The 71,694-nt window shown below is 32.7% G+C and overlaps 7 protein-coding genes, 1 non-coding gene and 1 pseudogene across 16 annotated transcripts; 6 read left to right on the forward strand and 3 right to left on the reverse strand.

The window, feature by feature from the left end:
• The first annotated feature begins 17,840 nt into the window (after positions 1 to 17,840).
• Positions 17,841 to 20,425, forward strand: LOC139896345 (chorismate mutase 1, chloroplastic-like). The gene is made up of 6 exons (XM_071878970.1): positions 17,841 to 18,080; positions 18,706 to 18,928; positions 19,000 to 19,086; positions 19,181 to 19,324; positions 19,730 to 19,822; positions 19,916 to 20,425. The coding sequence occupies exons 1-6, from the start codon at positions 17,899 to 17,901 to the stop codon at positions 20,144 to 20,146; spliced, it is 960 nt and encodes a 319-aa protein (XP_071735071.1). The 5' UTR covers positions 17,841 to 17,898; the 3' UTR covers positions 20,147 to 20,425.
• A 1,256-nt stretch (positions 20,426 to 21,681) lies between these two features.
• LOC139896346 (uncharacterized) lies at positions 21,682 to 23,946 on the reverse strand. The gene is made up of 9 exons (XM_071878972.1): positions 23,732 to 23,946; positions 23,541 to 23,627; positions 23,090 to 23,257; positions 22,854 to 22,989; positions 22,615 to 22,777; positions 22,393 to 22,521; positions 22,114 to 22,308; positions 21,912 to 22,034; positions 21,682 to 21,817 (listed from the first exon to the last, which is right to left on the reverse strand). Exons 1-9 carry the CDS (start codon positions 23,934 to 23,936, stop codon positions 21,713 to 21,715), a joined length of 1,311 nt encoding a protein of 436 aa, XP_071735073.1. The 5' UTR covers positions 23,937 to 23,946; the 3' UTR covers positions 21,682 to 21,712.
• A 1,933-nt stretch (positions 23,947 to 25,879) lies between these two features.
• On the reverse strand, positions 25,880 to 28,499 carry LOC139896347 (uncharacterized). 3 transcript variants are annotated; one of them, XM_071878975.1, is made up of 3 exons: positions 28,339 to 28,499; positions 26,774 to 27,056; positions 25,880 to 26,188 (listed from the first exon to the last, which is right to left on the reverse strand). In XM_071878975.1, the coding sequence occupies exons 2-3, from the start codon at positions 27,045 to 27,047 to the stop codon at positions 26,109 to 26,111; spliced, it is 354 nt and encodes a 117-aa protein (XP_071735076.1). In that variant the 5' UTR covers positions 27,048 to 27,056; positions 28,339 to 28,499; the 3' UTR covers positions 25,880 to 26,108. The 3 variants fall into 3 exon arrangements, with proteins under 3 accessions (XP_071735076.1, XP_071735074.1, XP_071735075.1); XM_071878973.1 differs by having other exon boundaries at positions 25,881 to 26,188; positions 26,774 to 27,091; XM_071878974.1 differs by having other exon boundaries at positions 25,881 to 26,188; positions 26,774 to 27,094.
• A 1,709-nt stretch (positions 28,500 to 30,208) lies between these two features.
• Positions 30,209 to 34,583, forward strand: LOC139896348 (SNF1-related protein kinase catalytic subunit alpha KIN10-like). Of its 7 annotated transcripts, none has more exons than XM_071878979.1 (12): positions 30,209 to 30,521; positions 30,638 to 30,721; positions 31,853 to 32,070; positions 32,180 to 32,364; positions 32,459 to 32,641; positions 32,735 to 32,866; positions 32,966 to 33,151; positions 33,260 to 33,349; positions 33,465 to 33,548; positions 33,647 to 33,778; positions 34,025 to 34,261; positions 34,353 to 34,583. In XM_071878979.1, exons 3-12 carry the CDS (start codon positions 31,884 to 31,886, stop codon positions 34,464 to 34,466), a joined length of 1,530 nt encoding a protein of 509 aa, XP_071735080.1. In that variant the 5' UTR covers positions 30,209 to 30,521; positions 30,638 to 30,721; positions 31,853 to 31,883; the 3' UTR covers positions 34,467 to 34,583. The 7 variants fall into 7 exon arrangements, with proteins under 7 accessions (XP_071735080.1, XP_071735078.1, XP_071735079.1 ...); XM_071878977.1 differs by having other exon boundaries at positions 30,638 to 30,717; XM_071878978.1 differs by having other exon boundaries at positions 30,662 to 30,721.
• Positions 34,584 to 37,847: 3,264 nt separating this feature from the next.
• On the forward strand, positions 37,848 to 40,936 carry LOC139896350 (SNF1-related protein kinase catalytic subunit alpha KIN10-like). The gene is made up of 10 exons (XM_071878983.1): positions 37,848 to 38,040; positions 38,131 to 38,315; positions 38,707 to 38,889; positions 38,998 to 39,129; positions 39,218 to 39,403; positions 39,503 to 39,592; positions 39,670 to 39,753; positions 39,842 to 39,973; positions 40,166 to 40,402; positions 40,493 to 40,936. Exons 1-10 carry the CDS (start codon positions 37,854 to 37,856, stop codon positions 40,604 to 40,606), a joined length of 1,530 nt encoding a protein of 509 aa, XP_071735084.1. The 5' UTR covers positions 37,848 to 37,853; the 3' UTR covers positions 40,607 to 40,936.
• A 1,787-nt stretch (positions 40,937 to 42,723) lies between these two features.
• LOC139896351 (ARF guanine-nucleotide exchange factor GNOM-like) lies at positions 42,724 to 49,108 on the forward strand. Its single transcript, XM_071878985.1, has 3 exons — positions 42,724 to 42,780; positions 44,134 to 44,907; positions 45,429 to 49,108. The coding sequence occupies exons 2-3, from the start codon at positions 44,221 to 44,223 to the stop codon at positions 48,942 to 48,944; spliced, it is 4,203 nt and encodes a 1,400-aa protein (XP_071735086.1). The 5' UTR covers positions 42,724 to 42,780; positions 44,134 to 44,220; the 3' UTR covers positions 48,945 to 49,108.
• A 575-nt stretch (positions 49,109 to 49,683) lies between these two features.
• On the forward strand, positions 49,684 to 49,756 carry TRNAA-UGC (transfer RNA alanine (anticodon UGC)). Its single transcript has one exon. It is a non-coding gene; the product is annotated as a tRNA-Ala (tRNA).
• Positions 49,757 to 51,030: 1,274 nt separating this feature from the next.
• Positions 51,031 to 52,073, reverse strand: LOC139896352 (transmembrane emp24 domain-containing protein p24delta9-like). Its single transcript, XM_071878986.1, has 4 exons — positions 51,846 to 52,073; positions 51,535 to 51,744; positions 51,285 to 51,361; positions 51,031 to 51,175 (listed from the first exon to the last, which is right to left on the reverse strand). Exons 1-4 carry the CDS (start codon positions 52,071 to 52,073, stop codon positions 51,031 to 51,033), a joined length of 660 nt encoding a protein of 219 aa, XP_071735087.1.
• Positions 52,074 to 53,553: 1,480 nt separating this feature from the next.
• Positions 53,554 to 57,308, forward strand: LOC139896353 (phosphate transporter PHO1 homolog 9-like; annotated as a pseudogene).
• Positions 57,309 to 71,694: the final 14,386 nt, after the last annotated feature.

Below are 71,694 nucleotides of genomic sequence, written 5' to 3' on the forward strand. Positions count from 1 at the left end.
TATATATTTAATAAAATAAAATATAAATATCGTTATCTTTATCATACTACTTAAGTAATGAGTTGTCAAAAGTGGTTCTAGATATTTATAAAAGTTATATACGTTTTAATAATAAAGTTCTTTTTAAACTGAAAACGTTTTTGTACGTTTGAAACTAAATAGATCAATCGAGTCTTTATGAGATTCAATCTTCCACTATCCTTTGTCTAGTTCTCAATGATTGACAATCTGTTCTTATTTATAAATCACTTTACCATTTTTCGAATATTGTTAAAATGGAAAGATTTCTCAAATCAACGTGGGCCTTTCAACAGAGACTTGTAATCATAATTCAATATATCTGATAATTCAATCATTTGATCTTATCTTCTAATTCCATTGATAAACATTTTGAAACAGATACAATCATATAAAGTATTTAATCTAATATTTTGTTTACGTTTCAAGTTATAATATATATACACATATACATATATAATCATATTCGTTTAATGGTTCGTGAATCGTTGGAACTTGGTCGAGGTTGAATGAATGTATGAACATAGTTTAAAATTCTCGAAATTTAACTTAACAAATATTGCTTATCGTGTCGGAAACATATAAAGATTAAAGTTTAAATTTGGTTGGAAATTTCCAGGTTGTCACAGTACCTACCCGTTAAAGAAATTTCGTCCCGAAATTTGAGTGGAAAGGTCGTGAATGATAATAAGTATGTTTTCATGATGCATACGGGCTGAAAATTAGAGTTTTATCATCAGCGAATAATTTGGATAAACAATCCATTTATATGAAGAGTACGAATGAAGCTAACATAGAAGAGTGAAATGAGTAAGTGTAGATTCATCTTATCATTTGACGTAGATATGATTGATTCCCAGATTTCAAGGGATTTAAAGAAAATCTTCTTAATAAGATTTGACTCTCCGGTAATCAAGGGAATTAAGATCCGCTTTAAATGCGATCGTCTATTTTAATTGTTCTGTCGGAGATTTTCTTATAAATTCACCTCCTTCGTTTCCTTACAACTCACACCTTCTGTTGATGCATTTTATGCAAGTCCCAAGACATCTACCCACGTCCATTGCAGGTACAACAATTTACAGGCTACCATGATTGCTCGTTATTATCCTATCCGTGTTTGTATGTGGTTACAGGAACTGAAGGAACGAGATTTAGATGTTTGACTATGTTAGACTTATTCAGACGTACGAGTGAAGCCTCACTAGTACGGCTGACAGGCTCATACGCACGGTTGATGCTGAGCTAAGTCATAATTACAACCTAAATGAGAAGACATGAGTGAGTGATCACCTGTACGGCTGATGAAGCCAACTCGTACGTGTGATGAATGAATCATATGGGTGAGTCAACAGCAGGGGTATATAAAGTCTTATGTTCTTCATTTTAAGTTAAGCCTCTCATTTGTTACACACACTCAGATCTAGTGAGCTCCTCCGATTCTCTCTCAGTCCAAATCACCCAGGTGGTGAATAATAGCTCTAGGTGTTGATCTAATCACACTTGATTTAGTTGTGGTTTGACTAAATTAATCAAAAAAAAAACTTAACCTATTCACTAGAGGGTTTGATTCACTTATTCCGCCATTGTGTGAGTTAAATCTGTTGATTTCTAAGTTCCTAGTCATGTTTCATCACCTTCTATTCTTTCCCCCTCAACTCATATTTTAAAGTATTCATCAATATGCTCCATCCAGTTCTGATTCTCGATATACTTCTAACTTTCATATCGGTCATTCTTCTTTTTCATCTACCGCCGGAAGAATCTATTTACTTCTACTATACTCTTGGGTTTATAGTGTTTCTAGTTCTCCCGTGTCTTTATATTGCTATATGCATCGATATATATGGTTTATAATTTCTGATTTGTCGTTGGGTTTTATATGTTCCCTTATATTTCAAAGTCTCTGCTTCTGTCTTCTATAATCATTATCATTCACAGTTAATGCTCTCTTTTATTTGCTGCAATTTATACCCCAATTTCTATTTCGGAGTTTTGTCCTTTTGTTTCTTCTTCTTGCGATTAAGCACCGCTTGTAATGGTCCAGAATTCACAGATATGAATTTCAGAATGAACATTGTTAATGTTCTAGGAAGAAAATTATGATGGCACGATCTTGACTTGTCAAATTACTAGAATACCTTGGAAAAGGCTGAATCATCAAGAAATATTTTCTTGATATTTTAGAGGTTAAATAGAATACAAGAGTCGTATAACATGGCACATGATGATGTTATGATCTGTGAATCATCACGTTCCATTTAGAAACTCAGCATGACTTACTATAATATAATCACATTGATCAAGTGTCATTATATTATACTAATTCATGCTTCAGTTCCCAACACTACTTCAAAATATTCCTATTTTAAACTTGAATGTTTCAGAATTTAGAAACTAAAATAGTTTCTTTTATGATGTAATACAGATAGCGCGAAGAGGTAAATGATTTCAAATAAGAAAAATTAAGAAAATATCTTCAGAAATATGGAGGATATTTATAATGAAAGATATGATGATATTTTAGAATTTCTAATATCAGAGGATGATGAAGAATATTGTCCGCAGGGGTTTAGAGTCAGGAGCAAGGTATTCGTTAATGACTTCAGCAGGTACTGAATCATTTGGATCCTTTGAAGTCAGGTTCAGTCTTTGTAATTTGTCCACAGCCTCCTTCTTACTTTGCTCAATCCGTTTTCCAGTTCCAAAACTTCTCTTTTTCTGCGCTTTGCCAGCACACTTCATCATTATCATCCAGCTTTTACCGTTTAAAGTCGTTTATAGTTTTTGCTGCTTCATCAGCATTTTTTTTCGGAGAACCAATTCGTAGTTCGGAGTGTTTTTCAGAAACTTCACATTCAAATTAAGTCCAGAAGATAGACGTTATATATACACATATAACTGTTGGCGTAGACATGCTGCGAGATTTCAAAATACTGATTGCTAATTCTCAATGATTCGTATGGCAATTCTCATTACAAGATGCGAATGAGTAAATGATGGGGTTTCAATGAATAATTATAATGACTTTTTGGAGAGGCTAAAGTCAAAGGGTAATGAAGTTGTTGGTACATCTGCTAATAATGTGGTGGAATGTAAAAGGTTCTCTGGTAACGATGGTGTATATCTCAAGGTTATAATAAGGTTAGTCTGACTGAAAAGTCGAAGTTGACATGCTGGAGCTGTGACAAAGCTGGCTACTTTGAATAGGAGTTGCAAAGTTATTTTTGCTAATAAATGCCAAAGAATCTGACGCGGATACGTTGTTTAAACTTTTACTTTGGTTTCAAGAGTTTTTCGGGTACATAACTGTGGGTAATATGTGGTTGGATCATCATCTCGATTGCTCATCATTCGAAGTGTCTTCAGAAATTTTCGAAGGGTTTGAACACAGATTGTAATCGTTAACATACATTTGATGTTCTAACACAGTTTTGAAGTCAAAATATAGCTTGTGAAAGATGTAAGGATCTGAGAGTGATGATTTTGGTCATATCTCAAGTTGAATTTTGAGATTTCAGAATCAGAATATGTAATTAAATTTTGAATGAGTATGGTTGTTTTGATTTCTATAAAAGAATGTATATTGTTGTGAAAGTAGGGAGTATAATGGATGATTTGCTGAATCAGATTCGAAGAATGTAACATATTAATTGTGAATTTATATATCTCTCGGGTATTACCTACCAGTTAAAAAAAAATTTCACAATTAATATTTTGTACAAAAGAATTTTATTACAGTCTTTATGAAAATATATATATGTATATTTTCTTCAGATGTAACATAGATTTAATGAGTTAATGTTAAATTAAACTCATTTGATTTACGGTTGAAACTAGAATTGAATAATCCCTAAAGGCTTTAAAAAGTACATAACTTTTACGCAGTATCTCTTTAATGACATTGAAATTATGAATCAATACTTCGTTATTTGTTGATGTATGATGTTCGGTTCGTGGAATTCTTGTGAATTTCGCTAAGTACGAATGATGTTATCTGAAAATTTTCGGGTACATCGATGATGAAAGTGTAAAATCAAATATATACTTGATTTATTATGAATTGGAATTTGTTGAATTGCGACAGAGATTGTAGTTAACGCTGGTTAAGTTGCGGCCGAAGGACGTACATTATTGCATATTTGTAATATGAATTAACCGAGTAGTTAAGATTCACACACAATAGCTTAGTACGGAAAGATTTATTTCAATATATATATATATATATATATATATATATATATATATATATATATATATATATATATATATATATAAAATATACATATAATTTCTTCAGAGGGAATGAGTTAATTCTTCATAACTCGTTGATACAATATACACGTTATTGATTCGTAATGATGTCCACAGTGATTCTTGAACTGACGGAGTTTGTGATGTTATCTGCGTTGTTGATTCGGATGTTGACTGTACTGACGATGCTGGTAACGCTGACGGTACTGTTGATGCTGTTGGTAAAGCAAGTTTAGCTTGTTAATCACACACCATTTTTGTCAGGGTTTCTACTCTTCCTTCTATCATTTTGGTTCGCTTAACTGATTTATGGTTAGGGCTAGATTAGATAATCTCTAAGACTTTAGAGATTACATAATCGCCGAGGAATGTTTCTCCAATGAAGTTATGAATTAATACTTCGTCAGTTATTGTTGTTGGTACTCCTTGGTATCTATGGTGCGTATGACGTTGATGCTCGTGGGACAGATTGTGAAGTTGAGGTTTACGACGTGGTTGTGGTTGGAGGTGGTAATGGTACTGTTGGCGTTGATGATGGTGGTACTGGTTATGATGCTGATGCTGCTGTTGGTGTTTGTAATCTCTGCTCCATATTCTCCAAAGCCACTACCCGAGCGCGAAGCTCGTTGACTTCTTCTATTACACCGGGGTGATTGTCGGTTCGGACGAGCGGATAAATAAAATCTAAAATTTGATGTAATATATAATCGTGACGAGATACTCTGGAAATGAGCGAGAAAATGGTGTTTCGGACAAGTTCGCCGATAAGTGCTTCAGGTTCTTCGTCAAGATGGCAATGTGGTGGATGGAAGGGATCACCTTCTTCTTGTCTCCAATGATTGAGGAGGCTATGAACCCATCCCCAATTCATCCAGAATAGGTGATGACTGATTGGTTGATCTATTCCGGTCACACTGCTTTCGGAGCTTGAATGGGATTCCATTTCGGAATCTGAGTGACTTGAACTGATGACGAATTCTATTTCGTACGATTGGATAAAGGATTTTTTTTTTTTTTCGATATGAAATGATTTTGGCTAACGGATGGTATTCTAATTACATAGAATATATATATAAATATATATATATATATATATATATATATATATATATATATATATATATATATATATATATATATATATATATATATATATATATATATATCAAAAGATTTCGTAGATTACGGAGGACTTTGCGGGATATGTCAGGCAAAGTTTAAAGTAACAGATACGATAAGATATGATTTAGCAGATATGCTAAGATATGAATTTTTGTCTATATACTATTCATGCAATCAATGCAGCAAGACGTGTCTTAGACTAAAAATGATAAGCAGGTAATTACCTGAGGATGATAAGTAGTTAATTTTCGACACAAAATGATAAGCAAAACTTTTGACATGCAGACACGGTCGAAGTCCAGACTCACTAATGCATCCTATCGACTTATCAGTTAGAAACACTAATGCAGACCTGGTTCGCTAAGACCACCGCTCTGATACCAACTGAAAGGACCCGTTCATATACAATATAAACGATTCACAATAGTTGATTACATTGCGAGGTATTTGACCTCTATATGATACATTTTACAAACATTGCATTCGTTTTTAAAAGACAAACTTTCTTTACATCGAAAATTGACAGACATGCATACCATTTCATAATATCTACTATCCAACTATAAATTGATTTAATAATAATCTTTGATGAACTCAATGACTCGAATGCAACATTCTTCGAAATATACTATGAAAGACTCCAAGTAATATCTTTAAAATGAGCAAATGCATAGCGGAAGATTTCTTTAACACCTGAGAATAAACATGCTTTAAAGTGTCAACCAAAAGGTTGGTGAGTTCATTAGTTTATCATAATCATTTATTTCTATCATTTTAATAGACCACAAGAATTTCATTTCCAGTTCTCATAAATATACATCCCATGCATAGAGACAAAAATAATCATTCATATGGTGAACACCTGGTAACCGACATTAACTAGATACATATAAGAATATCCCCTATCATTCCGGGATCTTCCTTCGGACATGATATAAATTTCGAAGTACTAAAGCATCCGGTACTTTGGATGGGGTTTGTTAGGCCCAATAGATCTATCTTTAGGATTCGCGTCAATTAGGGTGTCTGTTCCCTAATTCTTAGATTACCAGACTTTAATAAAAAGGGGCATATTCGATTTCGATAATTCAACCATAGAATGTAGTTTCAATTACTTGTGTCTATTTCGTCAAACATTTATAAAAGCACATGTATTCTCAGTCCCAAAAATATAAAGGGTAAAAAGGCAAATGAAACTCACCATACTGTATTTCGTAGTAAAAATACATATAACGTCATTGAACAAGTGCAAGGTTGGCCTTGGATTCGCGAACGTAAATTAATTATATATATTTATGTGTTGGTCAATATTTGTCTAACAAATTAGGTCAAGTCATAGTGTACCACAATCCTAATGCTCGAGACTAATATGCAAAAGTCAACAAAAGTAAATTTGACTCAAAATAATTTCCAAAAATCTATACATGATTAATATATAGTTTAAATATTGTCGTTATATATTTTTAAATATTTTTAAAAGATTTATTAGAGTAAATAATATAATTTATTTATTAATAAATAAAATTTTATATTAAATTTATATAATAAAATATACTTTTATATATATATTAAGTAATAAAATTTATAGGGTTCATTTAATATCATAAAGATAATATGATAGGTATTATTAAAGTAAGTTATTACACGTAGTAAAATATGTTTGTATCACATATTTATTTGATAAAATAATATCTATAATGATAGTAAGTAAAAGTTGTATTATTTTGTAATAATAATAATTATTATAAAAATATCAATATTTATAATTACTAAGATGACATTATGATAAAACGATAATTCTAATTATGATAACTTTAATATTTACGATAATTTTTAATATTATCTTTAAAATAATAATTTTATTTAAAATAATAATAATAATGATATTTTATAGTAACAATGACATTTCTATTAAAATGATAATTTTTGTTAAAATGATAGTTTTAATACTAATGATACTTTTAATAATAATAGTAATGATAAAAATAATAAGAACGATAATTTTATCTAAATCAATATCTTATAATATTTTAATTTCATCATGATACTCTTAATCATTATTTCCGAATCGTTTCGTTTAATAGCTTTTAATCGTCTTTTATATCGTGTTCATAATATTGATAATAATAGTAATCAAAATAATTAGGTGTTACAAATATTTGTTTTAATTACACTAATATTAATAATGATAGTTACTATAATATTATTAACGATAATACTAATAATTATCTTAATGATAATATAGTAATAATAATAATAACAATAACAATAACCATTTTTAAATAATGATATATATATTAATAATGATGATAATAATAATAATACTAATAATAATAATAATAATAATAATAATAATAATAATAATAATAATAATAATAATAATAATAATAATAATAATATTAATAATAATAATGGGATAATAATAATAATACTAATTATAACTTTAACGATAATAACGATAGTAATAATAATAAAAATAATAACAATTTTTAATGATAAATCCCTTTTATTGATAAAGATAATAATAATCATAATAATAAGATAAAACTAGAACGACGATAAAAACGACGATAATAATAATCATTTTTAATAAAAATATCGAAAATTCAATTGATTATAACTTCTAATCCGTTCATCGAAACCATTCGATATCTAAAGGAAAAGTTCTTAATTTTTCGCTAGCTTTCCAAGGACATGCATATCTTATACATTATCTCAACCGCAAGTGTAACTAATTCAAGATTCAACCTAACCTATCTAAGGGCAATATCAAAAGTACAAGCATGCATAATCCTAAATACTCGAGCACTAGTCAAGGATACACTATTAGTATGTAAAAGTTAAATTATGAGTACTCACGTATCGATATTGAGATTCAATATTGCAGAAAAGGTACGTAGACGCAACGGAAAAGATAAACACTATATTGACCTCACGAGCATACCCATGAACCATACTCAATCACCTCCATAGCTATAACCCATAATTTCCTTAATCCTATCCTACTCGAAAAACAATTTCGAAACCACTCGGACAGCACTCCGTCGTAATATTTTATGTATACTAATAATATCTTGAAATAATACGGAGTAAATATATATATGTAAATCGATTGAGAGAGTTTAGAGAAAAATATTTTCAAGTTTCTATGAAATAATAAAACCTATTGAATTCTATTTATAATGGATTTTTGAATTATTAAAGTGAATTATTAAAGTATGAATTATTAAAGTGAATTATTAAAGTATGAATTATTAAAGTAAATTATTAAAGTATGAATTATTAAAGTGAATTATTAAAGTATGAATTATTAAAGTGAATTATTAAAGTTAAAATAAAGTAAAAATAAAGTAAAGGTAAAGTTTAAGTATAGTAAAAGTATAAAACTATGTACGTATAATACGCGTATAAATATATATAATATTAATTTAAATCGTTATATATATTTAATAAAATAAAATATAAATATCGTTATCTTTATCATACTACTTAAGTAATGAGTTGTCAAAAGTGGTTCTAGATATTTATAAAAGTTATATACATTTTAATAATAAAGTTCTTTTTAAACTGAAAACGTTTTTGTACGTTTGAAACTAAATAGATCAATCGAGTCTTTATGAGATTCAATCTTCCACTATCCTTTGTCTAGTTCTCAATGATTGACAATCTGTTCTTATTTATAAATCACTTTACCATTTTTCGAATATTGTTAAAATGGAAAGATTTCTCAAATCAACGTGGGCCTTTCAACAGAGACTTGTAATCATAATTCAATATATCTGATAATTCAATCATTTGATCTTATCTTCTAATTCCATTGATAAACATTTTGAAACAGATACAATCATATAAAGTATTTAATCTAATATTTTGTTTACGTTTCAAGTTATAATATATATACACATATACATATATAATCATATTCGTTTAATGGTTCGTGAATCGTTGGAACTTGGTCGAGGTTGAATGAATGTATGAACATAGTTTAAAATTCTCGAAATTTAACTTAACAAATATTGCTTATCGTGTCGGAAACATATAAAGATTAAAGTTTAAATTTGGTTGGAAATTTCCGGGTTATCACAATTGACATCATCAATCTCTTCTGCAGAATGAGTATTGATTTATAGTTCTTCTTGAACACTTTCTTTTACCTCATTATCAGCTGATTTTCTTTTTCGAGGATTTTTATCTTTGGAACCAATTGGTCTCCCACGTTTCTGGCGTGGCAAAGACTCAAGAGTGACATTATTGCCAGCTTTTGGAATTTCAATTCGAGCTGGAACATTTGCTGCTGGTATATATGATTTAGTCACTCTTTTTGTATCTGTAAATGCATCAGGCAATTTATTCGCAAGTTCTTGCATATGCATTATTTTTTGAACTTCGATCTCGCATTCTTTTGTGCGATGATCAAGATACATTAATTGAGGTTCACATCATGAAACATCATTTTCTTTATTTTTTATTTCTCCCCCTAATCTAGGGAACAATGTTTCATTAAAGTGACAATCAGCAAAACGTTCTGTAAAAACATCACCCGTCATGGGTTCAATATATCTTATGATTGAAGATGTTTCATATCCAACATATATTCCCATCCTTCTTTGAGGACCCATTTTAGTGCGTTGTGGTGGTGCGATAGGAACATAAACCGCACAACCAAATGTTCTAAGGTGGAAAATATTTGGCTGATGGCCAAAAGCAAGTTGTAAGGGAGAATATGTATGACTTGCACTTGGTCTAATGCGAATTAATGATGCAGCATGTAAAATTGCATGACCCCATACAGATACTGGGAGTTTTGTTCTCATTATCAATGGTCTAGCTATTAATTGCAATCGTTTGATTAGTGATTCAGCTAAACCATTTTGTGTATGCACATGGGAAACAGGATGTTCAACAACAATCCCAATAGACATGCAAAAATCATTAAATACTTGAGATGTAAACTCACCAGCATTATCCAATCTCACCCTTTTAATAGTATAATCAGGGAAATGTGCTCTCAATTTAATAATTTGAGCAAGAAATTTTGCAAATGCCACATTTCGACCTGATAATAGACAAACATGAGACCATCTACTAGATGCTTCTATTAGGACCATGAAATATCTAAATGGTCCACATGGTGGATGAATTGATCCACATATATCACCTTGAATTCTTTCAAGAAACATTGGTGATTCTTTTTCAACCTTAAGAGGTGATGGTCTTATTATCAATTTTTCAAGTGAGCATGATGTACATGGGATAAGTGCATCATGAGGGATCTTTTGATCCGTCAATGGATATCCATGTGTATTTTGAATTATTCTTTTCATTATTGTTGATCCCGGGTGGCCTAATCTTTCATGCCACAGATTGATCATTACAGGATCACATGCATTTTCATTAACTACCATGTGTGCTTCTGGTACATTTATATATGTATAATGTAAACTAGAACTAAGTCTTAGTAGTTTTTCAATCACATGCTTCTTGTCAGTGATACTTAAGTATTTATCATTTTCTGTAGTCACTGACTGATAATCATATCCATTTTGGTATATGTCAGAGAAGCTTAACAAATTTCTCTTTGACATGGGAGAAAATAAGGCATTTTTTATTAGAAAATTTGTACCATTTGGTAACATGAATTTTGCCTTTCCCATTCCCTTTATTAAATCCGCAGGACCTGATATAGTATGTACTGTTCCTCCTGTTGCTTTAAAATCAGTGAAAAATTTTTTAGATTTGAGTAGAGTGTGTGTGGTACCACTGTCTGCAATACAAAGATCCCCACCATTTGACTGATTTTGCACTCCAGTAGTGTACATCATGAACTTCAAAATATGATAAACAAATAATGAGTACATAATTCATCAATATATTACATTCAAAAATATGTTATAAACGAAAGTACATAATAAGGAAAGATATAGTAAAGTAGATATGGTATAGATCGTAAATCTATATCCATTTATTTGATATGGACATATAATAGAAAATTTATTCATTAAAGTAGTCACTTGTTGGCTCAGTGATTTTTGTATCAAGGTCATCCACAAGGTTTTTCTCTTCTCCTTTTCCCTTTAGGGATTCTTGATATTGATTAACAGAATATTGATTTGTTCGACAGTTCTTAGACCAATGTCCAATTTTACCACATCGATAACAAGAATCTTCAATATTCTTTGAAGAACTTCCTTCAACATTATGATTTGTGGGATTGTATGGTGGTTGAAATTTATAATTTTGTGGATTATTATTTCTTTGTCCACGACCACGACCACCGTAACCATTACGACCATGACCACCACCACGACCATTACCATAAGGGTGATTTCGAACATAGTTATGATTTTTATTATTGTTATGGTAATTTCCATGATGATGGTTTTGGCCAATATGACCACGACCTCGCCCACGTCCTCGTCCAGGTACATTTCTTTTTTTATTATTATTATTATTGTTAATAGCATTAGATTCAGGGAATGCTAGCGCACCCGTAGGACGAGATTCTTGATTCTTCATCAGTAATTCTTTATTCACTTCTGCAACTAAGAGATAAGTTTGAAGTTTGGAAAAAGTTTTGTAATTCTGCAATCTTAAATTTTCTTGTATAGTTATGTTTGCAGAATGCATTGTGGAGAAAGTTTTCTCCATCATATCAGCATCACTTATTTCTTGACCACATAATTGAAGCTTTGAACGGATTTTAAACATGACCGAGCTGTATTCACTTACCTTTTTAAAGTCTTGGAACCTTAGATTTCTCCATTCTTCTCTCGCAGCTGGGAGTAATATTTCCTTTTGATTATCGAATCTACTCTTGATACTTTCCCATAAAACATGTGGATCTTTGATAGTGAGATACATATGTTTTAAGGTGATATCAATATGTTTGCGAATAAAAGCAATTGATTTTAATTTATCTTGATCAGAACAAGAATTATTTTCTTTTAAAGTTTCTAGAATACCCAATGATCCAAGATTTATTTCTATATCCATGACCAATGATGTGTGGTTTGTTCCCGATACGTCCAGGGCATCAAACTCAAGCTTTGATAAGTTTGACATTTTCTATTTTCAGAAAGATGAACAATATAAATTATAATTATAATCAATTTCTAACAACATGAAATTAGAATCAAATTCATAAGTAGCAAACAACATAATAATGGTATGATTACAAATAATAAAACCACAAGGGCATGATAGAATATAGGTTCACCCGGTGGTATATTAGCAACAATGATGATAGTTAATATGACCAATACAATAGAAAAAAATCATCCTTATGTGAATCATCTTTACAAAAAAATTTTGAGAGTGGTGATCTGAGAAAATGAAGATTGATTTGTGAAAATGTGAAAATGGAGATGTTTATTTTATATTTGAAAAATATAGTCGTCGTAACGTCGTCAGTTGACGTTAACAACCGTTATGTATATATGACCGTTGTAACGTTGTTAGTTGACGTTAACGACTGTTATGTACTCGTTATATTAATAATAATTTTAATAAAAGAATTTTATTAGTATAAATGTGATTACTATAAAATACATTTAGTATAAATACGAAGATTAAGATAATAAACATATTATGCATAAATAATAAATTTAAGAATATATATATATATATATATATATATATATATATATATATATATATATATATATATATATATATATATATATATATAATGATTAATTGCATAAGTAATCATAAATGTTAGATAACATAAATATAAATGTTAGTGAAGTTAATAAGAGTTAGATTACAGAAATATAATTCAGGCGGTATAACCGACCATATATAACATAAATATAAATGTTAGTGAAGTTAATAATAGTTAGATTACAGAAATATAATTCAGGCGGTATAACCGACCATATATAACATAAATATAAATGTTAGTGAAGTTAATAATAGTTAGATTACCGAAATATAATTCAGACGGTATAACCGACTATATATAACATAAATATAAATGTTAGTGAAGTTAATAATAGTTAGATTACCGAAATATAATTTTACTTATGATGATAATAATATTTATCTTACTAATAAATAATAGAAGATATCGTTAAAGAATTTCATACCTTGATTACTGATTTGTGCTTGCTTAGATAAACTTTGATTATACTGAGCACTTCGTGCTGATAACGTGTTATAATTCAGTAGGCTTATAACTACCTTTAGTGACGTGTTATAATTAAGTAGGCTTATAACTACCTTTATTGGTCTGATTTTTGACTGTGGACTATTGATAATTATTAGAAGATATAAAGAGAGAGAGAGAGAGAGAGAGAGAGAGAGAGAGAGAGAGTATATGAAACTTTATATTCAAAGGTGCATCTTCTGCAAACTACATCTTCATATATTTATAGTACAACATAAGTTACTGTGCAAATTGGTGGAAAATTTATAGCCACGAAATTGGTAGACATATTTGACTTTCATAACAGTTGGATCCTTTTTAGTGATGTTACTTATTGACTTGTTAACTTCAATAATTCACTTAATAAATTAGATCTTTTTAGTTTTTACTGATCTTACTTCATAACGTGTTGCATTGTTGATTAAAATAAAAGGATAAAAATGCCCCTGTAAACAGTAAAAAGTTCATCCGTATCAATATATAGTTATAATAGTATTACTTTATTTAAACAATTAGAATTAGAAAGTTTCTTCACTTGTTACAACTGTTTATATACAACCCGTGATAGAACAAGTCATGTATCACTAGTAACTAGAGATGACGAAAACATTTACATAATGAATCAATGCATTAACCTCTTTTTTCAGATGTATATGAATATGAATAATATGATTGTGAGGCTTGAGAACTCGAATTTAATGAATACACATACATCCATCAACATTAATAATCTCGGTCTCGAAAGGCCGAAAGGGGCCGACTAAACAACCTAGCAACACCTCCTCTATTCGGCATCAAAATTCAAAACTTCCAACATCATTTTATCAACATACATTAGCCATTAGCATATGGAAATAACAAACTTAGATATGGTCACTAGATTTGTCAACCTCAACCATCAAATAAAATTTCTCATTTGCAAGATGTACAATATTTTACAGTAAATTCTTCCGTCTTCAAATTCAATCAGACTAGCTTCACGATGAGTACAAGCACATATAATGCCAACAAAAGTTACTTTCGGTCTATTGGGTTAAAGATAACTAACGCTTCATTTAAGCTACCACACTTCACATACATATCAACCAAACTAGTTTTCATAAGTGTGTTACATTGATACTTATTTTTTTTTGGATAGACTGATGAACATGTCTACGTAACCAAAGCAAATCAGATTCTGCACAAGCCGTTAAAATACTAATAATCAACCCCATCATCACGCTTATACCCTTCTTCGCTAGCCCTTTTCCTGCATACCCAACTATAATTATCGTCCACGAAACCATATTCTTCACAAGCATTTTATCAAACAATATTTGTGTCATATCTATATCACCAGATTGACTATACCCAAGAAACATCCTAGACCAACATACAACGTTTCTCTCAAGCATTCTCTCCAACAACTCAAATGAATCATCTAACTCATCGGCTTTCACATACCCATCCAAAATGGTGTTCCATCATATCTCATTTAGCCAATTCATCAAACCGTTGATGTGCATAACTTAACTAATTTGCTTTCAACAACACACTGATTATCGTGTTCCAACACTATATTTTTAACAGCACACACACACACACACACTCTCTCTCTCTCTCTCTCTCTCTCTCTCTCTCTCTCTCTCTCTCTCTCTTTGTCCACGACGATGACCGGATTCGAACTCACAATACTTTAATACCGTTAACGTTAGACTAGAAACCTTTGGTGCGCCAACATTAATTACCCCACACCTCGGATACGAATCAACGATGCATTCAAAACATAAACATCCAAGCAAACCCAAACTTTTAAGTACAACTATGATCCATTCTAATCATATGATAATCATTTTGCAACTGCAAGTTTTCAACTAAAAGGGCAAGTAAAAATTATTGTATTGGGAACACACCACAATTGTGCATAAGAGAAAGGTTTCAAAAGATTGTATGGATTGAAGGTATGAACACAAAGCTCGAATCATTGTATTGTATAAATGATTGGGCATAAATTATATATTTTATTATATATTATATTATATATTATATATTATATATTATATATATTATATTATATTATATTATATTATATTATATACATACTAATTATTATTATTATTTTATTATTATATACATATACATATGCATACATACATACTAATGCTAATTGTGGTAGATTCTTGGTCGTCCCCAGGGCAAAACGGCAATAGTACCACCCTCTTTCACACTTGATTTTTCTTTCTTCCCCCCTCACCTATAAACAGCTTACATAAAATACCCCAACCTTCAGGGGGTAAACCGTCAATAATCTAAATTGAAATAAAAACTCCACCCAATCACTTCGACAACCCGTATCTTCCTTCTCGACCCGAGTTAAATTTCACTGACCATACCGTTAAACTCGAAATAATTTAATGGACAAAACGAAACTAAGTACGCTCGAAACGGACACTTTTTAAAAAACGCTAAACACAACGACAACCCGCATCTTCCCGCTCGGCGCGAGTTAAATTTTCCCGACAGCAGCATCATACTCGAAAAAATTTTATGAACAAAACGAAAAAAGTGAGTTCAAATCGGACAATTTTTTAAAAACGCTAAACACAACGACAGCCCGTATCTTTCTGCTCGCCGCGAGTTAAATTTTTTTCGCCAGCGCCGTTAGACTTGAAATTTTTTTTTGAACAAAACGGAAAAATGTGAGTTCGAAACGGACAATTTTTTAAAAACGCTAAACATAACGACAACCCGTATCTTCCTGCTCGCCGCGAGTTAAATTTTTCCACCAGCACCGTTAGACTCGAAATACTTTTATCAACAAAACGAAACTAACTACGTTCGAACCGGACCAAGAGCCCCGCCGTATCGCGCGGGCCGGACCCGGACTAGTTATTACTATTGTTAATTTAAAACATTTATAAAATAAATAATCAACAATTAATCGAGGACTGAGAGAGTAATCTATACATTATTATAAAGCGCGTGCCAATAATCCTACGTGTCAATTTATCAATTAATCTGAATTAAATTTGCACACGTGTCAATTCTTCAATTAAACTGAATTAAATAATCATACATGTCATTTTTTTCAATTAAATTGAATCAAATAATAATAACTTCCTAAAATAATCCCCCTAAATTAAGGTCCTAAATTAAGGTATGTAATTTTCACGGTAATCTATGCCTTCAATTTTAAAATTGAGGTTTACTTGACCGATCAAAATCATTAATTAATTTTATTGATTTATAAAAATAATATTTTAACACATAAAATATGAAATACGTCGTATAATTTAACTAACTGATTATATTAATTTGTCGTGGGATTAACTTGAGAGTCTAGATAAAAGCCACACGTGATAAACTTAACAATTATTTTTAAATAAAATTAAATTAGTTAATTAAACTTTATAATTATAAACTAATCAAAATGTTTTATTCATATATAAACCCAAACCTATTGTATCGATCTCTTTGTGCTTTGGTTTAAGGTTCATAAAACCTCCTAATAAGATATGTTCACTACTTGATCTTCAAACAATAAAGAAATAAAATGTTAGAATTTTTATGACATACATTATTTGCACAAGTATAACTATAAAGATAATTCGTATATAATGTTGCCACGTATCACTTTCTCTATAATTCTTAATTTTTTAGTTATTGATATATTTTTCGAAACAAAATATCAACTTAACTTTTTAGGAAAATATAAAAATAAGTAGTCACGTAGACATTAGTTAAAACGTATATTTAAAACTTTTATTCAATAGCCGCTCATAAAACACTATTAGAATTAAAAAACTTCTTTAAAAAAGATGAAAGTAATACTTACTATCATTAATAATTTAACATTAACGAAAACATATATTTACAACTTCAATTTAACAGACGGGCTCATAAAACACTATCAGAAATAAAAACTTTTTAAAAAACATGAAAATAATACTATTATTATTACAATAGCGAAAACGTATATTTACAACTTACAGTCACCGGACGAGTTAATAAAACGTTATCAAAATTAAATTTTTTTTTTAAAGAAACTTGAAATAGATTTTATTGTATATTTGACATTAGCGAAAACCTATATTTATAATTTCCGTTCAACGGACGGACTCATAAAACTAGTAGTTAATCAAAACATACCTTATTCGAACTTGTTACCAAACATACGTTTTGGAGTCGACATGTAAACCACCAACTCGCTTTCCTATACCTAACCCTCAAACCCACCAACCCCCTACCTTCTTCTTTTTGATTGGTCGTTGGTCTTTTTCCAAATAAATTTTCACTTTAATTCTTCTATATTTACATTTTTACAACTTTGGTCGCTTCCAATTCTCATTCATCGCCTTATTGACGCATTTCAACAAATAATGGAGGCCAAACTATGGGGATCCCAATTGTCACCTGCCATCTCCACTGTCGCCCTTCCAAAATCTTCAAGCTTTGCTACCTCATTTGCCCCTAAATCATTGAAAGGTTGCAACTTTCAGACACCCAATTCATCGTTTTCAAAGATTCGCATTCAATCTGTTCAGGCTTCTGCCTCCCTTGGGTACTATTTCATTCCCAAGTTTTTGTTTTTTTTCTGAAATTTTGTGAATTAAATTCCTTAATTGCCAGTGCATGTTTATGGGTTTGTTTCAAGACTTGAACTTTATTAGTTCGAGATGTAACTTTAATGACAACAGATATGTTTTTTAGTGTATCTCGAAGGTATGCAATATTGCAATTATGCTAAACATGCTTAATTTTAATATTTAGTAATCAATACATAACTTTGGATTTACCATTTTTTACTTAGTTAAATAAAGTTCATAGATTTAGTGCTTTTTTGTCTGATTATAGATCACTTACATAGTTCATGTATAAAGGTCCTATTGAATTTGCACATGATTAATATGTTTATGTGTAAGTTTTGGATTTTTATGGACCCACGTTATGGGTTAACCTCTGCAGGGAGTCAGTAACCCCTTAACAAATTCCCAATTACATAAAAATCGAATTTTTTAAAGTGTATTAATGATTTGATGATATTTTATAAGTTTTGCCCATCAAAATTGACAAAAAGAACAGATTTTTCCCCACTCAATGGATATATGATATATCCTAGCTCTGCTTATGATACAATGAAATCTTTCTTTCATACCTTTTGTTTTATTTGTTTTTGTTTTTTTTAGATTGAAGAGCACACCTAGAATAGATGAGAGTGAGATCTATACGCTTGACGGTATAAGAAGTTCTTTAATTCGACAAGAGGATAGCATTATATTTAGTCTTGTAGAAAGAGCTCAATATTGTTACAATGAAGATACATATGACCCCAAAGCTTTCTTCATGGATGGATTCCAAGGTTCGTTGGTTGAATTCATGATCCAAGAAACAGAAAAAGTTCATGCGAAGGTAACTTAATGTGCATTTATATGTTACTAGCACAAGAATAAAAAAGAACATTTAGATTAATTTCGAAACAGGTCGGAAGATACAAGAATCCCGATGAGCATCCTTTTTTCCCAAACGATTTGCCTGAACCTATGTTGCCTCCTTTGCAGTACCCGAAGGTAACTTGATAACTTTATCTTTTATTGTGTTTATTTAAGCTTTACGAGCGTGATTTTATAATGCTTACTAACTTAGCCGATTATATGCGTTTAGGTGTTGCATCCTAGTGCCGATTCTATCAATATCAACAACAAAATATGGGATATGTATTTTAAAGATCTTTTACCTAGATTGGTTAAGAAAGGAAACGATGGTAATTGTGGATCAACCGCAGCCTGTGATACTATCTGCTTGCAGGTAACATATATATTACCTGATAAATTTTGAATTTTGTGTTCGTAAACCTTCTTAAAACTTCAGGGTTGTTTGTAAGGGCTTGTTTGCTTCAAGATTGCAAAAATCGCTCCTCGGGGAGTACTTGGTCGGGACTTTTTATGGAGTACTCGGCAACTCGGGGAGTACTCATATGTTGACCAAGTTTGATTTTGACCCATTTTTTACCGAGTTTTGACCAATTTTGACTGATTTACCGAGTAATTCCAAGTTTTTGTCGAGTTTTGACCGATTTTCCAAGTAATCATGAGTTTTGAAAGAGTTTGACAGAGTTTGACCGAGTACTCGCGGAGTTGCAAAAAACCGAGTACTCGCGCCGAGTAATTCCGAGTTCTACGACACTGGTTTGCTTACGATCTTTACTTGCAGGCTCTTTCTAAACGAATCCACTATGGTAAATTTGTAGCAGAAGCAAAATTTAGGGCTTCATCAAGTGACTATGAAGCGGCAATCAGAGCGCAAGTAAGAATCTTTCATGTCTAAACATATTGCTATTGAAAATTTATCAGAATTTGTTTAATTTTATGGTTTTGTTAATGGGGATTACACTTGCAGGATAGGAAAAAACTGATGGCTTTGTTGACATATCCGGTTGTGGAGGAGGCAATACAAAGAAGGGTTGAAACAAAAACAAAGACTTACGGACAAGTAGTTGATGTGGGCCCAGTGGAACCAGAGCCGGTGTACAAAATAAACCCAAGTTTAGTTGCCGATCTTTATGGAGACTGGATCATGCCTTTGACTAAGGAGGTTCAAGTTGAGTATTTGTTGAGAAGACTTGATTAATCTTCAACGTCTTCTAGCTATCTTACACGATTAATAACACTTATATAATCTCTTTGATCCATACCTGTAGTTTCGTGTGGGTCCATTAAACACGGTCGTATTTGTTATGTGAGTTATACTAAAGAGATGAATGATCAATTACTGTGTAAAAGACCACGATATCAGGTTTTCGTTTAGTTTATTGTATTGTATAAACAGTTAAGGTTTGAGTGTTATTGTTTACTATGCACAAGTATCTGTTTAATATCTTGTTTGATCATCCTGAAGTACAAAATGGACTTATCTGGTTAAAATATCACTAGCCATTTTGAAAATGTATTCACCTTGACAAGAATTCAGAAATATCAAATTTATTGGACAATCCATCTTTAGTTTGTTACTTTCTTTAGTTAGCATTTATTTTTCAATTTATTATTGGGTTAACTGCATTAAAATGCAATAAAGAAAATTCTGATGTTCCTGGTTTGTGTCCTACTTGTAGTATGTACATTGTGTAAAACTTAGCTTATTTGTTGTTATTATATGCATAGTAAATTGTTTTTGTTGCGTGTCATGTATATAAGTTGTCTTATGACATTCTTACAAGTTGACACATCATAATATACATATAATAATGACAATAAACAAGTTTCCTGATTTGTTACCTATACACTATGAATGTCAGACCTAATCTAATGTACCTTACCCTAAATTATTTCCACAGCACCCATCAAATAGTTCGGGACTCGATCTCAGTTCAACTTCAAGGTTATTGAGTTACATCAATACCGCTAGACGAGCCTTTTCATAAAATTTATTACTTGTTGCTAAGAAGTATATGATTTGTACATCATTCTCATTAGGGAAATGATTAGTGTCCAGGATAGCATAGATTTAAAAATACACGTATATATTTTTGGATAGCTAATATGTGATTGTCAATGGTTTTAAAGATCAATTAAGATTAATCATTTAGTATGGGTATAGATAGATCATTTGTGTGATAATTGTATTGAAAACAATCTAAGAGATTTTATATGTAAATTGTTTATTATTATTATTATTTTTTTGAACAGTCTTATGAGAGCATACTTAATGTATAAACACACATAAAAACATAGGCTTTCTTAATATGAAACTATAAGTCAATATATATGCAAAAAAAATCTGTTCTTTGTATTTTTATCTGAATAATTTTTTTTAAGAAAGCAATATTTTATTTAAAGGCAAAAGCCATACAAACACCAAAGGCTCATAAGTAAGGAGCCAAAGTAATACTTATCTGAATCAATTAACTATTGCAACAGTAATACATACATTTGAACTATATTTCTATATCTATATCTATACAGTACATAAAAACAAGATACCAAATATGAAAATTTGAACAGTGAGTATGCCTGTATGTATCATAAGTTCAAACCATGATAAAAAATATATTTTTGTTGTAATTAACTCATCTGTATGTATCAAACAATGTCACACAATCAGTACAAGAATTTAGGTAAGTAAGATAGTAGTCTGTATATATATATATAATGTCTATGTATAGCACTGTGAAGAAACAATAAAGAAAATGAATCTTGATTAATGAGCAACAATGGTGGGAATTTGTCCATGATTAACAAAGTCAATCTTGTTTAATCTCAAGCAGCAAAGCACTTTCTCTGGCAATTCCTCAGCCTTCTGAGCCTATAATTCACAAACATATATACACAACACTTCATCACTTTCCATTTTCATAACATGTTATAACATCATGTATTCAATTGAAAAAATCCGGTACCTGAATGGTTAAGCCTAAATTCAGAATCCCATTTTTAAGGCGTTCACGAAATGCTTCTAGTCCTTTCCTTGCAATGTAACTAAACCGATGAATGTCCAGATCAATTTCAAAGTAATTTGATCCCTATAATCATAGTAGTAGTAAGAATATCAGTTACAAAAGATTAAGTTCCACTCTTTTCTTTAAACATGAATATATGTACCTGGTAAAAGTTATGTTGAGGTCGCGAAAGAACGGGCTTTTCATTGTAGGCGCGCAAAAGTTTCCGTTCGGTACTACTCGAAACAAGATCTTCAGGGTTCACCACACCCACCATGATCTTTAATCTTTCCCTGAAGGCTACAACGGATTCTTTCTTGAATCCCTTCACTTTTTCCGTATCATCATTAATCAAACTCTGCACACACAAATCAGCAAATTCAATTCAATATTTTGATATTGCACACACGAAAAGTCGAAAACTTTGTTCATTTTTTGTTACCTTGATGCTTTCTTGAAACTGAAGAGACATATCTTTCTCGTAAGTTTCTGAAAGTTTGAAATATAGCACAAGGCTCAAACCCTCCCCATCATCGTTGCCAGTGAACATAGCAGTAGGATAAGTAGGCAGCTGAATAAAACATGTAACCATTTTTTATTTTTTTATTTTTACAAGAGTTTACATTTTGTTTTATAAACTGAATTGATAAACAAAATTTTAAACCTGAATATTGACGATGAGAAGAGAAGGTAAGTTTTGATGAGCTTTGAGTGAAGGAAGCTCGAGATGTTGGGCAATGTGGTTGACTTTTCTTTGACATGTAAAAAGATCGACGCCTATAGGAGTGTAAGGACAATAATTTGGAGCAGGACTTTTTGTTTTGTTTCTGCAAGTTAGTTACTAAAATGGTCAACTTACATGACATAATCATATAGAAAATGTTTATGAACTCGGGGTCATACTTATAAAAGTTGGTGTCTCGAACAGTGAAACTTGATGGCTCAAGTGCAGACCAGGATCCAGGAATTAGCTTTCCACCTGTACAGCAAGGAATCAAAATTCCTGCTCGAGGACGATAAAAAACATTTCTTGACAAACCTGCTAGACCAAAAAGGTGTTTAATTTTGTTGTAACAATTTAGTTTTTATGTGTTTTTAACTTTTTATTGAAACATAAGTTTTGAGCATATAAAACGTACGGATGTCACTGGTTTCTTCCATATCAAGCGAAGTACTCTTCATAGAAAGCCTGATGACTGATGATTTCCTTTTCAGCATATGTGGACCCGATATCATTAAGTCGTTCTTATTTGATGATATGGTCTCATACTGAAGCACTTGTCCACTTGATGAATTACGAAAACCATCTGTGAATATAAATATTTTAACATATAAAGTAAAAAACAATTGCACGTTAGAATTACTAAAGCTTTCTCTACTATCTGTCTATTAAGATTGCAATACTTCCTAAAGTATGAAGCTTTTTATTAGTCTTTTAGGTTCACATAGAATTCAGCCTTATAGTCATACTAAAAGTACTTGAACCAAATGACAAAGTATGAAATTTAATCTTAAACTAAATATGAAATACATCTATGAGACAAAGGGAAACTATAAACAATCAGTAAAGAGGTTCATGCGTCCGTTTACCGCCATGAACACTAAAAAAATCATCGTCTGAATCAGATTCATCGATTTTGCTGACCGAGTCAAACCAAGATTCTTCTTGGCAACTTACTGCATAAACAAGTGTTCACCATTGATTAGTAAATGGTAATATTTAAAATAAATAAAGTTTTGTTGTTGATTGTAACAAAAGTAAAGGGAACTTAAGAATGTACCATTAGAGTCAAATTGGTTGTGGTGCCATTCCAGTTTAGTGAGGTTAAAAGTAGACTTAGAAGATGTGTTTCTAAAAATGGTGGTAGTATGAACGAACACGTTTTGTCTTGCGTTGCTGTTCCGTCTCCTCATTTTCTCAAGCTTAATTACGAATCTTTTTCGTACAACTAAATCGTAATTTTCTTGATCTTTTGCTTTTTTCATGAGAGGAAACACATCCGCCCATTTATCTACCTCTCTTTTGTTCTTTTGGGTAGACTTAACAGACCTTAAGATACTACAAGACATTCAACAAATTTACAATGAACATTACTCATAATTCTTGCTTTATTATTAGTTATATAAGTAATAAGTAATTTATTTGTATTAAAAGCAATTAAAATAGCATAAAAAGTGAGGCAAATAAGTAATTACTTAGAATAAAGCTTGTAAGAAACAATTAAAATTCTTTAAAGCAAACCTATATAAATCCAACAATATACCCCTAGTATGGAAGCTCATGTAAGCAATCAGCATTGAAAAAATACACCATGGTTATGAGCAAACTAATAAACTTATATCAATGTATAAACAAGTTTATATTTTCTTAATTTTGGAGGTTATTCTCTCACCCTTAAGAAAAGACTGGAGTCAGATAATCATATCAAAAAGCATCTTTTATAATCTGCACCTAATAATGTGTATATGAAGTTCATATATTTTTACATATTACTATTGATAGATAGATATAGAAAACAGAGAAAAAAAAACTGACAGAAATTATGTTATCATGAACATTTTACTTGCACCTTGATCATCTGCAATAAAAAAAAAAAAAAAGGAACCCCACCAAAGGAAAGATGAAAGGTGGGTCCCACTTTGTCAAAACCGGGTCATGCCTACACAACCTATTTAACTTTTTAATGCTCAAAAATGAATATTGCATTTGAAGTTAGGAATATTTTGATTTTTTATAGTGGGAAGAAAGAAGAAAGAATGTTGCTTTTTGAAGTGCCTGTCAACCTTTGAATTGCCACGTCATCACTTATTCGTTGGTGAACAAAAGGTCTCTTTTGACTTTTTGTAACCTGAATCTTTTCAGTTTCTGGTCCATTTCTTCCGAGTGCAACAGAATCCCCTCATGTTCCATTAGTACAACCTGATATTGCAAGTCAACCAATAAATCCCCATTGTTGTATGCTCAAAAGAAGGTGGTGATATTTCCACAATTCAAATTGATAAATCCACTCATATTTATGTCTTATTTCCAATTATGTCCCTTCAATAAATTGTAAGAAGAAATTTGTGTAACACATCATTAAGGTCAGTTTAGTAAATCTTAGTGGATCTATCAAAACATACTTGGAAATATCAACACCCAAAGAAAAAAAAATGGGGGAACTTACAATATACAAACATCAGCATGACCTCAGTAACCATTTTGCAACTATGTAATTGTATATAACATAAATACTGATAGCGTCTAAGCAGATTGGTTTATAATCACGTAAAAACTTGCACTGAAAATCATCAGGTTATCAAGACCTCAAATTAGATGATATCGTAATTACCGAAATCACGCAAATGATGAGCAGTAGTTAACAAGTCAACGATTGTTTTGCAAAGCTTTGGTGTTTATGCTTTTTATGCAAGTTTTTAAAGACATTGAGTGTTTCAGAATTCAGAAATCTGAATTGATATGCAATCAAGTAACATTTATATTGTTTGTGTGTCAAAGAAACAATCTCTATTTCACAAACAATGCACAGTTGGCCTAAATCTGAGGAATTTTAATAATTACTCGGCAAACAGAACCCGCATATATGTATGCAAGGTTGGAGAACTCGGATCTCGGGGAGAGATCTCGTTTGGACATTTTTGGCGAGATCTCAGCATCTGTTGAAAAATCTCTAGAATATCTCGGACGTTGACTTATATTGACTTTTTAGATCTTTTAATATAAATATATAAAAATAATTAAATATATGTATATTTATATACATTTTTACGAGATTTTACAAAAAAATCCGAGAAATGAGTGAGAAAATCTGAGAAATCGTGCCGTTGACCGAGAAATCTCGGGTGAATGGACATCTCATCTCGGCAGCCTTCCAAAAACGAGATCTCGGGGAGTAGAATAACGAGATTTACAACACTATATGTACGAAGAAATATATATTCGATTCAATAAACTTAAAAATAACGGTTGTCTACACGATCCACACAGCAAACAGAAACCGGATACGTGTACTATATATTCAATTCCATAAACTTTAAAAAAATGTACCATATATTTCAATTCCATAAACTTTAAAACAGTAGTCTACATAAGAAAAAGGTGACGCTTATGTTACATCCAGAATAAAAAACCAAATAAACATAACGAGTGTGTAATTCTTAATAACCAGGGATTGCTGCATAGCGATAACCTTGTGCACCCCTCCATGAATAGTATGCAATTCGAGTCTCGTAAAAGCCTAAAACGGATAAATAATTATCAAAAAGTAGGAAATCGTAGAAAGGCTATCACCATGAATAACTAAACAAGCACCTTGAAATCAGTTTGTTACACCAATTGTGTTAAATATATGAGCATATTACCAAAAGACGTAATAAAATTTTGAAATTTCAGAGACATATATTGTACTATACTATATACTATTTCTCTGTAAATAAGATGCATAAGATTCAACTTACCAGCACAGAAGTGTGAGATTCTATTATTGCCAAAATATGAGTGCAAGTTCACTTTTTTTTTTTTTTAATTAAAGAGTTTTCGACAAAATGCTTGTGAGTTGTGACTATGTGAGCTTCCTCCTTTTTTTTTTTCTAACAAAACTGAAATTTATACTCCTTTCCTGATTAGTAAATACACCATACTGACAATTTGGATTGTATGTAACCTTGCAATCGCCATAGATATACATTTGCAATTATCATGCAAATCTTGCTTGGTACTCTGTATTTGACTAATTTAAAAAGGGATTCCTTTTTATAATATACAAATCTTCACAAGATATAAAATATACTACGTATATAATGGAGTAATATCATTTGCATACCAGGGAGGAAGGTGAGAGCCCCGAGTCCTAACAGGCCATATGCTTGAGATCTGTCTCCTCCCATGTGACCCGTAAAGATGAAGATCGAGAGAAATAAAAGCCCACATCCAAGAATAAGCAGAAAAAGTGCAAGGACAATTGACTTCCACGGGATTTCATCTAAGCTTGATGGTGAGTAATCGAACCGTGGGTCATACCTTCCTTCATTACCCATAATATAGTCATCATCGTCATCTGCAAGACGAGTATAATTGACGTTCCTTCTAGATGCCATCTCAATAACCTTCACACAAGTCGTTTGGAGGCACCCGAATCAAACTGCTTAAATACATCATAGATGCAATCAAGTGAGTCAAATATATGAAAAAAGCTACATCAGCTCAATATCTTGCATGCAATCCAAAACCCAATAATAGAAGCATTGCGTATTAAATATATTTTAGAGCCATACATAGAAAATTTATGCCTGAACAGAGAAAACATTATCCGTCTACATAGAAAATTTATGGGATAGACACACCACTCCATGCACATCATCAATGGGTCGAGTCCCACAATAAGTTCCAACAGAGACCGTATAATAGAGCATGTTATTTGAAATTACTCCGTATTTTGTCTATCTAGCAATGTGTTCAAGAGGAAAAAAACATCCCATAAGTGCCGATTGAAGCTCCCAGGTAGCTTATATGTATCAGATGTAGTACGAGTGTATGGTGGTATATTGCTATCTATGGGTATAGCCATAAAAATCATGTATGTGGTACATTACATAACCATAATCATGTATAAAGCAGACTTCATGAATCATGACCTACTTTAAAAGCTTGAGCACTATAGATGCAACTCTCTTTTATGATGATTATTGGCGCAATAAAGTAACTTCAATTTGAAATAACAACTTTAGCTTCATACCAGACTTCACATATGAGAATGAGCTGACATTTCACATATGGGCCATTCGGATTCATAATTTTCAAATATATATAAAAAGAGCAAATATGTATTTGTCCATCTAAATACGTCGTTGCAAAACTTTAAGTTGGATGCAGGCTGGATTCTAACTGAAACTCTTGTTTAAATTCCCATTACACAAACAGAGGCTAATACAACCAATTTAACGAAAAGTTATGTAGGCTTCCGGTTTTATCACGGTAATAAGCGTTTAGTCTTGAACTTCCAAACTACAAACAATAGAACATAAAATAAATAAAGAAAACATAGATAGCCTTTAATATATGTATGCAGACTAACTTCATTTGGAGCACTAAAAACAATTCGATAATCGGTTTACACAGTCGTATTTGATTCGTTCTACTTTTAGGTTCTAATCTATTGTCTCTTGTTTCCTTCACCTATTTGCTTGATAATTCTATGTTCTATTCATCATATGCTAATTGTATATCATTAAATAACAAACCTATAACTGATATAGTGCTATTGCATAAATAATTGAGGGAACGGTGAAAGTAATCTCAATTAGAGAATACTTAAATCGCGGTTGTTGATACAGAGGCTAATAAATAAATTAGGTCAAAATAATTATAATGAAGACAATTCGTTCGTACCTGATTGATGATAGGTATGTAATATGATTAAAATAGTTAATTTGATTGGAGTAGGTAAGCGATATGCGTTTGAGACTTTGAGGTTTTGAGTAGATCCAAAAATGGTAGCACCTCCGGCGTTCGTCACCTATTGTCGATACCAGCCGTCCTTTACAGTGCAATCGTTTAATATACGGTAAGAATAATATTAATTTAAATATAAATAAATAGTTAAACAAATAACACTGAGTTTATGCCTTCGGAGGATTAAAAAAAAATAAAAAATAGGGATGAAAATGGCCACCGATTCGATGTATATCCATCTGATTCATCCGTTTCTAAGCACTTTGCTAACAACATCCGTAAGTTCTCGTTAATACGCTTTAACTTGTTTTACATTTTGATAACTGTCATTTTTAAAGTGTTCTATAACCACTATTTACAATGATTCAACGCATGTTAATGAGAGCCTTCAAGGCTGTCGTAAGCAAATCCTTTTTTAAAATAACAAATCTACTCGTTTATTAATAAAAATTAAAAGATAAAATTACGTCATTAGTCCTTAATCTTTGTCTAAAGTAAGTGTTTATTTGAGGTGGATGACCTTACTATTTCAAATTGTTGCGTTGTTGGTCCTTGAAGGTAACATATGCTACCGTTAGTCTCCATCATGTAAGATGCACACGAGGGTTGTTTTGTCTTTTTACGATTACAGTGTATTAAAATAGAATAAACCATGCGATCATTTGTAACCTTAATTTATTATATGTTTCAAACTTTTAAAATCCAAAATCGATTCTCAATTATAATTTCGATGCGGAGAATCGATTTAAGGTTCTAAAAAATTGAATCAGAAAATAAATTAGGGTTACAAATGAACACAAGGGTTTATTCCATTTTAATACACCACAATTGTAAAATGACCAACCAACCCTCGTGTGCATCTCACGTGATGGAGACTAACAGTGAGCTACAAGGATCCACGACACTACAATTTGAATAATTAGAATCATTCACGTTAAAAAATACTTTACGTCTATTTATAAAACTGTGAATAAACATTAAGAACTAATGAATTAATTTTGTCTAATAATAATAATGGTAAAAATAATAATAATAATAAAATAATATCATATTATTAACACGTGAAACAATTGGTTTACATATTTTTCATAAAAAACTATTTTTTGAATTGAATATAGTAATAATATGTTGCAATCAAACTTAATACAATCACAATTATTGCTATCAAACATGTAAAACAATTTGAACGGTGTAGTCACGCTAGGTTGATGGAGAATGAATAAGATCTTGCTGTTGATGAGGTTGAACTATCTTCCTCATAGTTGGATTCAGATGCATTAAGAGCTTGCGGTTAAAAGTTGGTTGTGTGAAGGCGTTGTTTGGGGTCGTGAGTAGTAGTAGTTGGTTTTGCTCTTAAGTCACGTATTCGTACGTATAGTTTGGCTTAATTATATTTTTTATTTTTATAAATTAAGTTGTTTGTTGGTGTGTCGTTCTCTTGTCGCGATATAGAGCTAGTTGCGGGTATGTTTGTAGTTGGCTTTTCTTTGGAGTGTATGTCTTCAGCTTGCTAGTTTTTATTTTATAAATTTTAGCCCTTTAAAAACAACAACAACAACAACAATACCCAAATCCACTAAAGTAGAGTATGAGTGAGGTTAGATGTAGACAGTATTTCCTCTACCTAGATTAAAAGTAACTAAATGCAAGCCTCTTAAGGGGGAAAAAAAAATACAATCTCAATTATTTACCCCGTAATATTATTTAACAAAGGTCATTACACGTCGATACAAGATTTTATTTTTTTATGTTCATTATTTTATATACTCCGTATTGTTTTTTCACAACACAAAACCTTGCTCTCATTTGTTCCATCATCACCCCCATCCCTCCTCAAACCCTCAGTCACATTCTCAGTACCTTCCCCACCCTTTTTTTTTCTTTCTATTTTTGTAACAATATTTAATATTTATACATAAATACGTAATACATATACATAAGTATATCTATTTTTACATATATATACATGTTGATTTGCCAAATGAAACCTCAACTCATTCGATTAATCATCATACGCAATTGATTATACATCGCGCTTTTCGCCACAATTTCACAACCACCAGTCCTAATCAGAAAATAAGATTACTTTACATGATTTGACTTCATTCCTTTTACTTTCGGTTAGTCTATTCTCTAATTTTTCATTAATTTTCCCTTTTTTTACTGCATGAATTATGCTGATATATGTATGATGTATTATAGTAATTACCTAGCTCTGTTTCTAATTGTATTTTAGGTTTTTCTTTGTTTTAAATTTCAGATCTGTGGCTAATATCTGAAGAATCTTGCTTTTTCAATAATTGTTTCAGTTGCGTTGTATGTGAGATTCCCCTTTTTTAATTAATATATTTATTTCTTTTCTAAATTTAATGGAATTCAATTCAATTGCCACTCCTTTTTCCAGTTTTGTTTATTTCTATATGTTTAGTTAAGCTAAATTATGATGTAGAACTTTAAATGGTTGTTGTGTGATATGTGCATCAGTGATTTTGTTTTTAGGTATAATTATAGTCTTTGTATGTTTAGAGAGACTACTCAGAACTACTTAGATCAACTTGCTAGTTAGTTCATTTCTCGACTGAACTAGTGATCATCACGTATTCTCGCTGTGTTTGTTTTTATATATACGTTTCAGGTGAATCTACTCGTGCGCATATGCTTGAACCTGTACGCCTTTGTGTGTTTTTTTATGTAATAATTATCATTCCTTTTTTAGAAAACTTGTAACACTTTACATGTAGGGATTGCGAATTTCCCCTTTTGAGTGAATAATAAAGCTAAGTTACCTAGTTTTCCCTGAAGCCATCTTCGGGCATCATGGCAAAATATGTGTGATGATGCAGTTGGTTCACAAGGTTACTTTAATTTGAAATCTGAGAAATGATTTGGAATATCTTACTTTATCTTATGTATTAATGTCGGGATTAATCCCCGATTAATTGGATTTAGGGCTACTCCGACTCGACTAGCCTTAATTCGACTTAGAAGTTGGTCAATAGCTCAAAGTCAGGATTCATCGGTCTAAAACGGTCGAAGTTAAACTTGGTAAATTTTGAACTATTTGAACACTCGAACTAATATGTTTAGGTTTATGTATATTTTCTATCTATAATTACACCTGTAAATTTGAAATTTATTATTTAAATATAAGAAGTCCAATCGGATTAGTCCTTGACTTGGCCGGCTAGTCCCTACAAGGTCTCGGCCTATTAGTTCTCCCCTGTGATTTTTACAACCTTGATAATAAGGTAAATCAAGTTCAGACTCTTCATGAAATTTAGGAATCCATCTTAAAGATACTAACATAAATGATACTCTTACAAAGATCTCGTTTTAATGGACATCCGACATAAAAAAAATTGTTACGAATATTATCTCAGCTGTCGTGTTAGCTTGGTTCATCTAAGAGCTTATCCCGGATGATTTAGTGATGGCATATTTATTATACTAGGTTTGGGTCGACCATCTTGCAAGGATAAGCTATGGATGGATCAGGACGTGGTGGGAGCAGTGCGGAAATGTTCTTACGTAACTATAAACTTGGGAAAACACTTGGTATCGGTTCATTTGGGAAGGTGAAAATTGCAGAGCATACTTTAACTGGACACAAAGTTGCTATAAAGATCCTCAACCGCCGCAAGATAAAAAATATGGAGATGGAAGAAAAAGGTAGAAGCACTAAAACTCTGTCAACGGCAATACGAACATCAGATTTAAAGTTATTTGCTGAAAGTGTGTATGTATGGCTTTTAGTTTAATACAGTCTGGGCTTTTGCAGTTAGAAGAGAGATTAAGATATTGAGATTATTTATGCATCCACATATTATCCGCCTTTATGAGGTTGTAGAAACACCGTCAGATATTTATGTTGTTATGGAATATGTGAAATCCGGTGAGTTGTTCGATTACATTGTGGAGAAGGGACGTTTGCATGAGGACGAGGCTCGCAGTTTTTTTCAGCAGGTGAAAATTTGTCCACTCATTTGCTACAGTTGCGGGTCTTATATTAATTTTAATTTATCGGTTAATTTATACTCACTTCCATGGTTTGAAGCAGATAATATCCGGCGTGGAGTACTGCCACAGGAATATGGTGGTACACAGAGATCTTAAACCTGAAAATTTGCTGTTAGATGCCAAATGCAACGTTAAAATTGCAGATTTTGGTTTGAGTAACGTCATGCGCGATGGTCATTTTCTCAAAACTAGTTGTGGGAGTCCGAATTATGCAGCTCCCGAGGTATCAATCGGAAATTACTAGTTTCACCCTAATCGCCTTAATTTAAGAGGTCTTACTAAAATAAGTATTTTATTTTATATGCCGTTTATATAGGTTATATCTGGGAAACTGTACTCTGGACCTGAGGTAGATGTATGGAGCTGCGGTGTTATCCTGTATGCTCTTTTATGTGGGACCCTTCCTTTTGACGATGAAAACATTCCTAACCTTTTCAAAAAAATTAAGGTGCGCCTAATTTTTGGGATCTTGTTTTCATTAGAACTGTTAATTATCTTGATGCTAACTAATGCTTATTTGTGAATCATGTTGGCTTGTACTTTAAAGGGTGGAATATACACACTTCCGAGTCATTTATCACCTGGGGCTAGAGACTTGATCCCAAGGTTGCTCGTGGTTGACCCGATGAAGCGCATAACTATTCCCGAGATTCGTATGCATCCCTGGTTCCAGGCCCATTTACCGCGCTACTTAGCTGTTCCTCCACCAGATTCTATGCAGCAAGTTAAAAAGGTAGGAATTTGACAATATACTTACAAATCTGCAAGATACCCTTTATGTGTTATAAATCTGCATACATAAAAGTGCACTTCTTTTCCTGTTTTTTTCTTTTTGTTGCAGACTGATGAAGATATTCTTGCGGAGGTGATCAAGATGGGGTTTGATAGGGACGGCCTTGTTGAGTCACTTCGCAACCGTGTGCAGAATGAGGTGATTTGAATATTTTCTAGTTTACTGTTATTGTTATTATTTTTATCGTTTAGTGTATTTCTTTTTATTGGATTCCGTGTCATGATGTTATTTATTTATTTTTTAATATTGTCAGGGTACCGTTGCATACTACTTGCTACTGGATAATAGATTTCGTAACTCAAACAGTTATCTGGGAGCTGAATTCCAGAAACCTGTGGTTAGATTGTCTCTCGATATTGTTATATATTTTTCTTTTTTTCTTTGTAGCCTATAATCAAAGTTCAGTACTTCATACATTAGGTCTAACAAATGCAGGAGGGTTACAACCGTGTCAATGCAAATGATGCTGCTGCTTCAGCTTTAGCACAACGCCCAACTGGATACGTTGATTATCAAGGTGCAAATATGAGAAGCCATGTGGATAAGAAATGGGCTCTTGGACTTCAGGTTTTCTTACGCTTTTCCTTATTAGTGAATTGATTTTCTCGGTAACCACAAAAATCCACAGTTGAGTGCCATATAACAGTAATAAGATCAAGTTCTTTAATTTCGTAATGGTGACATTATTATACTGTTCATATGCCCGTGCTTTATAGTCTACCCTTTGGCCAATGAGACAGATTCTAATAGCTTGCAGTAGTTTTGAAAATTCGAGGTCATCGATTTTTTTTTTCTTATGGTTCATTTTGACAGTCTCGAGCCCATCCTAGTGAGATTATGACAGAAGTTTTAAAAGCTCTGCAAGAACTGAATGTGTGCTGGAAGAAGATAGGGCACTACAACATGAAATGCAGATGGGACCCTGGCCATGATGAACTTACTATAAACAACAACGTTATGCACAACAGTCACTACTTTGACGATGAGTCAACCATAGTAGACGCCGACAGCACCTCAAGCTCTCCCAATGTGGTCAAATTTGAAGTCCAGGTAACGTAATTTCCCCTTCTATTCATGAAAACTATTCACACGACACATTTGAACTTTCGTACTGATTGTCCTACGACGTGTGTTCTTATAGCTTTATAAAACTCGAGAGGAAAAGTATCTGCTTGATTTACAGAGGGTAAATGGACCTCAGTTTCTGTTCATGGAACTTTGTGCTGCATTTCTTGCGCAGCTTCGCGTGCTCTAGAAGAAAAGCTAGGCTGTATATATCAATCAAGTCTCATTTAGGGTTTTATGTTATAATCTCTTGTGAGCAGATCTTTTATTCTGCAACTCGTTAGACGAGACGCCTCAGTTTTCAACTTGGTAACGTTGTTAGTTTTTTTTTTTACCGAACGTAGTAACTTGCTTTGTTTTAGAATAAGCATTGCCGTTTTTGAGGGTGTGCAAGTCAATCCTACGCTCATGGTGAAACTGAAGACGATAATCGGGATATCACCAATACAATTATAAACACGAGATCATCAAAATTACATCTGTTTATAATTATACAATGGATGGCTGAATAACACTTTTAGTATCTATTTTACTAATCTATGATCTTAACTTTTATTTTCTTTATTATTTATTATGCAATCAAAATGTGATAGTTACCTCGATACTTGTATACATACACACATCAATTATTGTATCATGTGTATTGAAAACTTGTCATATGGATGTACTGGTTTTACAAGGTTTAGGGACATGAGATATGTAAACTCTAGGTGTATTGAGATTGTTACACAACTTTGAAAAATTATCATTTAACCGCATAAAAATATCGTACACTTAAATACCTTTTTGCAAAATTAATAAACAAGTGTCATATGCGATATTATTATGTACGTTAACTCGTTAACTCCTTAAATGCTGGATTATTTGTAAAATGACTTGATGGTCAGTATTTGGTTTGAAACCGTTTAACCCGAACACCAAACCGAAACCAAACCGGAAAAAATCAAACCGAATTTGAAAAACGGTTTTCGGATCGAGTCAAAACCGAAACCGAATTTGAATTCGGTTTTCGGTTCGGTGTTCGGTTTTGAAAATTCTGAATTCGGTTTAACCGAAAACCGAATTCAAAACCGAATTCAAAATTTTTATATATTTAATTTGTATATTTATGTTTTAATGCCATTATAATTTGGGATGCAATCAATAAAATAGTTTCTCATCAATATGACGATTTGATAGATCATATTATAATTATGTTACTCAAATTATTATGTTCTTCTTCTTAATAATAGAAGCAGTAAACGTCATAATTAAGCTGTAAATATTAATAAATCATCGAATTCTTGATAATTTAATAGTATGTTATTGTTTTAGGTTGTAAATAACTAAGACATTAGTAATGCCAAAATTAAACTACCATCGTTCTCAAATTTTTCATAATATTTGGTTTTAACCGAAAACCGAACCGAATCCGAATTCGAATTTGGTTTTCGGTTCGGTTTCAACTTTGAATTCGGTTTTCGGTTCGGTTTTGCCCAAAAAAATTTCAAAACCGAATACACCGAACAAACCGAAAACCGAACCGATGAACACCCTTCCCCTCATATAAAATGCACGTGAAATGATCAAACTGAATAAAACTAATGTCCAATTAACATTAACATATCCAGGAAAAATTGCAAACTAATGAATTATTCAAGTAAAAATAAAATAAAATGGTTCTGAAAAGAGTTTGACCAGAGTGTGTGCGTAATGCGTAATGCACTGGATTACTCGAATTATTCAAGTAAAAATAAAATAAAATGGTTCTGAAAAGAGTTTGACCAGAGTGTGTGCGTAATGCGCAATGCACTGAATTACTCTAAATTTACCCTCAAGCCAATATACTCGTTCACAGTCGATTTTTCGCTAATCAAATAAATATAAAATAAAATTGGACTATCTAAAATTTATGGCAATCCGTGTAATTTTTTCTTTTTTCTATTTATATCAAAGTTTTGGGAAGCAATAGAAACAATTTTTTTTGTTATATTTTTTTTTTTTTCAAGTTTAGCGAAATAATAAAAGCCTAATTAGTATTAATTTTCATGATTTGTTGTTGGGTGACCGTTTACAAAGCCTTTCCTTCTATTTCCTTGTTCCATTACCCCCTTCCTCAAACCCTCGTCACACACAGTACAACCTCTACCTTTTCTTTTCATTTCTTATTTATTTTATTTATTATTTATTATTTATACAAAATACGAATATATTTGTATCCATATATCCATATATATGTTGTTATATACATGTTGATTTGTGAAATTAACGGTAATATCAATTGATTAATGCCGTGCAGTTGATTTTACATCGATCCTTTCGCCACAATTTCGCGACCACCATTGCTAATCAGGAAAGACGATAACTTAACATGATTTGACTTCATTTCTGTTACTCTTGGTTAGTCCTTTTTTTTTTTTTGTATGAATTATTTTATATATGTATGTATTTATATGTTTATATTTATTTATATATGTATAACATAATACAATTGCCTGTTTGTAATGGTATTTTTAGGTTTTTACCTAATTTTGAAATTCAGATCTGTGGCTGATTTCTGAAGAATCTTCCTTTTTCAATAATTGTTTCAAATGCGTTTATATTCGAGATTCCCTTTTATTTGTATTCCTAATAATTTCCAATCGTCTCTCTTTTTCCCAATTTTGTTGCTTTTGTTTTATTACCATTTATAATTATAATTTATGATTAATATTTACATTTACATATTTATTATATGTTAATATATATGTAATCAAGTTGATTTTTTTGTTATTTGTCTATTTGGTTGGGATTTTTATTTTTTTATTTTTTTGTCTTTGTAAGTTTGTAAGTGTCAACGTGAGTTCATAGTAATTATAATGTGTATCAATCAATATGTTTGTTACGTCATCTTGACTGTACTACATGATCCTCACGTGTTTCGTTGAAGTTTGTTTTCATGATCATGCTTCCATGAAATCGCTCGAGTGTGTTGACACAAATTTGTGCAGTCCTTCTCGCGTGTTTTCATTCCTTCCTTTTTCCACAAAAAATGTACATTTTGTCAATTTCCAAGCTTGGAGTGCAAATTCCCCCTTTTGAGTGTACTTACGATAGAAACGTTTTTTTTTTTTTTTTTTTTTTTTTTTTTTTTTTCAAACTTGGGGTCTTCTATGAGTAATCGTAATCCTCCTCCTTGCCAAACTTTTAAGCTAAGTTCCCTAGTTTCCCCACATGTTGAAAAACTCTGTATTTGTGGTGTTGCTGTTGCTTCTCAATGTTAAATAAATTTGAAAATTGATAATACATTTGGAATACCTTTCCATTAATAGTAACGTATTTCTCTTTATACTCTTCAAGGACTTTAGAAATTCATCTTAAAGATATTAACGTAAAATATACTGGTACGAATAGCTGCTTTCAAGGGAAAGACGATTTAGATATTTATTAGTGTAGCTTCTTCTCTAGCTAAAATGGTTAAATGTGAAATGGATTCTGGATTTGTATCAATATTTTCACATTGATGTTAGAAGTCAACCAGTTAATTAAAATAGCTTATGAAAGCTTATCGTGGATTACATTAAATTATGTTCAGTCAACCATTTCTGTAAGATAAGCTATGGAGGGGTCAGGGCGTGGTGGGAGCAGTGTGGAAATGTTCTTACGTAACTATAAACTTGGGAAGACACTTGGTATTGGTTCATTTGGGAAGGTGAAAATTGCAGAGCATACATTAACTGGACACAAAGTTGCTATAAAGATCCTCAACCGTCGAAAGATTAAAAATATGGAGATGGAAGAAAAAGGTATAAATATAAACGTTGCCAATGACAGTAAATGATTTGCTGAAATTTTAAATGCATAGTTTTAATTTCATGTATTTTGGGCTTTTGCAGTTAGAAGAGAGATTAAGATATTGAGATTATTTATGCATCCACATATTATCCGCCTTTATGAGGTTGTAGAGACACCATCAGATATATATGTTGTTATGGAGTACGTGAAGTCTGGTGAGCTTTTTGATTACATTGTGGAGAAGGGGCGTTTGCACGAGGATGAGGCTCGCAATTTTTTTCAGCAGGTGACGACATATATCCCACTCATTTGCTGCAGTTCTGATGTTATATAAATTAGGGAGAGTTTCATTTACATCCTTACAAACTGCTCAAAGTACATCAATAGAGATAAGGTTGATAAAGAAGGGTATTTGGGTCAGTTAACTTATTAATCTATATCTATATCTAAATATATAAATAAGAATTTATAAATTAAAACCAATTGAAAAAAATGATTTAAATATGTGTTTTGATATATTTGAGTATTTTTAAGCTTTAGAAGGATATTAAGGTAACTTGATTTTTCATAAAGATACCTATGTAAATTGAAAGGTTTGTAAGGAAATATATGAAATTCCCCTTGTAAAATATCATTGGTTAATAATTTAATATAAACTCAAACCCATGTATGAGCAGATAATTTCTGGTGTGGAGTACTGCCACCGGAATATGGTGGTACACCGAGATCTTAAACCTGAAAATCTGCTGTTGGATGCCAAATGCAACGTTAAAATCGCAGATTTTGGTTTGAGCAATATCATGCGTGATGGTCATTTTCTGAAGACAAGTTGTGGGAGTCCGAATTATGCTGCTCCCGAGGTTTCAATCCTGACAATTATGAGTTTTGCCCAATTCTTAATAATTAGTGTTCAAGGACCTTCAATAATCTTCAAGATTCTTTTTATTAATGTTACTCCTTGTAAACAGGTTATATCGGGGAAACTGTATGCTGGGCCCGAGGTAGATGTTTGGAGCTGTGGTGTTATCTTGTATGCTCTTCTTTGTGGCACCCTTCCTTTTGATGATGAAAACATACCCAACCTTTTCAAAAAAATTAAGGTAATCCCGTTAACCATTATATGCTTTTTTACTAGAAATAAGTAATTAAGTAGTACTTGATTGGGAATCATACTTATTTGTTCTTAAGGGTGGAATATACACACTTCCAAGCCATTTATCACCCGGGGCTAGAGATTTGATCCCACGGTTGCTTGTGGTTGACCCAATGAAGCGCATGACTATTCCCGAGATTCGTATGCACCCCTGGTTTCAAGCCCATCTGCCACGATACTTAGCCGTCCCTCCACCAGATTCTATGCAGCAAGTCAAAAAGGTACGAATTTGATAGAATACCTTCAAATCTGCAATATGCTCTTTACTTTGTAAAATTCACAAGAAACAACGCATAATATCTTTTATTTTTTGGTTGCAGACTGATGAAGATATTCTTGCAGAGGTGATTAAGATGGGGTTTGATAGGGACGGCCTTGTTGAGTCACTTCGCAATCGTGTGCAAAATGAGGTAAAAGTAATTTAATCATGTACAGTACTTTAATGGACATCATGTCATGATGTCATGCATATATGTTATATTGTCAGGGAACCGTTGCATATTACTTGCTACTGGACAATAGGTTTCGTAACTCAAACAGTTATCTGGGAGCTGAATTCCAAAAACCCGTGGTTAGATTGTCTCTCGATATTATTATCTTGTTTGTCTTGGTTGTAATCAATGTTTTGGTACCTCTTACATATGGTTTAACAAATGCAGGAGGGTTACAACCGTATCAATGCGAATGAGGCTGCTGCTTCAGCTTTAGCACAACGCCCAACTGGATACATTGATTATCAAGGCGCAAATATGAGAAGCCAGGTGGACAGGAAATGGGCTCTTGGACTTCAGGTTGTAATGATATCAAGTTATTTAATTTCATCATTGCTAGATTAAAATGCTCATTACAACTTTGATTATTTGCCTGTGAGAAAAATGTATAGATAATTAGATTAGATAATTCATAAAACGGAAGTTGCTCTGAAAACTCTAGTCTGTCGAGCCCTTTTTTAGGTAATAGTATTTTATGGTCCATTTTGACAGTCTCGAGCCCATCCTCGTGAGATTATGACGGAAGTTTTGAAAGCTCTGCAAGAACTGAATGTCTGCTGGAAGAAGATAGGGCATTACAACATGAAATGCAGGTGGGATCCTGGCCATCAGGAACGTACTATAAACAACAACGGTATGCAGAGTAATCAGTACTTTGAAAACGAGTCGACTATAGTAGATGCTGACATCACCTCAAGCTCCCCCAATGTGGTTAAATTTGAAGTCCAGGTAACATGATTTATCATCGACCCTGTTGGTACCGTATTTCTGTGCGCCATAATTATCTTACTGAATACGTTATTGTGCGTACTTATATAGCTTTATAAAACTCGTGAGGAGAAGTATCTGCTTGACCTACAGAGGGTAAACGGGCCTCAATTTCTGTTCTTGGAACTTTGTGCTGCATTTCTCGCTCAACTTCGTGTGCTTTAGCCTTTAGAAGACGAGAATGAGCGTAGCCTGAAATGAAGACCGGCTTTCTCTAAGGAAATATTCTTGTGAAGAAAAGCTAGGCTGTATATACGGACCAAGTCTCATTTAGGGCTGGCTCTATGTTATCATCATCATCTATTTGTAGGCAAATCTTATGAGCAGATCTTTTTTTGCAACTCATTAGACGCCTCAGTTTTTAAGTTGTTAACTTTGTTAGTTGTCTTCTGTAACCCATAACTTTTATTTAGTTATGCGGTGATCATCATTGTAATCTTTACTTATGGGATTAATAAGTATACATGTTATGAGTTGAATGATGAACATCAAAAACAACACATTGCAGTACTACATGGTCATATAGTTATGTGCCGCATCATTGAAACTAAAATTAGATGATAACTATTGCGTAAATTTGAAACCAAGACGCTTGTAACCAGGCTAACAACATGGTCAGATACCACATGATCATGATCATGGTAATCCAGATTAAGCATTATCAGGTTATATCAATTGACCCGAATGATCTTCTCTTAACGTAATGATATCATTGTTACCGGCAATATACTCATCCGTGTCATTAAGAAAATTAGAGAAGATTGTATCTGAGAACTCTAATATGTCATCTTTTAACTCCTGTTGCTTCATGTCGTCATGATGATCGATGGTCAGCTGATAAGTGTTCTGAGATGAGACGCTCGCAGGCCATTGCTGCAGCTAAAGTATTGTTTTTAGTTTTGTGTCTATGAAGAAGCAGGTTTGTTACCTTTAAAGGGAGAGCATATTTTGTCAACGATGACTGCGGCGAAGGCCAAAAGTTGGTTTGAGTATTGGCTCCTCTTAATAAACAAGCAGCTTCATCTACGCCCTGGCTCCTTCTTCAGCTGTGTCGACGGTGCCTAAACCATACTCTAATCTTATGTATGGTGTCCTTGGCTTCCGCTACCCATCTACCCGCTGGCCACTGACGGACACCCACGAGTGCAAGTTTTCTAGGCGGGCTAGGAAGTGGACTATTGTAGTGTAGATTGTAAGGTGGTGTGGGAGAATGGAAAAATAAACAAGGAGAATGCTCAGAGGTTTAAAGCCATGGTGTCAGATTCGGGTGTTTTTCTAACAAAAAAGAGGCGGGTTCAGGTACTCCAAGAAAATCATCCAAAAAGAATGGGGCAGGAGGTGATGGCCCTTTTATCCTTCGCGATGAAGATTCCGAGGGTTCGAGAATGGTAATGCTTCGGGCGAGATGGAGGGCTCCTCCTTTTTTGAGTGGTTATTCGGCCTCTGTTATTTATCTGAAGGAAAACTTGTGGGTTCTTCGAACTATTCCTCAGTCGCACGAAATCTTCTTTGTATTTATCTCGATCGGGAAAGTCAGTTAGTTTTGAAAAGGTAGGGGTAAAATTTTAAAGCTGGAATCGAGAGGGAAGAATGCTTCTAAGACCGCGGATAATTTGGGCGTCACTTGATTGGGTGTTTTGTTTGGTTGTGTTCATTGTGCTTTGTCGCGCTCTTATTTTTATTGTCTTAGTTTTTTTGTTTGGTCTTACTCATGTTGGTTGGTATAGGAGGTTTAGGTTAGTTTGTTGTCTGTGTCTTCTCTGTTTTTTGTTTTCTAGGTGTCTTTGTTGGGTTGTTTGATTAGTTTTGCATCAGCCCGACTCGTCGTTAGATAGCTTTCAGGCTGGTACGTTTTACGTTTTTCGTCGCTTTCTAAGCGTGAGACTTGTCGGAGTCTATGTTTGTATTGTATTTTTTTGTTCAGCTCTTTTCATCTTTGATGAAAGTTCCCTTAGTTTATATACGTTATTGTTGTTTCGATTTTCTAATTTTTTGAACTGCGCAAGTTTTTTATGCACCTTAACAACAAGTCCTTAGGGATTTCGTTAACATTTTCCATTATTATTATAATATAATTTTGCATAGTTTTGTATTAGTACATGATTTGTTTTTGCTAGATTCTAAAGAATGATTGAATTGAATTTAGGACTACATAGAAACTGATCACTGCAAAATCACATCTGACCTTTTACCCTTACGTCCAAAAATAATCCCAAAATTAAATTAAGTTAAAATTTAAAATTTAGAATAATAAAAAAAAACAAACACAAAAGTAAAATCGAATTCAAGATCACACACAGTTCTCACAATTTCATCCCCTCCTGACGATGCAAAAAACGGTAAACTCTTTTTTTTTCTCCGATCTACGCTCTTCAATTTCGCTCTTTATAAATCATATCATAGCTTTTAACTCAATTCGCGAATCTTGCATTCTTGCTCTCTTTTAATACGATTTATATTCAACACTGATGTTGTATTAGGATCTATAATCATGGATGTATGTTTTAATTTTTAATTGAGAATGAAATGAAGTCGCTAATTAAGCTGAATATGGTGAGAATTTGAGGTGTTTTGTGCTCGAAGGTGATCAATTGCACTAATTGAACACATGTAATTCAGAGGGTTTTTATGAATTATTAATAAATTGTACTAATTAGGCAATGTAGGTGCATTACACGTACATATTATAAAATCATAATAATAAAACTTATTAGTGTTATTCTGTATAATGTTGCATTTTACACATACCATACCACAAGGTCATGTTTATAGCCTTAGCTAGTCAGCTACATAAAATATTAGAATACAAGCATATGTTGGTAGTTTAAGTGTTGCACATTATCAATTAGGAATGTACCTTACGCCGAAATAAGCTTGTTCTTTTACTAGTATTATAGGCTATAGCCTGAAATTTGTTACACCTCACATTTCAACATTATAATGCATCAGTTAGAATATGAGAGTTGTACACCGACATGGGGGAATTACTGAAGACTGGCTAGAGTTTTTAGATATATACTCTAAATAGGATCATTTGGTAGACGTTAATGTATTATCTTGTTTAATTGGAGTATGTTAAAGTTGATGTTATTAGACACATACTAGAAAGGTATTTCTGCTCTCAATTGTTTGATGGTGATAAAACAATGAAAAGCTAGATGAAAATAATAATGAAAATTACGGTCAAACAGGTCCGTTTGGTGTAAATTGGTTAACCTGCCTTCTCTATATTTGGCACTAATATTTGCTAGACTTTTCTAAACAAGGGTCAAAGTTGAACTCGTAAACTCAATCCAAACTGAAATACTCCGTATATAAATTGATATAGCACAATGGTACCATAGGGGCTTTGACCTAGCAGTGTTGGAGTAACCCATCAATCAAGAAGTTGTTGGTTTAAGTTTCATTTGAGACAAGGCATATATTGTATGTATGACTGTATATAATAGGCGGGGTAGGCTGTAGGTTGCGCCTGCAAGTCTAGTTGCAATATATGTGTGTCATTATTATACGAATATGCAAACAAAACTCATCTAGTAAGCTTTTGCAAGTTGCGCCTACAAGTCTAGATGCTACGTAGGCTGCGTAATTAATCTGTGTCTGTGGTCGCATTTTCTAGCTCTTTGTTCAGTTCCAATTTCAGCTGTCCACATTTGACGTTTTCTGTAATCGTGCATTTTTTTTACTTGAAGGTGGCTGTTATCTTCCAAGATTAGCTATTCTTATTTCCCATATAAAAGTTGGATGTAAACTTCATTGATAATTCATTGTCTCATCAAATGCCGGAAAACATGGGGTGCCCGAATCAACAATTCGAAACCGTCCCTGTTGCTCTCAAAAGCTCATCGGCATTTATGGTAAATTCTGAAATCGGTGCAGTTTTATCCGTCATGAGAAGAAACGTTCGGTGGGGAGGTCAATATCTGGAAGATGAAGATCAGTTTGATCACTCTCTCATCAAATCATTCAAAGAAATAAGAAGAGAAGTCTTCTCATGGAAAAAACAGTGGCATAATGTCGATCCGGTTTTGTATTTGCAGCCATTTTTAGATGTAATACAGTCTGATGAAGCTGGTGCACCGATAACTGGTGTAGCCTTATCTTCTATTTACAAATTTGTAACTCTTGAAGTACTTGATCTCGATACCGTAAACGTAGCCGATGCGTTGCATCTAATTGTTGATGCAGTGACTAGTTGTCGTTTTGAAGTGACCGATCCTGCATCTGAGGAAGTAGTGTTAGTTAAGATACTTCAGGTTCTATTGGCTTGCATTAAGAACAAAGCGTCGGTTAAGTTGAGTAACCAACATGTATGTGATATGGTGAACACATGTTTCCAAATAGTTCATCAAGCAAGCTCGAAAAGTGAACTGTTGCAGAGGATAGCTCGACAGACCATGCATGAGTTGGTCAGATGTATTTTTTCACATCTACACAATGTTGGTCCATCACATGTTACTGAAGAGGTAATGAAATATGATATATGATGTACCATAATCATTTCCATCTCATGAATATTTTCTGTATTATTATTATTATTATTAGACAAAATTACTGAGACAGTCATCCCTGTTGTTTGTCCAAATTTGCTAGTTTGGTCCCTGTGTTTTTTTCTCATCTAAGATAGTCCCTGTGGTTTACAGATCTTGGTAATATAACTGAGGGTCATCAATTTTACCCGTTAAATCTTATCATGTGTGAAACACGTGATGGGTTAAATTGTCCCCGGAACTGATGACCGTCAATTTTTCCGACTAAATTTTCACCCAGCTCGTGTTTCACACATGGTAAGATTTAACTGCTAAAATTGACGGCCGTCAGTACCAGGGACTATATTAGCAAGATCTGCAAACCACAGGGACTATCTTAGTCGGAAAAAAACCACACGGACCAAGCTAGCAGTTTTGGACAAACACAGGGACTATCTTCTTACTTTTCTCTTATTTTCATTAATAAAGTATGAAATTTTGTTATTATTCATTTGCAGGTTAGCAGTAAACAACAGGACAATGGTTACACTGGTTCAAGAATTGAACCCAGATCGAATCCTGTTACTGGTTCTGCAAATAATTCGCCAGGTACTCTAGTAGTTAAGGAAATCGATACAATCATCGAGGTTGGTCAGACCAAGGAGCTCGTTACCAGTGAACTGTACGGGGTTCCATGCATGGTGGAAATATTCCAATTTCTTTGTTCCCTTCTCAGTGCTGCAGAGAATGGGGGAGTGGGTCCCAGGTCTAACTCTTTATCATACGATGAAGATGTTCCGTTGTTCTCGTTGGGTTTAATTAACTCGGCTATTGAGTTAGCCGGGGCTTATTTTGACCAGCATCCCGAGTTATTAGCTTTGGTGGAGAACGATCTATTCCATAGCTTAATGCAATTTGGCTTGTCTAAAAGTCCACTGATTCTTTCAACAGTATGTAGCATTGTTTTAAACCTGTATCATCTTCTTCGCATGAAACTGAAATTACAGTTGGAAGCGTTCTTTTCGTCTGTGCTTATGAGAATTGCGCAAAACAAACACGGAGCTAAATATCAATTACAGGAGGTTGCCATGGAAACTATTGTTGATCTCTGTAGGCAGCCAACATTCATATATGAAATGTATGCTAATTATGACTGTGACATATCATGTAGCAATATTTTTGAAGACCTAGTCAACTTATTATCAAAAAGTGCATTTCCGGTGAACAGCCCGTTATCAGCGATACATGTTCTTGCTCTCGAAGGATTAATTTCCATGATTAATGGTATGTCTGATAAAATGGGAAGTGAAGTACCAGTATTAGAACCCGATCTTGAAGATGATGAGCTATTTTGGAAGGTGAAATGTGAGAATTACGAGAATCCTGATTTTTGGGTCCCGTATATTCGTAAGAAAAAGCACATGAAGAAAAAACTGATGGTTGGGGCTGATCATTTTAATCGGAATCCTGAAAAAGGTCTGCAATTTCTTCAAGGAATGCGTATGTTACCTGATACACTTGACCCTGTAAACGTAGCGTGTTTTTTGAGGTACACAATTGGGTTAGATAAGAATCGTGTTGGCGATTATTTAGGGAATCATGATCAATTCTGCGTTGATGTGCTTCAAGAATTTGCTAAAACGTTTGATTTTCAAGACATGAATCTCGACATTGCGCTGCGTGTTTTCTTGGAAACATTTAGATTACCAGGGGAAGCCCAAAAGATTCAAAGAGTCGTTGAAGCGTTTTCTGAACAATACTATCAGCAATCACCCGATACTTTAGCTAACAAAGATGCTGCACTCCTATTGTCTTATTCTTTAATATTACTTAATACAGACCAGCACAATGCACAGGTAAAAAAAAAGATGACTGAAGAAGATTTCATTCGTAACAACCGCCGAATAAACGGCGGAAACGATCTCCCACGCGAGTACTTATCCGAGCTTTACCACTCGATTAGTGAAAACGAGATTCGGATGACCCCTGTTCAAGGTGCCAGTCTCCCAACCATGACCCATGATAGCTGGGTCGGACTACTTCACAAATCCACACAAACGGTACCTTATATCACATGTGAATCTGGTGAAATGATCAGTAACGAAATGTTTACGATTCTATCGGGCCCCACTGTTGCTGCTCTATCTGTGATTTTGGATCTTGTAGAGGAAGAAGACGTGTTACAAACGTGTATAAATGGATTTTTAATCGTTGCTAAAATTGCTGGTTGTTATCATCTTGATGATGTGCTCGATGGTCTGCTTGTATCGCTATCTAAATTCACCACCCTATTGGTTCCCATGTCGGTTGAAGAATCTGTTTTTGCTTTCGGTAACGACACAAAAGCTAGAAACGCAACTACAGCAGTTTTCACAATAGCGAATGCGTACGGTGATTATATACGCTCGGGTTGGAGAAACACTGTGGATTGCATTTTAAGCTTACACAAATTGGGTCTTCTTCCGACCCGTTTAGCCAGTGATGCAGCTGATGATGTGGATCAAGTTTCAGAATCGGATCCAGAAAAATTCGTGTTACTTTCTCCACCAGCACCCATCGTGATATCCGCGGCCCATTCTCGAAAGTCGTCAGGTTTAATGGGTCGATTCAGTGAATTTCTTTACTACGATACAGAAAAACCCGCTCCTCAACCATCTCAAGAACAGTTAGAAGCTCACAAACATGCTGTCGAAACGGTTAAAAGTTGCCACGTGAATACTATATTTACCGAGAGCAAGTTTCTTCAATCCGAGTCTCTTTCAAATCTTGCGCGTGCGCTTATTTTAGCTTCGGGTCAATCTCATGAAGCGGGTGCGGTTTTTTGCTTGGAGTTACTGATTACAGTCACGTTAAATAACCGGGATCGAATTATGCTTTTATGGCCAGGTGTCTACGAGTACATAACTAGTATTGTTCAGTCTGCAGTTATGCCTAGTACTTTAGTTGAAAAGGCGGTTTTTGGGCTCATTAGAATTTGTCAACGTCTTCTTCCGTATAAGGAAAACCTAACCGACGAGCTTCTTAAATCGCTCCAACTCATTTTAAAACTTGATGCTCGTGTGGCTGATGCGTACTGTGAAAACATCACACATGAAGTTATGCGCCTCGTGAAAGCAAACGCTAGGCAGATTAAATCTCATCTTGGTTGGCGAACAATAACATCTCTTGTATCGATCACGGCCCGACATCCAGAAGCTTCTGAGCCTGGATTCGAGACTTTAGAATTCATCATGTTAGACGGGGCCCACTTGTTACCTGCAAATTTTGTCCTGTGTGTAAACGCAGCCCGACAATTTGCCGAGTCTCGAGTAGGTGACGTGGCACGGTCTTTAAAGTCGGTTGATTTAATGTCGGGTTCTGCTCGTTGCCTCATGAGATGGTCGGAAGCTATCGGGGATGAAGGGGAGACTGCGGTTAAATTGTATCAAAACATTGGTGAAATGTGGCTACGTTTGGTACAAGATTTACGAAAAGTATGTTTAGACCCGCGTGAAGAAATTAAGAACCATGCAATTTTGATGTTACAAAGTTGTTTGACCGGTTTACACGGGGTTCAACTTCAAGACGAGTTGTGGTCTCAGTGTTTTGATTTGGTTGTGTTCACATTGGTGACCGATTTACTAGAAATGGTGCAAGATAAGTCTCCAAGAGAGTACCGAAACATGGAAGGTACCCTTATTTTATCGTTAAAGCTTTTGTCGAACGCATTTTTACATTCTTTATCAAGTCTTTCGCGGTTGGTGTCGTTTTGTAAAGTATGGCTAGGGGTTTTAAGCTGTATGGAGAGGTTTATGAAGGTTAAATTTAGAGGGAAAAAGAGCGATAAAATTCATGAAACAGTGTCCGAGCTTCTCAAAAACATTCTGCTTGTGATGAAAACTAGTGGAATTTTGGTTCCTACTGATGCTGTTGGTTCTGATAGTTTTTGGCAGTTGACATGGTTACATGTTAAAAACATAGCACCTAATTTGCAGACAGAAGTTTTCTCCGAAAATGAGGTCGAGCAGTCGGTTCCTAATGCTAATTCGTTGTGATGGAAGACTAGTTTTTGAAATTTGATATGTTATATGGGAATGATGATATAAAGAGTTAAAGTTATAGGTTTTCATATATTTGTATACTTAGGTTGTATAATTGTTGAAAACATTTAGATGGGATTTTTATTTGTTCTTTCATAAATTTGTATACTTAGGTTTGTTTTTGTAGATATACATTGTTACTTCTGCATTAATGAACATGTTAAGATTACATTGGCCATCTGTTTGTTTGTGTCGAAGAAATACTCAATTTTTGTGGTGCAAATTTATAAAGTTATTACTATTTTGAATTAACGAGACAATCGTTTCCTGTAACCGAGGATGAACTTCCTTTTATCCCAGTAATGAGCCTGCTGATACCCAAATAACCTCTTAGGGACATGGATTGCACTGGATATGATCAAAAGATGGCATAATATGTTCACCCTTGTTTACTTGGCCATTAAATTGCTTTCATTGTCGTTTTTGGATCATCCATTTTGTTAATTGTTTTGTTCGTTCCAATCTTTCTACATGTGATGATTTGTATTTGTCTGTTACCATTGACCCGTTGACAAGAACCAAACAATACAACAAACCCGCAAGCTAGCTAGACCTAACTAGCGCAGTGAATACAGAAAATTAGAAATGGTTTCAGGTAAAAACATTTGTATCTGCATTTGACCATTTTATGTTGTGCATCATCACAAATCTTTCTCGGTTACTAAATATTTTTTATGTCGCAAACTTATCAATCGGGGATGTAGCTCAAATGGTAGAGCGCTCGCTTTGCATGCGAGAGGCACGGGGTTCGATCCCCCGCATCTCCATTTATTTTAAAAAATTTATAGCTTATCTACCATTTTATTTTTTAATTAATATTTGGATTAGATTTACTTTTTTTTCCCTTCCACTTATGTATAACTAAATTAGAAATATAAGATCACCGAAGGAGAGATTACATTGTTCCACAAATTTTTTTAACTGCACTTGCATAAAAGATAAAACTGACATCCAAAATTATGATAATGTGGTTCTACTTGTTAATAGATTGGTTGCATTTAGCGTCCACAACTATGTGAAATAACATCTGATGATTTTGGAATATATGGAAGGACTACTTGAAGAGATGTTCAACCCTCATCTATGCCATGATGTATCCACCCATGACACCTTTCTCATATCGTTTGGGGGTAAAGGGAGGGGGGTTTACTTGGACGTGCCCTTGGATCGGTTTCAAGGTTTCCTCCCGGTCAGCGATGGGGGCGGGGTTATTATCGCTGCATCGGCATAGTCGAAACGGGAGATGATCGCAACGGGTGGTTTAGTCCCCCTCGGATGATCCCAATCGCTGTTAAAATTTTTTTTTTTTTTGTTGAGATAAGAGTGTTGCTTATATGCAAATTTTAGCAAGGGCATTCCATAGCCACGACCGATGAGTGAGTTGGGTACGCCTCACATTAGGAATAGGCAGTTGGTTGGGGGCCGGTATGGGTTGCCGGTTATCCACATTTTTTTTCTTCCAAAAATCCAAAATTAATTGCAGTGAGGTTCATAGAGAGGAGAGCTTTGATGACGACGCCGTGAAAAAGAAACATCACAACAACCGCAAGCACTATGATGATTAGATGAAGCTTGGTTTGTCGTTTGATGCCTCTCCATATGCTACTAGTATGAATAGAGGGTTAAAATTTAAAGCTTGTGATGCTGTAATGTATTACATTACCATCACAAACTGGTTTCTGGTTTTCATGTTGTTTTGTGAAAACCTTCCCTGCATTATATCCAATCAAAAGGTATTGTTTGGTAAGTTGTTTGAGCCTTGTGGTTTGTAATAATACAAGTCCCAAAATCTCACAGGTAGAAATCAATTTTTTTTCATTATATTTTAATGACAATAAAGTTTGATAATCTAATGAGCAGCCATGATCATTGCAGTTAATTTACAGGTAGAAATCAAATGTTTCTCATTACAAGCATGTGCTAGAAAGTGTAAACTACAAAAATGTGAATTTCAACAACATAAAAGAATCAGAAGATTATCGATCTTGTATGAAATACTATATAGTAACAGAACCATAGTAAAGATTGTTTGAAGAGAAAACTAAATGAGCTTCTTTCTCTCAAAAAAAGCCTTCAAATGCCATAGCTGCAGAGCAGCCACTGATAAGCAAATTACAAGTGAGAAAAAACCAAAAGTTGCCATCTTTGAATTTGTTGATCTTATTAAATGTTGCATCATTTCCTCCCTACATAAACACGATTAAAACCGTCCTTAACCTGTATAAACTACATGCGCACATTTTGTAGATACAAAATCAAGCGTTAACTGATAAAACGAAGATTTCCGATGCTTACCTCTCACGAAGATTGAACATCTCTTCATGAACAGTCACCACTGTATCATATAGTTTCTTCAATTCAAGTTCCATCATCTGTCAAAAACACGTGCGGATTCAGAGTTAATTTTTTTTTGGTGAATTTATATGTTAAAGTTCGAAGTTTTAAGCTATTATATTGTTTTTTCAATTTATTAACTGTTTGTCCTCGTTGAAAAAAAATCCTGGATCTGCCGACTTGCGAGTAAAAGAGCAAAAGAAAAACTTACTTCAACCTTCCCCTTTTTAGCCACTTTAGACCAGTCTTTTGCAGCCAAACCCGATTTCCAATCAAAATCAATCGACAACGTTTTATCCGGAGATTGTTTAGTCGCCCAGAAACAAGCCATGTAATCACCAGCCTCACCCGCAGTGAATGCAAAATTACCAGAATCTTTACGGTCTGCGTAATGATAATTGTTCCCTAAGGGTGAAGTTACCTGTATTAATTTAATTAATCATATTACACAAAACAAATCTCCATACATTACAATTCACAATAATCAGTTATAAGCAGATAAAAGTTGTTCAAACAACGTACCCTGACGGTAACACGATCTTCTTCAGACAACAAGCCTTCTGCAGAGTTGACGATGCTATATTTGCCTACGGTCATCGCGTTGAGTTTAATGTCTTCGGTTATACATTTCGTGGCTCCTGTTTTTAGATCAAACCTCATCCCTTTAACAATTGTTGTTGTTGATGTTAATTCTAATATTATTACCACAAACACCAAAAATGTGGTTGATAGGTTTATCGATCTCCACATTTTATTGAATTATTTGGGAGTGAGATATAAATAAGAAAAACTTAGATTTGGCAATGCATGAAAGGGATAAAGATCTATGTGAAGGCGGATCAATTGTTTTTGTTCATTCCCTTTTGTACAGAATTAACAACCAAATAACGAACTCAACCTTGTAACGACGTCGTTTTGCAATTTAAAAGTGATGATACAATTTTTTGTTGAGAATGCTGATTTGAAATAAACTGGCCTGGTAATTAACGAAAAAAAAGGAAAAATAAAAGTTAAAAACTATTTATAGATGGCATGGAGTTGGAATTCTCATATAAGATGTGTGTAAAAATTTGTGAAAGAAATAATTAAACCTTCCAAATTAAAGGGTTTTTATTAATTGGTCAACATTAATCATTTCATTCAAAATAATAATAATAATAATAATAATAATAATAATAATAATAATAATAATAATAATAATAATAATAATAATAATAATAATAATAATAATAATACAACGAAACAGTGCTTCAACGGTACCCACCACCTTTGATCCATGGGCCCCATGTTGTGGAAGCTTTAGGAACAATGGCGCAAGTTCGAATCCCGGCGGCAACATGTATTTATCGTTGACTCTTTGGGTTGACTCGTGGGGTTTAGGCCTCTTACGTACGTCCTCATTGTACGTCCGATACTTACATGGCAGTCGGAGTATCCCGCTTGCGGGTAGATTCGTGCTTGCCACACATGGGGTATCAGGGGGAGGTGTTTTACAGGTATTACTCCCTTGTGGGGTGGGGGTGGTAGGTTGCCAAAGACAACACAGGGTTAAGGTGTCCCTGCCAATCTACACTTTTTAGGAATAATAATAATAATAATAATAATAATAATAATAATTATTATTATTATTATTATTATTATTATTATTATTATTATTATTATTATTATTATTATTATTATTATTATAATAAATAAAAAGTGATGATTGTACATTACTAATATTTATTTTTACATCACTAAATACGTTTTAAATTATTCAAAAAAAAAAAAAAACAAAAAAAAAAACAAAAAAAAAAAAACAAAAAAGAACAATATCATAAAACATATATTTTGTGTAGGCTACAGATATAAATTAGTCATGCATGAATCACTCTTAGAGTAAAAAGATTACACAACTTGAAGTTATATCCAATGAAAATTCGATCTTGTTTGAAGATTCGATATTTGGATCATGTATGTTAACTCATAAATAACGAACCTTGTTTGAAGGTTGGATTCTTTTGCACTTTTCAACTCTTTAGTAATGACTAATGAAAAATGGTAAATGTTTTTGTAATCAAGATCTTACATTTTGTCTTTAATACGAAAGAAACATTCTTGTCTCTATGTTTAATTCTACAAAAATATTTCAAGAAAGCTTATCAATTGAATTCATATAAGTATACTCCTGACTCCTGATTATATTCATCCATATTAATTAAATCAGAAGTGATTTAAAGAACACCAAACCATGAAGTTTGGTAAAGAATTGGCTTCACAAATGGTGCCTGAATGGCAAGTAGCATACATGAACTACAATCACCTCAAGATCCTGATTAAAGAAATCTTGATTTTTCGAAATATACAACAAAATGGATCAACACTCGGGTATCAACCAAACCAACCGTTACCATCAAAAGGGTCGTTTAGGAAACGAAAGGTGCATCTGCATCGAGTCTTAAGCGGTGAACTAACAAAGACTGATTCTGTTAACAAGGATAAAGAAGATGAAGTGATTTTGGTCAGTAAAATGCAACAATCAGAAGAAATTTATCGGACTGTTTTTCTTCCTTCATTGGAAGATGCATTAGAGTCTGAGCTAAATTTTTTTTAAAAGCTCGACGAAGAGTTCAATAAAGTGATGGAATTTTACAAATCGAAGGTAGCAGAGATGATGAATGAAGCTGAAGACTTAAGTAAACAGATGAATGCTTTCGTTGCTCTTAAAATTAAAGTCGGTGACCCGGATTTTTGCAGTTCAACCCCTATATTTCAATCATCTCGGATCAATGACGAACAAATAACATGTTATTTGTGACAACATATTTTGTCAATGAGTAGTAACTAGTGTTTAAAACGGGTAAGTAGGTAAAAGGTATGCCATTATCAGACCCGACCACTAGGCTATAAACCAATGTGACAATAGCTCAATGATACCCGATACCTTTGAAGCTGGACCCACCATGTGGATGGCGTAGGTTTGATCCCACTGGCGGTAGGAATTTATAACTCTTGTGCAGTGGGATGATGATTGCCCCTGTCACATATGTGGGGACCCGGTGAAGGTAATTTTCCAGCATCCGACTCTTTCGGGTAGATTTGGTGTGTTTCCAGATACACAAGGACGGGGTGTGCCTGCCGAACCTACACCTTTTGGACCTAACAACTAGGCTATAAGGACCTATTGTGAGTCGTGTATAGTGTTTAACGATACCGAAAGAACCTGATGCACTTTCTTTTTCTTTTTGTATTAAAATTAGGTGTGATTCAAGAGAGCAAGATGCAAGGAAATAGCAAAAGGAGAACATGAAATGGTGGAACAAATAAGGAACAAGAGATGGTTTCTTTAGACGTTTTAAATCACGTAAAGATCAACGTTATGCCAAAAACTCCAGTATCATTGTTAAAGAATGCTTTGAGTAGCTCAAAATCGAGCAACTCATTCAGCAACAAGGAAGTCAAAGATGCGGAACGAAAATTGAAGCAAGCTCTAATCGAGTTCCACCAAAAGCTTTGTCATCTGAAAATCTATGTGTAAGTAACACTAATGACTTTTTCATTTTCATGACAATCGTTGCAATAACATGTAGTATCTTAACACAAGTTTAAAGCTTTGTTTTTGAAACGTTGTTTATACAGCTTCTTGAATCAACAGGCCTTTTCCAAGATCATGAAGAAGTATGATAAGGTCTTAATTTCTTGAACTTTCAAATGTTAATTCGGTTTCTATTTGTGCTTTTGCAACCTAACATTTTTGTAGTTACAGAACACTTCAAGAAACGCGTCAAAAGTGTATTTAGATATGGTAGATGAGTCATACCTGAACCAATCTGATGAGGTATGAATCTGTGATGCATACATCCTGTATTCGATCCTGTTTTCTTAATGTCTTTGTGTGTTTTTTCATTTACAGTTCATCCTAATAAACTCGTAATTTTGGGTTCACACAGGTTTCTAAGCTCATGTCAAACGTTGAAGCTATTTTTATCGAGCACTTCACCAATGGAAACCGCGATCTAGGAATGAAAAGTTTACGTCATAAGGCTAAAACAGACATGCATAGAGTCACATTTTTTACCGGTACGTTGTAGACATATAAAACCACTATTTTTTTTAAAAAGAAACAGACACTAAATCAACTGTTCATGCTTCGTGCAGGTTGCTTCGTGGGATTATCATTAGCGTTTGTCGTGGCAATAATTATAGCAATACACAATCAAAAGCTTCTAAAAAGCGATGGTCGCGATCAATACATGACTAATATATTTCCCTTATACACTCTGTTTGGATACCTAGTGTTACACTTACTAATGTATGCCGCAAACATATACTTTTGGAATCGTTATCGCGTTAACTACTCATTCATTTTTGGGTTTAAACCAAATACAGAGTTAGGATATCGTGAAATCCTACTTATCGGTTCTGGTTTATCAGTACTCACTCTTGCCGCTGTACTCTCAAATCTTGAAATGGACATAGATGAAAGTGCTATAACCTCAAGAACATTAACTGATTTAGTCCCTTTAGCCTTACTCATTGTAAGAAATTACTCTTTCGCCCTCTCGTACTTTTCCTAACTGAATGAATAAGTTAAGTTGGAACTTAATTCTATTCTGCAGGTTGTACTTTCAATAGCGTTGTGTCCATTTAACATTGTCTACCGTTCGAGTCGTTTGTTTCTAATAAGGTGTATATGGCATTGTATATGTGTTCCTCTTTATAAGGTTACCCTTCCTGATTTTTTCATGGCTGATCAGTTAACTAGTCAGGTAATTAAGGCTCAGATTAGTAAAACTCTAGCGACAATTTGATTTTGTAGTGTCGCTAAACATGTTACTTCTTCGGTTTCAGGTTCAACTATACAGAAACTTGCAGTTCTATATATGTTACTATGGTTGGGGTGACTACAAGACGAGGGAATCAAGCGAGTGTCGAGGAAGTAACGTTTACAATAACATTTCGTTAGTCATCGCTATTATCCCGTATTATATTCGATGTCTACAGGTAGATACATAAATTGATATTCTAGTTATAGCTAATTAGTGGTTTGGGTTATGATATTCTCATAAGAGGTATCAGATTCAAACTTCACTAGCTGCATATCTTTGAGTCACCAAGAAAGGGTCAAAACGGTTATGGGATAACCCAATAATTAAGTCACGTACATCTAAGTAAAGATACTCCTTTTCTGCTCGTAATCTGAACATGGAAAAACTTAATATGTTTACCCGATTTCGATAGGTATATACTAAAAAAAACAGAAAGTGTCATAAAATAATAACCAAAACATCATAAATGGAAACTCCATTTCGTTATAATTCTATCTTTCAGTGTTTACGAAGACTATTCGATGGAAAAGACTCGAGTCAAGCTGTGAATGCACTCAAGTACTTATCAACGGTTGTTGCAGTTATCGCGAGAACTTTTTACGCTCAAAAGAAAGGATTAACTTTACAACTCGTCGCTCTTTTAGCTTCATGTGTCGCTACAGTTTTTAACACGTACTGGGATTTAGTGTGCGACTGGGGTCTAATGCGAAAGGACTCACAGAACCCGTGGTTAAGAGACAAGCTCCTTTTGCCTTGTAGATCGATCTACTTTATAGTGATGGTAATAAATAGCATTTTCTAGATTTTAATCTCTTTTGTGACCAGAAAATACTATACGTGACAGTTTCTTTTGCGATAATTAGGTAGTGAATGTGATACTTAGATTAGCTTGGATGCAAACGGTGTTCGATTTTCATGAAGCTCCATTTGTGCATCATGCAGCGTTAACTACTTTTTTCGCCAGTATGGAGATTGTTCATCGTGGTATATGGAATTTCTTCAGGTTGGTTCTTTTAGTGATGAGATTTAACTCATTTTGGTCCTGATTTGTTGGTAATGAGAGAAATCCTATGAAAAATGCAGGTTGGAGAATGAGCATCTAAACAACGTTGGTAAATATCGAGCTTTCAAATCTGTGCCGTTACCTTTTAGTTACGAGAACAACAAGGATCTATAATTTGGTTCAGAAATGGGCGAATGCTAGATATGTTTCGTACATGTAACTACGAGCTCGTTCTTCAGTAATAAATATTCATATTACCATATGACCCAACGAAAATAAACACTTAATTAAAGACAATGTCCTTTGTCATAACTCGTCCCACATCTGAGTAACAAAAGAAGTGTGAGTCCTTCTAAACTTAAAGTTATAGCTAGCTAATCTCTCACCATTATTTTTAGTTGAAACCTGAAGATATGAGCGTTTCATCCTTAGCATCCCGCTAATGAAACTCTAAAAGTCGAGATACTGTTTGTGTGTTTCCTTCTTTGCAACTTCATGTTGTTTTAAGATCCTAACCGCTATAGCATCATAAGTGAAGCCCAAACACCCTAATTTTCAAGAATTTTGAAGACTTCTTCTACGCTAAGATTTTGACATGTTCAATGTGTGATCTTGTTGCCAATAGCGACATCAATCAAGGTTTGATTCCATTAGCATAAGCTTTCTTAAAAAGATTTTGCAATTGAGTTAAAGCTACAAATAGCTATATACTTTCTCAAATGTCCCGATATCGCTCATATACTCATTTTCGCCTCATGTCGGCTATATACTTTCAAAAAGTGTACCAATATAGGCCGCTGTACTTTTTTTACCTGTAACGAAAACATGTGATGATGTGGCTTCTAAGTAGTCATGACACGTCGGTGGTACATCGGAACAAAAACTGAAAGTATATAGCCTACATCGGAACACAAGTGAAAGAATATTACCTATTTGTAGCCATATAAAATGGAAAAAAGGTAAATAATTAACTTTACCGGTTCAGCAGGTAACCGGTTGTGACGACCCGACAATTTCCGACCAAATTTAAACTTGATCTTTATTTGATTTCGACACGATAAGCAAAGTCTGTAATCTTGAATCTCAAAATTTTTGAACTGCTTCCATGTATTAAATTACCCGGTGACTAATCCCGACGATTCATGAGCCTTTAATCATAAATAGAAACGTATATGTAAATAGCTATTCATGTAAATAAGTATATATTAAATATATTAAATAAATAAATAAATGTAACTACAAAATAAAATGTACATAGTATATTAATGTTGTTATTATTATTTTTGTTAGTATCAAAATAAATATTATCATATCAGATATAAAATAGTTATTACATAATTAATAAATTAATAAATTAAATATAATTACAAGTTAAATTATAATTGTTATATTATAATTATTACCTTCATTATTATTATTAATATCAATATTAGTACTATAAATATTAATGAAGGTTATCATAAGAAATTTGATACATTGATTTGTTATCATCATTGTTAATATCACTACTAATATAATAGTGAAATGATAATTTTGGTTATTGTGATTAATATCAGTATTATCAATATTATTAAAAATTATAAATCATTATTATTATTTTTATTATAATTAATAGAAAATAACACAATTTAATTATTATTATCATTAAGAATAATATTAATATCATTTTATGATTAGTAATAATATTGTTATTATACTTGTATTATTATTATTTAAAATATTAAGGGTAATATTATTACTCCATTTATTAAAAGATTAACTATAATCTATAAATATAAATATATAAACATAAAAGGAATATAAATAAAAATATAAGTGCAGATGTATAAATACTAAAAAATATATACTATACTGATACGCATATATATAGATTTAATATACATAAATAAAATAGATATATGAATAAAAAATGGATAAATATATATAGTATACACTTAAATATATTTATATATAAATACGGATATAATCCGTATACTGATACAAACCAAATACAGAAAAGTAGGATTCAGTTGCACATCGTTGTCCATCTGATTTTGAATTGATTTTATGACTTCAGATCGTACCAATCTATTGCAAATCAGAATCTACTTTTAATCTCTTCTGTTTTTCTTCTTCTTTATTCGTTCTTTATGGCTCCATATATCTGTCCACTCCAAATTATTACAGGACACTATCAATTCAAGTTGTTATCTGATACCATACGACCTTCTAACTAGCAATTACATTATCTATCAATAATTCTTATCTATATACATACATAACGTGAATACACATATAGGATATTTCTCATCTAACAACCGAGAGAAACCTTTTCCTCTCCTAACCCGGTCACCATCTCCATTCAATCATCGCCTTCAAACTTCAACACCAAACCAAACCCATATGGTGTGAATCCTATATTTTACTTTTCTGTTTTAAGAACACTATCGAAGACCACCATTTAATTACCTGCAACTATGAACCGCTGCTACTACTAGTTTCTTTCTTCCTTTCTCCTTCGTGAACCCCATTAACACAATCTTCAAACATGACCACCAATACACAAACCATGTACCATTTTTGTTTTTCTGTGTAGTCGACCAAGCAGACCCATCGTTTACCATCTTCTACTATTTTTATTACAATCAACACCCAATATTGTTGCAACCTTCAACTTCTGTTGAAATGACTGCTACTGCGTGATTACTTCTGTTTCTTTACGAGCCAAGACGTTTGTTGATTTCTGTCCAAGACCCAAAACAGCAACATGAAACCGCCATTTAATCCCCTATATTACTGCTACTGCAGTTACCCTTCATCTCATGTTTTTGTCGAATCAAAACAAATAAGGTAATAAAATATTGCTATAATTATGTGGCTCTTTCTTTCTGGCTAACTTTTACTAAATAAGAGAAGAGTACAAGTGTTCTTTGATTAGTGAATGTGTAAATCAAATGGGGAAAGCCAAGTATTACATCACTTATTATGATGTTAGGTGAAGCATAGTGGGTGTAAATGGCCTACAACCTGGATCGAATAGATTATATAAAGGGATTGGGTTCTTTATTCTAATATGCTAGTGAGAAAGTATAGTGGTATTGTGGGTCAAGAATTCGAATTAGATAATATGATTAAGACGTCCGAAATTTAATATAGTTGAGTGTATTAAAGCTACTTTATGAAAGCATTGAAGAATTTTGGAATCAAGGTGTGCAAGTGGGACAAATTAAATTTCCATGGACGACATCTTACATGCTTTTGATTACTTCTCCATCGTGGTAGGCCAAAAGGAATCCTTTATTTTTTTTAAAAACCGTAAGATTTAGGCAAGGAAGGGTGGCCGATTTCTTTTATATTTTGATCTTGAATTTGGTTATTTAACTTAAAGTCATGTTACAAGTGGACGTTTTAAAAGCTTTAGCCGACCAAGGAAGAGGGTCACTAAAAGTGACGTTCATCATTTATGTTTTTAAAGTAATTACGTATGATTAGGATCAAGTGGGATTTGAATACTACAATTGTTGATGAGAAAATATTGTGGTCAATTATTAATGCTATCCTTCGGTCCCTTCTGTTAAGCAACATGAACCCAAACCAACAACTACATATTGATTTTGGGCCGTAATAGGCTGCTGCTATAACCCTTAGTCCATTGTTGTTCGAAGACCAGCACGTTATGTTAAAATGTATTAAAGATATTAATGAACATATGTTGAGGATGATGATCGTGAAATTATAAGGATTAATGGGTTTTGTTTTGTGATGATGAAGATGATAATGATTTTAGGATCGCGATAGAATTTTGATTTTGATAATGGTTAGACAGCGATTTGGATTATGGTTTGATTATGATGCAGATAAGAATAAAGATGATTAAGGATTGAATATGATGATGAATTATAAGGAGATGGTGATGATGATTAAATTAGGAAGTTAATTAGATAACAGAAAAATAGGTTACATAGTTTTAGTTAGTGAACTAAATCAGAAAAATAGAATGGATCAGACGGTTGGGGGTGTTTGTGTGGAACGAGAGGTCGTGGGTTCAATTCCAGGCAGTCACAGTTTCCTTTATTTTTGAAGCTTATTAACTCTCTTAAGGTAGTATTATTGTTATTGATATTATTATTATTATTATTATTATTATTATTATTATTATTATTATTATTATTATTATTATTATTATTATTATTATTATTATTATTATTATTATTATTATTATTATTATTATTATTAGAAAAATTATCATTATCATTAAAATTATTATTTTTACTATCATTATTATTATTTTGACATTAATATCACAAATTTTATATTATTATTATTAATACTAGTATCAATACTATTTTATCAAATAACTATTAGATATATAAAACCATATTTACTACATATAACATAATTTTATTAATACTTTTATAATAAATATTAATGAATATAACTTACTAGGTTATTAATGAAACACCTAATTAAAATTACAATTAAATCACTAATAATATATATATAAATTTGTTCGATTACCATTATATGTGTTAATATATATATATATATATATATATATATATATATATATATATATATATATATATATATATATATATATATATATATATAAATGATATAGGTTTGTGAATCCGAGTCCAACCCTACTGAAATGTCCCGTTCATATTGATTATAAACGTTCCATATTAATTGATTTCGTTGCGAGGTTTTGACCTCTATATGAGACGTTTTTCAAAGACTGCATTCATTTTTAAAACAACCATAACTTTTATTTTATCTATAAAGGTTTAAAAAGCATTACGTAGATTATCAAATAATGATAATCTAAAATATACTGTTTACACACGACCATTACATAATGGTTTACAATAAGAATATATTACATCAAAAATAAGTTTCTTGAATGCAGTTTTTACATAATATCATACAAGCATGGACTCCAAATCTTGTCCTTATTTTAGTATGCAACAGCGAAAGCTCTTAATAATCACCTGAGAATAAACATGCTTAAAACGTCAACAAAAATGTTGGTGAGTTATAGGTTTAACCTATATATTATCAAATCATAATAATAGACCACAAGATTTCATATTTCAATATACATCCCATACATAGAGATAAAATTCATTCATATGGTGAACACCTGGTAACCGACATTAACAAAATTCATATAAGAATATCCCCTATCATTCCGGGAAATCCTTCGGACATGATAAAAACGAATTCGAAGTACTAAAGCATCCGGTACTTTGGATGGGGTTCGTTAGGCCCAATAGATCTATCTTTAGGATTCACGTCAATTAGTAGATCGGTTTACTAATTCTTAGGTTACCAAGCAAAAGGGGCATATTCGGCTTCGATCATTCACCCATATAATGTAGTTTCAATTACTTGTGTCTATTTCGTAAAACATTTATAAAACTGCACGTATTCTCATCCCAAAATATTAGATTTTAAAAGTGGGACTATAACTCACTTTCACAGATTTTTACTTCGTCAGGAAGTAAGACTTGGCCACTGGTTGATTCACGAACCTATAACAAATATGTACATATATTTCAAAATATGTTCAAAATATATTTACAACATTTTTAATACGTTTAATGTTTTAAGTTTATTAAGTCAGCTGTCCTCGTTAGTAACCTGCAACTAGTTGTCCATAGTTAGATGTACAGAAATAAATCGATATATATATTATCTTGGATCAATCCACGACCCAGTGTATACACGTCTCAGGCTAGATCACAACTCAAAGTATATATATTTTTGGAATCAACCTCAACCCTGTATAGCTAACTCCAACATTACTGCATATAGAGTGTCTATGGTTGTTCCAAATAATATATATACATGGGTCGATATGATATGTCAAAACATTTGCATACGTGTCTATGGTATCCCAAGATTACATAATATATTAGAATACATGTATAATACAATATAAGTTAGCTAGGATATGATTTGTATAGAATTGTTACAATATTTCCCATAGCTACAACAATCAAAAAATATCCAATCTTGTTTTACCCATAACTTCTTCGTTTTAAATCCGTTTTGAGTGAATCAAATTTCTATGGTTTCATATTGAACTCTATTTTATGAATCTAAACAGAAAAATTATAGGTTTATAGTCGAAAATATAAGTTACAAGTCATTTTTGTAAGAGGTAGTCATTTCAGTCGAAAGAACGACGTCTTGATGACCATTTTGAAAAACATACTTCCACTTTGAGTTTAACCATGATTTTTGGATATAGTTTCATGTTCATAAGAAAAATAATTTTTCCATAAGAATAACTTTTAAATCAAAGTTTATCATAGTTTTTAATTATCAAACCCAAAACAGCCCGCGGTGTTACTACGACGGCGTATATCCGGTTTTACGGTGTTTTTCGTGTTTTCAGATTTTAAATCATTAAGTTAGCATATCATATAGATATAGAACATGTGTTTAGTTAATTTTAAAAGTCAAGTTAGAAGGATTGACTTTTTTTTGTGAACAAGTTTAGAATTAACTAAACTATGTTCTAGTGATTACAAGTTTAAACATTCAAATAAGGTAGTTTTATATATATGAATCGAATGATGTTATGAACATTATTACTACCTCAAGTTTAGTAGGTAAACGTACTGGAAATGATGAAAAAATAACTTAAGCTTTAAAGGATCTTTGGATGGCTTGAAAGTTCTTGAAGCAAAATCATGACACGAAAACAAGTTCAAGTAAGATTTCCACTCGAAATAAGATTGTTATAGTTATAGAAATTGAATCAAAGTTTGAATATGAGTATTACCTTGTATTAGAAAGATATCTTACTGTAAATAAGAAAGATTTCTTGAGGTTGGATGATCACTTTACAAGATTGGAAGTAAGCTAGCAAACTTGGAAGTATTCTTGATTTTATGAAACTAGAACTTATAGAATTTATGAAGAACACTTAGAACTTGAAGATAGAACTTGAGAGAGATCAATTAGATGAAGAAAATTTAAGAATGAAAGTGTTTGTAGGTATTTTTGGTCGTTGGTATATGGATTAGATATAAAGGATGTGTAATTTTATTTACATGTAAATAAGTCATGAATGATTACTAATGTTTTTGTAATTTTATGAGATATTTCATGCTAGTTCCAAATGATGGTTCCCACATGTGTTAGGTGACTCATATGGGCTGCTAATATCTGATCATTGGAGTGTATATACCAATAGTACATACATCTAAAAGCTGTGTATTGTACGAGTACGAATACGGGTGCATACGAGTAGAATTGTTGATGAAACTGAACGAGGATGTAATTGTAAGAATTTTTGTTAAGTAGAAGTATTTTGATAAGTGTCTTGAAGTCTTTAAAAAGTGTATGAATACATATTAAAACACTACATGTATATACATTTTAACTGAGTCGTTAAGTCATCGTTAGTCGTTACATGTAAATGTTGATTTGAAACCTTTAAGTTAACGATCTTGTTAAATGTTGTTAACCCATTGTTTATTATATCTAAAGAGATGTTAAATTATTAAATTATCATGATATTATGATATATTAATATATCTTAGTATGATATATATATACAGTTAAATGTTGTTACAACGATAATCGTTACATATATGTCTCGTTTCGAAATCATTAAGTTAGTAGTCTTGTTTTTACATATGTAGTTCATTGTTAATACACTTAATGACATGTTTACTTATCATTTATCATGATTAAACATAGTGTATCAATATCTTAATATGATTCATATGTATTTAGTAAGACGTTGTTATAACGATAATCGTTATATATATCGTTTTGAGTTTCTTAATTCAATAAACTCAATTTTATGTATATAACTCATTGTTAAAATACCTAATGAGATACTTACTTATCATAATATCATGTTAACTATATATATAAACATATATATGTCATTATATAGTTTTTTACAAGTTTTAACGTTCGTGAATCACCGGTCAACTTGGGTGGCCAATTGTCTACATGAAACTCATTTCAAATAATCAAGTCTTAACAAGTTTGATTGCTTAACATGTTGGAAACATTTAATCATGCAAATATAGTTTTCAATTAATATATAATCATGGAAAAGTTCGGGTCACTACAGTACCTACCCGTTAAATAAATTTCGTCTCAAAATTTTAAGCTGTTGAAGGTGTTGACGCATCTTCTGGAAATAGGTGAGGGTATTTCAGCTTCATCTAATCTTCACGCTCCCGGGTGAATTCAGGTCCTCTACGAGCATTCCATCGAACCTTAACAATTGGTATCTTGTTTTGCTTAAGTCTTTTAACCTCACGATCCATTATTTCGACGGGTTCTTCAATGAATTGTAGTTTTTCGTTAATTGTAATCTCGTCTAATGGAATGGTGAGATCTTCTTTGGCAAAACATTTCTTCAAATTCAAGACATGAAAAGTATTATGTACAGCCACGAGTTGTTGTGGTAATTCAAGTCGGTAAGCTACTGGTCCGACACGATCAATAATCTTGAATGGTCCTATGTACCTTGGATTTAATTTTCCTCATTTACCAAATCGAACAACGCCTTTCCAAGGTGCAACTTTAAGCATGACCATCTCTCTAATTTCAAATTCTATATCTTTTCTTTTAATGTCAGCGTAGCTCTTTTGTCTACTTTGGGCGGTTTTCAACCGTTGTTGAATTTGGAAGATCTTCTCGGTAGTTTCTTGTATTATTTCCGAACCCGTAATCTGTCTATCTGATAATGCTAAAAACGAACATATATTTCATAGCATTATTCCTCAAGAAAGACAAGCTTTTAGTTGCAATTGTGCTATTTACAAGTGATATTCGTTTAAATAATAAAAGGTGAAGACAAAAGACAGATTCGACGAATTGAAGACGCAAACGACCAAAAAGCTCAGAAGTACAAAAGACAATCAAAGAGGTTCCAATTATTGATAAAAAACGTCTCGAAATTACAAGAGTACAAGATTCAAAACGCAAAGTACAAAATATAAAATTGTACGCAAGGACGTTCGAAAATCCAGAACCAGGACATGAGTCAACTCTCAACGCTCGACGCAATGGACTAAAAATTACGAGTCAACTATGTACATAAATATAATATAATATATAATTAATTCTTAAAATTAATATATATATTATAATATATTTATAAATCGTCGGCAAGAAAGAAGCCAAAGGAGGGTGAGCTGTATTTTCAAACTCCGCGACTTGCGGAGTTCGAAGGCCAAATGTACCGCGAGTCGCGGAGCCCCAAATTTAGAAACTGCCTATAAAGCTCGCGCATTCTGATCGTAAAAAAAAAAACATATATATCCATCCATCTATCTAAACGTATATATTTATATTTATATTTTAATTTTAATTTTAATTTTAATTTTAATCCTAATAATAAGGGTATGTTAGCAAATGTTGTAAGGGTGTAAGTCGAAATTCTGTCCGTGTAACGCTACGCTATTTTTAATCATTGTAAGTTATGTTCAACCTTTTTAATTTAATATCTCGTAGCTAAGTTATTATTATGCTTATTTAATCCGAAGTAATCATGATGTTGGGCTAATTACTAAAATTGGGTAATTGGGCTTTGTACCATAATTAGGGGTTGGACAAAAGAACGACACTTGTGGAAATTAGACTATGGACTATTAATGGGCTTTATATTTGTTTAACTAAATGATAGTTTGTTAATGTTAATATAAAGATTTACAATTGGGCGTCCCTATAAATTACCATATACACTCGATCGGACACGATGGGCGGGGTATTTATATGTACGAATAATCGTTCATTTAACCGGATACGGGAATGGATTAATAGCCACTAGAATAATTAAAACAGGGGTGAAATTATGTACAAGGACACTTGGTATAATTGATAACAAAATATTAAAACCTTGGGTTACACTCAGTCGACATCCTGATGTAATTATTAAACAAAGTATTAAAATCTTGTTACAGTTTAAGTCCCCAATTAGTTGGAATATTTAACTTCGGGTATAAGGATAATTTGACGAGGACACTCGCACTTTATATTTATGACTGATGGACTGTTATGGACAAAAACCAGACGGACATATTAAATAATCCAGGACAAAGGACAATTAACCCATGGGCATAAAACTAAAATCAACACGTCAAACATCATGGTTACGGAAGTTTAAATAAGCATAATTCTTTTATTTCATATTTAATTTCCTTTATTTTATATTTAATTGCACTTCTAATTATCGCATTTTTATTGTTATTGTATTTAATTGCATTTTTAATTATCGTACTTTTTAATTATCGCAAGTTTATTTTATCGCAATTTTATTATTCGCAATTTCATTATCGTTATTTACTTTACGCTTTAAATTAAGTCTTGTATTTATTTATTATTTTACATTTGGTTTTAACTGCGACTAAAGTTTTAAAATCGACAAACCGGTCATTAAACGGTAAAAACCCCCTTTATAATAATAATATTACTTATATTTATATTTGTATTTTTATAAAAGTAAACTAATATAGCGTTAAGCTTTGTTTAAAGATTTTCCCTGTGGAACGAACCGGACTTACTAAAAACTACACTACTGTACGATTAGGTACACTGCCTATAAGTGTTGTAGCAAGGTTTAACTATATCCATTCTATAAATAAATAAATATCTTGTGTAAAATTGTATCGTATTTAATAGTATTTCCTGCTAAAATATAAAGCTATTTTATATACACCTCGCATAACATCAAGTTATTTTTGGCGCCGCTGCCGGGGAACAATCTAGCTTAAAAGCCGGAAGCGCAACGCTAATTAAAAAAAAAAAATTTAGTTAAATTTTATTAAAATTCACTTTTGTAAAAATACGTTTTTAATTATTCGAAAATATAAAAAGAAAAACAAAAAATTTATATATTTTTAAGATTTTATTAAATATTTAAGTTTTATAAAGTTTCTTTATTTTTATTTTATAAAAATATAAGTTTTTATTATATAAATATTTTAGATTTTAAAACAGAAAATATAAAACAGAAAATATAAAATAAAAAAATAAAAAAGAAAAACGCGTCGAATTTCAAAACTGTACCTGAGTTGAATTTTGAAACCCCGCGACTCGCGGAGTTTGAAGCATCGAATACCGCGACTCGTGGAGCAGACCTGACACGGGTACACAGGAACCCTAATTCGCATTAATTACGGGTTTTATTAATTTTAATTAATTTTAAACCCTAATTAGTTTATTTATATTATATTGTTTAGTTTAGTTTTTATTTATTTGTTTTATTTAGTTAAATTAGTTTAAATAAAATATAAAATTAATAGTTTTAATAAATAAATAATATAAAAATAATATTTTTATAAAAATTGTACTTTTTACAACTTTTAGTTTATTTTTATATTTTGTCCCTTTTTAATTGTTTTAGAGTAATATTTGTATTTTTAGCTCATATTTAGTTTTAAACTTAGTTTTTGCCATAGTTATTTTTACTTCTAGATTTTTAGGCTTTGCCGTAGAATTCTTTAAGTGCTTTTTCTTTAGACTAAGATTTAAGTGCTTTAGAATTTTGCGACGCCTTTTTAAGTTTTAGTTTCTTTTTAAGTTATTTCCATTTGGGATATAGTTTTTCTTGTAAGCTTTAATATTTTTAGACGACTTTTACCTATGTATCAATTATCATTCCAATTAGTAATCTCAATTTCCGATTATAATTTTAAGTTAGTTGTAGTAATAAGGTTAGGTTAGTCAAGTGTTTTTAAGTGTTATAAGTTTCTTTTATTTTTCCGTCACCTTTTATTTTTCAACCATTTTTCTTTTTCGACCTTTTTCCGACGCGCTCTTTTTCTTTCTTATTTCTCGTCATTCTAGTTTTTAGGACTTAGAATTTTTTTTCTACTTCTTATCTAAATTTCTTAAAATTACGAAAATTTATTTTAAGTGGTTAAATTGATAGACATCAAAATTTTCTGGTTCGTAGTAATAGTTGGATTTGTACGTGGACCGGGTTATTGGAGCCAAACAGTCCTCAATTATATTGAGACCAAACGAATCCTGCCCCTCTGCTGCATCTTTTGGCTATTCGAAAAGTGGGCAAAATCAGCAAAGTCTATTGATTGGATAACTTATTATAATTTTTCTTTCCTTTTAAAAACTAATAGGATATTCAGTGAATGCACCGAGCAAGACGTTCACCACCTTTTGTACATTCACCACCTGTAACTAGATCAAGACATTTAGCAAATATTACTGCCGTTGATTTTTCTTTAGAATCGTCATCCAGTCGACCAAGTACTCCAGTTCAAATTTCCGATAATCCATTTTTTGAACCCGACCTCACAATTGAGAATCCGGAGAATATTCAGGGATGATTCGTAGATCCTGAACCACTAAACTTTCCTCCGGAACCACCAATCATTCAAACAGAGATTGTTGAGGAACGAACCATTAAATCAGAATCCTCTAGTGATTCCGATTCAACAAATTCAATTATGGAAGTAACAGAACCATTAAGTATGGAAGACCGAATGAGAGCTAAACGCACTGGCCAAGGTCACGCAATTACTCATCCAGACATTAATGCGCCAGATTATGAAATCAAAGGACAAATTCTACACATGGTGACTAATCAATGCCAATTTAGTGGTGCGCCGAAGGAAGATCCAAATGAACATTTACGTACCTTTAATAGGATCTGCACACTATTTAAAATAAGAGAAGTGGAGGATGAACAGATATATCTCATGTTATTTCCCTGGACTTTAAAGGGAGAAGCCAAAGATTGGTTGGAATCGTTACCTGAAGGGGCGATCGATACATGGGACGTTTTAGTTGAAAAATTTCTTAAACAATTCTTTCCTGCATCTAAAGCCGTAAGACTTCAAGGAGAAATTGTTACATTCACACAGAAGCCAAATGAAACTCTATATGAGGCGTGGACAAGATTTGGAAAGTTATTAAGAGGATGTCCGCAACATGGTTTAGACACCTGTCAAATAGTACAAATATTCTACCAAGGATGCGACATCACTACAAGAAAAGACATAGATATAGCAGCTGGTGGTTCCATTATGAAGAAAACTGAAACTGATGCTTATAAAATTATTGATAACACTGCTTCCCACTCACATGAGTGGCACCAAGAAAAAGATATCGTTAGATCATCTAAAGCAGCTAGAGCCGATTCTAGCCATGACTTAGATTCCATTTCCGCAAAGATAGATGCTGTCGAGAGACGAATGGAAAAGATGACTAAAGATATTCACTCAATACGAATTAGTTGTGAGCAGTGTGGAGGACCACATTTGACAAAAGATTGTCTCAGTATTGAATTAACAATGGAACAAAGAGAGAATATTTCATACATAAACCAAAGACCTGGAAATAATTATCAGAATAATTATCAACCGCCAAGACCTATTTACAATCAAAACCAGAATTATAACCGAAATATTCCATACAACAACCAACAAGGTCCTAGCAATCAACAAGTATCCAATAATAATTACAATCAGCAAAGACCTAATTTTCAAAACAAACCACCACAACAAACCGATGATAAAAAGCCGAATTTAGAAGATATGATGACGAAGCTAGTTGAAACTCAAACGCAGTTTTTCACATCTCAAAAACAAACTAATGAACAAAATGCTCAAGCATTTAGAAATCAACAAGCTTCTATTCAAAATCTGGAATAAGAAGTAAGTAACCTAGCAAGGTTAATAGGTGAAAGAAAATCGGGAAGTCTACCTAGTGATACAAATGCTAATCCCCGGAATGAAACAGCTAAAGCCATTACCACAAGAAGTGGTACAACACTTAAACCACCTGAAATACTTGTAACTTCTGATGAAGCTATTCCTACTCCACAAGAACCACAACCTGATCAAGATAAGGAAAAAGAACCGGTAGTTGAAAAGGTTAATGAAGATAACACAGCTAAGGATAAACCTTATGTTAAACCATACCAACCACCACTTCCTTACCTTAGTAAAATGAAGAAAGAGAAACTTGAAGTCGAGCAATCCAAATTCTTGGATATGTTTAAACAGATAAATTTAAATCTTCCTTTCATTGATGTGATTTCAGGAATGCCTAGATATGCTAAATTCTTGAAAGATCTAATCTCAAATAGAAAGAAAATGGAAGAACTCTCGGCTGTTACTATGAACGCTAATTGTTCAGCAGTGCTGTTGAATAAGATACCAGAAAAATTATCCGATCCAGGAAGTTTCACAATTCCATGTTTTCTGGGTAGTCTTAGTTCAATAGAAGCATTAGCAGATTTAGGTGCTAGTATAAATTTAATGCCGTATTCACTATACGCTAAACTAGACCTTGGAGAATTGAAACCAACAAGAATAAGCATACAACTAACCGATCGATCAATAAAATATCCTAGAGAGATAATGGAGAACATGCTAGTTAAAGTTGGTACTTTAGTATTTTCAGTAGATTTTGTTGTTTTGGACATGGAAGAAGATTCTCAAGTTCCTCTCATATTAGGAAGACCATTCTTAAACACGGCTAAAGCAATGATAGACGTGTTCGGTAAGAAACTGACCCTAAGTATAGAGGATGAGAGTGTTACCTTTTCAGTTGATAGAGCAATGCAATAACCGCAATT

This window comes from Rutidosis leptorrhynchoides, chromosome 3 (assembly GCF_046630445.1).
Source record: "Rutidosis leptorrhynchoides isolate AG116_Rl617_1_P2 chromosome 3, CSIRO_AGI_Rlap_v1, whole genome shotgun sequence".
Taxonomy (NCBI): domain Eukaryota; kingdom Viridiplantae; phylum Streptophyta; class Magnoliopsida; order Asterales; family Asteraceae; genus Rutidosis; species Rutidosis leptorrhynchoides.

Excerpts from the sequence above, each read along its gene's own strand:
- LOC139896345 (XM_071878970.1), top strand. The coding sequence starts at position 17,899 with ATGGAGGCCAAACTATGGGGATCCCAATTGTCACCTGCCATCTCCACT. Across the intron at positions 18,081-18,705 it reads CAGGCTTCTGCCTCCCTTGG|ATTGAAGAGCACACCTAGAA; the intron begins GTACTATTTCAT and ends TGTTTTTTTTAG. Across the intron at positions 19,087-19,180 it reads CTCCTTTGCAGTACCCGAAG|GTGTTGCATCCTAGTGCCGA; the intron begins GTAACTTGATAA and ends ATATGCGTTTAG.
- LOC139896346 (XM_071878972.1), bottom strand. The coding sequence starts at position 23,936 with ATGAAAAAAGCAAAAGATCAAGAAAATTACGATTTAGTTGTACGAAAA. Across the intron at positions 23,628-23,731 it reads CAACCAATTTGACTCTAATG|TAAGTTGCCAAGAAGAATCT; the intron begins GTACATTCTTAA and ends TTGTTTATGCAG. Across the intron at positions 22,035-22,113 it reads CTCAACATAACTTTTACCAG|GGATCAAATTACTTTGAAAT; the intron begins GTACATATATTC and ends CTATGATTATAG.
- LOC139896347 (XM_071878975.1), bottom strand. The coding sequence starts at position 27,047 with ATGGCATCTAGAAGGAACGTCAATTATACTCGTCTTGCAGATGACGAT. Across the intron at positions 26,189-26,773 it reads GGCTCTCACCTTCCTCCCTG|GCTTTTACGAGACTCGAATT; the intron begins GTATGCAAATGA and ends TATCCGTTTTAG.
- LOC139896348 (XM_071878979.1), top strand. The coding sequence starts at position 31,884 with ATGGATGGATCAGGACGTGGTGGGAGCAGTGCGGAAATGTTCTTACGT. Across the intron at positions 32,365-32,458 it reads CTCGCAGTTTTTTTCAGCAG|ATAATATCCGGCGTGGAGTA; the intron begins GTGAAAATTTGT and ends GGTTTGAAGCAG. Across the intron at positions 32,642-32,734 it reads CGAATTATGCAGCTCCCGAG|GTTATATCTGGGAAACTGTA; the intron begins GTATCAATCGGA and ends CCGTTTATATAG.
- LOC139896350 (XM_071878983.1), top strand. The coding sequence starts at position 37,854 with ATGGAGGGGTCAGGGCGTGGTGGGAGCAGTGTGGAAATGTTCTTACGT. Across the intron at positions 39,754-39,841 it reads CTGAATTCCAAAAACCCGTG|GAGGGTTACAACCGTATCAA; the intron begins GTTAGATTGTCT and ends TAACAAATGCAG. Across the intron at positions 39,974-40,165 it reads AATGGGCTCTTGGACTTCAG|TCTCGAGCCCATCCTCGTGA; the intron begins GTTGTAATGATA and ends CCATTTTGACAG.
- LOC139896351 (XM_071878985.1), top strand. The coding sequence starts at position 44,221 with ATGCCGGAAAACATGGGGTGCCCGAATCAACAATTCGAAACCGTCCCT. Across the intron at positions 44,908-45,428 it reads CATCACATGTTACTGAAGAG|GTTAGCAGTAAACAACAGGA; the intron begins GTAATGAAATAT and ends ATTCATTTGCAG.
- LOC139896352 (XM_071878986.1), bottom strand. The coding sequence starts at position 52,073 with ATGTGGAGATCGATAAACCTATCAACCACATTTTTGGTGTTTGTGGTA. Across the intron at positions 51,745-51,845 it reads AAGATCGTGTTACCGTCAGG|GTAACTTCACCCTTAGGGAA; the intron begins GTACGTTGTTTG and ends AAATTAATACAG. Across the intron at positions 51,176-51,284 it reads ATGTTCAATCTTCGTGAGAG|GGAGGAAATGATGCAACATT; the intron begins GTAAGCATCGGA and ends GTGTTTATGTAG.